Source organism: Nicotiana attenuata, unplaced genomic scaffold, assembly GCF_001879085.1.
Source record: "Nicotiana attenuata strain UT unplaced genomic scaffold, NIATTr2, whole genome shotgun sequence".
NCBI lineage: Eukaryota > Viridiplantae > Streptophyta > Magnoliopsida > Solanales > Solanaceae > Nicotiana > Nicotiana attenuata.
The window spans coordinates 90,652-162,740 of record NW_017671728.1 but is presented as its reverse complement, the minus strand read 5'-3'; the positions used below and the strand labels follow the sequence as shown (position 1 = coordinate 162,740).

The window sequence follows — 72,089 nt, the reverse complement described above, 5'->3', positions numbered from 1 at the left end:
ACTCTTGTTTTAACTTGTACATATTTCACTTTGCCGTCTTTTCCTTATATATGTCTAGCTTCATAATCTTAGTGTATTTTATTTAGTGTATTCTATTCCTTTTTCTTATGAAAAATTAATGATAAAAGATTATTTTCTTTGAAACTACATTTTTTACCAAAATATCATTCGATTCTCTAGCCTTTTTTGCTTAAACAACGAGAAATATATCTATAATTTTTCCCATCATATTTAATTTTCTTACATAAGTTGATTTGAAACGAAAATTATATAGTACAAAAATGTTGGATCTCAAGTTTGTTCTCAAACACAAGTCAACTTTGCCAGTTTCTGTATCTCCAAGAAATTTATCATCGTTACATATCTATCACCTTTATGTCTTCTTAAAAAATTTCCCAATCTCAAGAAATCTTCGTGTCATTGTATACCTATCACCTTTTTGTGTTTCAAGACCCATTTTTCCTATTTTCAAGAATTTTCACATAGTCTCCTTTTATTCTCCTACGACCCCCATTCTCGTTCCTCCACTATAAAACCCAATATATATTTACTACCAAATAAGTAAGAAAACAAAATTTTTGAGACACTTGAAAATTTATATCAACTATAAAAGTGTTAAGAATGAGGTAGTAGAGACACTTTTATAATTAGTATTGATGATATAATTTTCAACAATCCCAAAGTTTTCTTATTTATATAAAGTCCCATCCTTCTCCTTTATCCCCAATTCCTCCTCCCACTCTTTCCCTCCTCCTCCTCCCGCCCCTCTTCCTCCTCCGCTTGTTCTTCCATCTCACAACACTCCTCTCTATCCTCCCGCCACTCCTTATCCTCAAATATTTAGGAAGATATTTTAAACATATATATGTGGAGATGTTTCAAATATCTGTGGAGATGTCTGAAACATACAAGGAGATGTTTCACAAAATTGTATTATTTTTTCTTTTCTCTCACATTTCAAACCACTAGAAAAAAGGAAAAAGCATAAGAAATATTCTGAGAGATGTTTCAAACATCTCTCGGGATATTTTACAGAATACTCATTGTAACAACCCAATTAGTCATTTTGAGCATTTGCTTTCAGATCCTTAGTTTGAGGTCATAAGTAGTTGTGTATGGTATATTATGACTTTCATGTATCATCAGTTTTGGTTTTCGAGTTGTTCGGAATTGATTTGAAAGAATGATTCTTAAATATGAAGCTTTAAGTTGGAAGAGTTGACTAAGTTTGAACTTTGTATATTTGACCTCGTATCGAAATTTTTATGATTCCCTTAGGTACAAATGGTAATTATGGACTTGGGCATATGCCCGGACTTGAATTTGGATATTCCTAAAATGTTTCGACACTGTTTGGCGTAAATTGGAAATTTGAAGGTTTGGAATGTTCATAAGTTTGACCGGGAGTTGACTTTCATGATATCGGGTTCAGATTATTATTTCCAGAGTTGAAATAGGTTTGTAATATTACTTGAAACTTGTGTGCAAGATTTAAGGTTATTTCGAGTTGAATTGATATGGTTCGGCACGAGTTTTGAAAGTCGAAAGTTCTAAAGTTCATTAAGTTTGATTTGAGGTGTGATTCATGGTTTTGATGTTATTATGTGTGATTTGAGGCCTCGAGTAGGTTTGTGTTGTATTTTGGGACTTGTTGGTATGTTCGAACGGGGTCTCGAGGAGCTCGGGCGAGTTTCGGGGTGGGTCAAATCATTTCGGAGGATGATTTCATTGCTGGTTTTTGCTGTTCAGTGATGACTTTGTTGTTCTTCACGATCGTGAAGATGTAGCCGCGATTGCGTAGGCTAAGTCTGGAGCTGGGTATTTCTTTTTCGCGTTCGCGACTGCATGATTGCATTCGCGTAGCTTTGTGAGGTATGGGGCATCGCGTTCGCGTATCAACGAGGGAGCTGGAGGCTTTGTCCATCATGTTTGCGTATGAGGCATCGTGTTTGTGAAGGTCTAGCAGCAGTGTTCGTCGCGTTTGTGAGGGATATGATGCGAACGCGTAGTGTTATTTTGTGGCAGAGTAATTTGTGCATCGCGAACGTGAGGGTACTTACGCGTTCGCGAAGGGCATCCTTGTTCAATGATTATAAAGTACTCTATTTCGAAGGTTTTGGTCATTTTATCACATTTTGTGTTATGGAGCTCGGATTTGGGCGATTTTGGAGGGGATTTTTACCACATGGATTGGGGTTAGTATTTTGTTCTCGATTTTGGTTACATTGCATGATTCCATCTTCGATCTTGGCATTTGATTGATGAATTTAAAAGAAAAATTAGGAAGTTTGTCTAAATTTTTCTAAAGTGAATATTTGAGATTGAAAAATCGATTCGGGGTCGGAGGTGAATAAAATTAGTATGGTTGGACTCGTATTCGAATGGGTTATAGAAATTTGTGAGTTTTTTGGATTTCAGGGTGTGGACTCGGATCGACTTTTTGGTTGACTTTGAGTATTTAATAAAAAATTCGACCTTTATCTTTTGGGTTTGCTTTCTATGGCATTATTTGATGATTTTGGGTTACTTTTGGCTAGTTTCGAGCCGTTCGGAGGTCGATTTGTGCGGGATGGCGCTTTTAGTGTATCAATTTGGCTTGAGTAAGTGTCTTGCCTAACTTTGTTGAGAAAAATTTTCCTACTAAATGATATTGTTTGTTACATGTGGGGATGGTGCATATACGAGGTGACGAACGTATATGCATGTGCCAAGGTTTTTCATGCTCGGGAGGGAAAAATTAAATACTTTCTTTGTGCTTTGATAAACATGGTGATTCTTTGACTTATGTTTTACTTAATTCTAGGATTAATAAACTCAATTAGATGTGTTAGGAATCATGTTAGTACATATGACATCTTAAAAGAATTTAATGTGTTATTTACGGATTGTTTACATACGTTATTGACTGTAGCATCAGGAACAACCATTTATACATATTATTATCTTGCTACCTGAGTTCTTTATCCATAATACGTGTGAGGATTGGGGCCTTAGGGCTATGTTTGGAACGAGGGTTATTCCGTGCGGTTTATATGATACTGGCACGATAAGTATTTTCGTGTGTTTTGAAATGAGTTTGGTTTGTTAGTTACTACCGTGCGAAAGGAAAGGAAGTTGGATTTATGTTATGATTACTCATTCGTTTTACATACCCTTTATTTTGGTTTATATTAATGTTGGTTGTTTTGTATGATACTTTCCGTTTGAGTTTCTTACGTAGTTACCTCTATGATTTTCCTTTGGCTTGTTACAGTTATAGCTATGTCTTAACCTTGTCGCTTAATGTTACACCTACGTTTTTTCTTGATTTAGTTCTGTTACTTGACCCCTTCGAATTCATGCATCTAATTGTCATTAGACCATACATGTTACATGCCTCTATTTGTCACATGATTTACTTGTTAGATGTCTTAACTTGCTACATGTCTTCACTCACTACATGCATTCACTTACTAAATGCCTTCACCTACCATATGCTTTTACTTGGTAAATGCCTTCACTTGCTACATGCTTCTACTTGTTACATGATTTCATATACATTGAATGCCTTCATTTTATCCTTGTTCTTACATGATAAACATCTTTACCCATTTCATGTTCTACTTCTATTTGCTTAACCGGATTGGGTAACTTTTAGATTGGATGTATGTTTACGTCTTGTGGAAGCCTTGCCATTATAAGTGGGAGACTAGCTCCGTCGTGCCGTGGTGCTCATCTTATTTCGTTAAGTTTATATTCCTAGTTGCATGCCGCATGTTAGTTTTCTTGTTATTACATTGTAAATTTCCGTGTTTGATTGTTGTAGAAAAACTACGTATAAATTTATTATATATGTGGGATCGGGTTACACACCGTAACAAAGAAGATATTATTTGTGTGGGATTGGGTTGCATGCTGCAACGAATATTATTATTATTGTTTGGGATTAGGTTGCACGCCGCAACGAATATTGTTATTATTGTATACGCCACAACAGATATTTGTATTACGGTTTGGGATAGGGTTGCACGCTGTAACGGTATTTGTATATATATTTGTGGATTGGGTTGTGCGCCGCAACGGAGAAGACATGTTCTTGTTATTCTTGTTGATTGTTTTCTGTTATTATATTTTGTTGTGAGACTGAGACGTGACAATATTCTGGGGCCCTATGTTCTTTATATTTTCGTTTCATTTACTACTTGATTATTTGTATCTCTTCCTCGTATTGCTCTTTCTGCTTATCATCTGCACAGGTACTATGTTGTGTGAGTATCTTTTAACTAAACCTCGTCATTACTTCACCGAGGTTAGTCAAAATACTTATTGAGTACATATGATCGGTTGTACTCATGCTACAATTCTGCACCTTGCGTGCAGATCTTGGAGCGGCGCAGTTGTGGAAGACGAAGCCTGGCATTGAAGACGTTCTGTTGTTCGAGATTCAAGCTACCTCTTGTTCATGGTAGTCTAGGATTTAATTCCTATATATGTATACTTCAAGCATATGTTGTATCATTTTCATATCAGCTTGTAGATCTAAGTCATAGAATTTATGTCTTATTCTACCAGTCCTTGGAAAGTTGTATAAAATTCAGTTATTTCCCTTGTTGGCTTCATATTAATTCCAGTAGATTTGTGTTGACTGTATTTATCATACCTAGCAGGTCGGATTAGGTTCCATCACGATTAAGCATATTTTGGGTCGTAACACTCATCCTAGGGATGTTTCAAAATATCTCGAGGGGTGTTTTGCAGAATACCCACTTTGTAAATTTTACATTTTTTCTCTTTCTCTCGCATATTTTAAACCACTAGGAAAAAAAGAAGAAGAAGAAGAAGAAGATGATGTTGATGAAAATTAGAATTAGAAGAAGAAGAAGATGATGATGATGATGATTATGATGATGATGACGACATAGATGAAGTAGAAGCAGCGAAAGTTGAAGAGAAAGAAGAAAATAAGGAAGAAAATTAAGAGAATGAGTAAGAGAAAGAAGAAAAAGTAGAGAGGAGAAAGAAAAGGAAAATAAAAATTTAAAATAATTTGAATGAGTGTGAGTCTTTTTAAATTTTTGAAAGTTTTAATATTTACCCATAACTTTCATATTTTTAATCTGACCCCCACCCCCCCCCCCCCGTTACAGCTTGTTTGGATGGTTGCTACCCATCGTTTTAATGTATTGTATAGTGTTGTATTGTATTGTATTTTATCGTTTTATAAATACAACATTTGGATAGATTGTATTGTTTGTTGTTGTTCAATAATATTTTGCTGTTTGGTTTGACTTATTGTACTGTAACTGATAAGTTTACTAAAATACCCTCAATTGTTTAAATATTAAACTTATCAAGAATTACGCATAAAAATAATTTAAAAAGATTCATTTCTACAAATTTATCACCAAATGTCTTATAAATAGATTAAGCAATTAAATTCATGCAAATTCTAACAAAACTAGCAATTTTACATTGGAGTAGAAAGCGGCAGAAGTTCTGGAAAAAAAAGGGACAGAGACAAAGTAGGTTATAGGTGAGAGATTTGTTAAAATAAAATAAAAAGGTAAAGGGTAAAATAGAATTATGGAGTAATAAGTTATGGCATAATTGGAAAGAAAAATAGGAAACAATTCCACCACACCAAATCGGTTATTTCAAAAAATGAGATTTTTCATTGTTCCGGAACAATGGATTTAACAATACAATACAATCAATTTTAATGAAACAATCAAAACAAACATTGTTTTGGGATAACAATACAATGAGTAACAACCAACCAAAAAAGCTGTTAATCAACCTTCTTTTGTTAACTAAAAAATGTGTCCCAAATTATTATACAAGACTTCAAAAGTCTTTTTTAACGCATCAAATTTTTGAGACACTTGAAAACTTATATCAATTTTCAAGATAAAAGTATTAAGAATGAGGTACGAGGGACACTTTTATGATTAGTATTAATGACATAATTTTCAAAAATTCTAAAGTTTTTTTATTTACATAAAGTCCCCCTATTCCTCCTCTCACTCCTCCCCTCCTCCTCCCGCCACTCCTCCTCCTCTTCTTGTTCCTCCATCTTGCAACGCTCTTCTCTATCCTCCCTCCATTCCTTATCCTCAAACATTTAGGGAGATGTTTCAAACATCTGTGGAGATGTTTGGAACATACAAGGAGATGTTTCACCAAATTTTATCATTGTTTTCTTTTCTCTCACATTTCAAACCACTAAAAAAAAGCAAAAGCTGAAGAAATATCCCGAGAGATGTTTCAAGCATCCCGAGAGATGTTTCAAGCATCCCGAGGATGTTTCAAATATCTCTCGGATACTTTGCAGGATACTCATCGTGGGGATGTTTCAAAATATCTCGAGGGGTATTTGCAGAATACTTACTTTGTAAAATTTTATATTTTTTCTTTTTCTCTCGCATATTTTAAACTACTAGGAAAAAAAAGGAAAAAAAAAAGAAGAAGAAGATGATGAAAATGAGTTGAAGAGAGATGAAAAAAGAGACAAGGAAGAAAATGAAGAAGATGATGATGACATAGACGAAGCAGCAACAGCGAAAGTTGAAGAGAAAGAAGAAAATAAGAAAGAAGAATAAGAGATTGAGGAAAAAGAAGAAGAAAAAGTAGAGAGGAGAAAGAAGAGGGAAATGACAATTTAAAATAATTTGAATGGTTGTGGGTCTTTTTAAATTTTTTAAAGTTTTAATATTTACCCACAACTTTTCATATTTTTAATCTGACCCCCACCCTCTTTAATCACCCTTCTTTTGTTAACCAAAAAATGTGTCCCAAATTATTATACAAGACTTCAAAAGTCTTTTTAACTCATCAAATTTTTGAGACACTTGAAAACTTATATCAATTTTTAAGACAAAAGTGTTAAGAATAGGGCACGAGGGACACTTTTATGATTAGTATTAATGACATAATTTTCAAAAATTCCAAAGTCTTTTTATTTACATAAAGTCCCACTCCTCCCCTGTGATGACCCAAAAGGCACTTGTTTAAGAAATAAATTTTGCGTCCCGGGGCCTTAAAAACCTCTTTTAGCATTACCTCGATTTACGTGCGCTGTCCGGCCACGTAGCCGGAAAGCCATTATGTGAAAAATCTGTGAAATATAAGAAATTTAGACTTTAAAATGAACTTAGCTGACTTTGGTCAACATTTTGGGCAAACGGACCCGAACCCGTGATTTGGCAGTCCCGGAGGGTCCGTAGGAAAATATGGGACTTGGACGTATGCCCGGAATCGAATTTCGAGGTCCCAAGCCCGAGAAATGAATTTTTAAAGAAAATTATTTTATGGAATTATTTATGAGTTTTGAAAATGAAATGAGTTTAAAATTTTATGGTATCGGACTCGTATTCTGGGGTCTTATATGTAAATTAAGATGAGTCTCTGAAAATTGGTAGGAAATGGAAGTCGTTTGAGGTGATTCGGACCCGTAGTTGTGAAAATTGATACTTTGAAAGTTTTGAGACTTTTCTTAGATTTCTATGCTAAATTTGTTGTTTGAGAGGTTATTTTGGCGATTTGATCGCACGGATAAGTTCATATGATATTTTTGAGTTAGTATGCATGTTTGGTTTGGAGCCCCGAGGGCTCGGGTGAGTTTCGGGTAGGTTCCGGGGTGTTTAAACTTAGGAAAACACTGTAGTTGCATCAGTTCTGGTGTAACCGCACCTGCGAGTCGAGCATCGCAGGTGCGAGCTCGCAGGTGCGCATAGTGGGTCGCAGGTGCGGTCCAGTCTCTCGCAGATGCGGTTCCGCAGGAGCGGGTCCTTTTCTCGCATATGCGGCCCCATCGGGCCTAGTCATTTCCGCAGAAGCGATCCCTTTTCCGCACGTGCGGTCACGCAGGTGCGACCCAGACACCGCAGGTGCGGAAGTCGGGCAGTGGAGTCTTTTAAAACATAACTTCAGCGATTTCTCTTTCAATTTTTCACCAAAATAGAAGACCTAGGACGATTTTCTCAAGAGATTTTCTTCCCAAATCACAAGTAAGTGTTCATTAACTGATTTCTTTCAACTATCTAATGTTTTTCATCAACTTTTATCAATAATCCTAGGGTTTTAATGGTAGAAAATTGGGGATTTGGGTAGAGTTAGGACTTTTTGATTAATTGGGATTTAGACCTCGTTTTGGAGTCGGATTTCGAAACTTATTGCATATTTGGGCTCGTGGGTGAATGGGTGAACGGGTTTTGGTCCGAACCTCGAGTTTCGACCAAGCGGGCCCGGGGTCGATTTTTGACTTTTTGGGAAAAATGATGGAAAACCTATAATTTAGCCTTGGGATTGGATTATTTAGCATTTATTGATGTTGTTATATTAATTTGAATTAGATACAAGTAAATCGGAGGCGGATTCTAAAGGAAAAGCGGTGTTTGAGGCTTGAGTTAGCCGTGGAAGTTTGAGGTAAGTGTTTGGTCTAACCTTAGCTTGAGGGATTAGGAGTTGCATCCTATTTGCTACGTGTTACTTGTCGAGTACGACGTATAGGCATGGTGACGAGTATCTATACGTCGGTGTCAAGCATGACCGTTAGTCTTAAATTGAAATTATTGTGTTCTTGAGAAATAGTACGAATGCCTAAGTTGTTGATTATCTATGCTGAGCAAGGTTTATGATTATTCTCGTGGAGATTACTTATGATTGAGTATTTGTGCTAGTTGAGGTAGCTAGATGTTGGAACACGTTTGGTAATAGCTGATTTTCCCTTGTCGAGACGTATTTACTTATACTGTTGATTCCCTTGCTGGGGCCCTTGTTGTGATTGGTGTTGAAATATATGTGGATCGGGTTACGCGCCGCAACAATATTATATTTGGATCGGTTTGCACGCTGCAACAATGATATAAATGGGTCGGGTTGCACGCCGCAACAACTATATAATTGGATCGGATTGCACGCCGCAACACTGATAAATGATATGGAACGGGTTGCACGCCGCAATAGTGATATTATGTTTTGGGATCGAGTTGCGTGCCGCAACAATTGATAATATAAAGTGTTTATAGATTGGTTACAATTTCCTTATTCTTTTGCTGTAAATTCTAAATTGTCCTTATGCTTTTCTCTTAAATTACTGTTGGTATTGATATTCCTCCGCAGCATGTGCCCCCCTGCCATCTTTATTTATTTATTCCTGTTTTATTTTGCGCTGCATAGTATATAACTGCACAGGTATACTTGGTAGTCTGGTCCTAGCCTCGTCACTACTTCGCCGGGGTTAGGCCAGGCACTTACCAGCACATGGGGTCTGTTGTGCTGACACTACACTCTGCACTATGTGCAGATCCCGGAGCGACAGCTTTTGGACCATAGCTTTGGGTAGCAGCCTTCAGTCCAATCAGAGATCCCGAGGTAGTCCTGCAGACGTCCGCAGGCCCGGCGTTCTCTTCTATCTTCATATACATTTTGTTTTCCTCCAGAGACAGATTTTACCTTTCTTTCCAAACATTTGTATGTAGTATTCGTAGACGGTCCGTGATATTGTGACACCGGATTCCGGGTAGAGATGTATGTTGGTATTGTCGTACTGGTTTTTGATTAAGTTATCAGATTTCGTCTTCCGCATGTATTTTTCTATCGTTAATATTTCACCGTTGATCGCATGTCAATTTAAATTGTTAAAAAGGACTAAGTAAACGAGTTAGTGAATCTATAATACGCGGCTTGCCTAGCTTTCTCGAGTAGGCGCCATCACGACTCCCGAGGGTGAGAAATCCGGGTCGTGACATCCCCCCCCCTCCTCCTCCCGCCAGTCCTCCTCCTCCCCTTATTCCTTCATCTTGCAACGCTCTCCTCTATCCTCCCGCCAGTCCTTATCCTTAAACATTTAGGGAGATGTTTTAAACATCTAATGAGATGTTTTAAACATCTATGGAGATGTTTGAAACATACAAGGAGATGTTTCACCAAATTTTATCACTATTTTCTTTTTCACATTTCAAACTACTAAAAAAAAGAAGCAGAAAAAATCTCTCGAGAGATCTTTCAAACATCCCCAGGATGTTTTAAATATCTTGAGGGGTGTTTTGCAGAATACTCACTTTATAAAATTTCACATTTTTTCTTTTTCTCTCGCATATTTTAAACTACTAGCAAAAAAGAAGAAAAAAGATAAAGAAGATGATGAAAATGAGTTGAAGAGAGATGAAGAAGAACATGAAGATGACATAGACGAAGCAGCAGCTGCGAAAGTTGAAGAGAAAGAAGAAGAATAAGAGAATGAGGAAGAGAAAGAAGAAGAAAAAGTAGACAGGGGAAAGAGAAATAAAAATTTAAAATAATTTGAACGGGTGTGGGTCTTTTAAAATTTTGAAAGTTTTAATATTTGCCCACAGCTTCTCCTATTATTAATCCGCTCCCACTCCCTTTAATCACCCTTCTTTTGTTAACCGAAAGATGTGTCCAAATTCTTATACAAGATTTCAAAAGTCTTTTTATAACTCATCAAATTTTTGAGACACTTGAAAACTTATATCAATTTTTAAGACATAAATGTTAAGAATGGAGTAGGAATGACACTTTTATGATTAATATTAATAACATAATTTTCAAAAATCCCAAACTTTTCTTATTTACACTAAAGTCCCCCGCCTCCTCTCCCCCCCCCCCCCTTATTCCTCCTCCCACTCCTCTCCTCCTCCTCCTCCTCCTCCTCCACCCCCTCCTCTCCTCCTCCTCCTCAAATATATAGGGAGATGTTTTACACATCTAGGGAGAAGAGGAAAATGAAAATTTAAAATAATTTGAATGGGTGTGGGTCTTTTTAAATTTTTGAAAGTTTCAATAGTTATCCATAACTTTTCCTCTTTTTAATCTGACCTCTCACCCCTAGGGGTGGCAAAATGGTTAAAAGAAAACAGTTAACCACCCATATTATCCACTAAAAATGGGTTGGATAATGAACTTTTTAAAAAAGGATCATGTGGATAAGAACCATATTATCCATTTTGGAAAATGGATAACCAATGAGTAACCAATGGATAACCAATGAGTCTAACTTTTACATTTGTAAAGCCTCAAATGGGGGGTTCCTCAAGTTAGGGAGACTAAGAATTCTCCCAAAAGTAATCATATGGAAGAATTCATGGATAATATGGTTACCCATATTATCCGCCGGTTAACCCGTTTTTTATCCTATTAAATATGGGTCGAGTCGGACAATTGATCCGTTTTTCATTACCCTTTTTCAACCCGAACCATATCCGACCCGACCCGCCCGTTTGCCGCTCCTACCCACCCCCTTTAATCACTCTTCTTTTGTTAACCAAAAATGTATCCTTAATTCTTATACAAGGCTTCAAAAGTCTTTTAACTCATTCTTCCAAATAAGTATGTCTTAGATAATAGATATAACCACAAGTCCCAAAACTTCCCATGCAGTTATCTTATAGTAAAACCTTTGATCACTATCACAACAAACACTTCCTATGCAATAGATTCAAAATAAACCCAAAAAAAATATGCGAATGTTGGTCTGGAAGTGGTGCTCGATTGTGGCGGAACAAACTATTTACATTTTCTTTCTTGCAAACACGATCAATAAATAATGCACAGGCTACCTCCATTCGAATGAAGAATTATCAGCAAAATTGACAAAAAATAATTACAAAGAATAAATTGAATGATCCTAGCTAATTTTTAAGTACAAGTGGAGCTGCAAAAAAGTGCCACATTGATGTAGAGCCATGTAGCAGATCATCTCTGAAGGCATAGCTTTTCTCAGGTCTATGCTCCGTTCAAGTTAGCCTGCCAAGAAACGAGTCGATCTCTTCCGCGTTCCTATCTACCATGCACCGGTTCTATAACGAAAGAATATTTTAGCCCATGTTCTTGGTTCACCAAGACTAGTAAGCAGTTGTTGGACTGAGACAGGCTTAAAATGGTGCGACATGGACAATACAAATTCATATAGCCGACCTCAACTTGCTTAAGATTGAGGCATGATTGTTGTTGTTGTAGTTGTATTCAGATCCCTAAGCAAATCATAACATGAAATAAATAAATAAATAAGGTACTCTAGGTAGCGGATATAAATTAACCTCAACATCCTAGAAGGTCTCCTATTGCTAGGCAAAATAGAAAAAAGCAAAAGGGAAACAAATAAAAAGAGCTAGGTACCTTGTACCTGTTGGAAAAAATGTACTCAAGGAGCGTCATCATCCGAACTAGAATCATCAATTCGCCTGTCTGAGATAGCCGGAAAGAGCTTCTGACGCTGATCAGGTCGTGGTGAATGGGTTGATTGATCAGGTCGCGGTGAAAGAGTGGATTCTGAAGTTGTAACGGCTACATGTTCTTTCCTTGGTGTGCTATTTAGCTTTCTTGGAGCATTTTTCACCTCTCTGCATACCTTATCCAATATAACCAGAAAATCCCTTACAATTACAAACAATCGCAAACCTTCATCCTTCTTAGCATTTCCGTGGAAATAATCACCCGTGCTCTTAACAAGAGCCATAATTCGCTTTTCTTCCTCAAGCAACGACATGACTTCGCCTTCAGCATTCTGCACAAAGTTCTTCATGGTCTGGTGAAACCCATCTTCATCATCTATGTTCTTCATCTCTGAATTTAGGAAATCACGCGCTTTTATAAGTGCATGGCCAAGTTTGGCCACTGTGCCTGTCAAGTTATCTGCATCCAGAATTGCAGCTCTTTTCACATTTTCAAGATCACTACTCAAACCGGAGACAACCTGTAAACCAGTACTCCGATAGTAATCTTCTGAATCCTGAGGCAAATCCTCGAGTAGATCATCGGACTTGATGCTAGACATACTCCGTTGATCCCTGGCAGCACGAGCAGCTCGTATACCTTCTGAGCGGATTATCTCCTGAACAACAAAATGCAGCAATGTAGTTTTCCCGTCTATTCCTTTTACATCCGATAATTTCAGAAGCGTGTCAAGTTTAAATGCTTGTGCACCACCACGAAATGTTCCATCATTCATACGATTGCCTGTTTTCAAAACAGCCTCAAGGAGCTTGAGAAACAGCCTGCTATTCCGGAGTTCTGTGCAAGCAGCCTGGACCACAACAGAACATGCATCAAACACCAATGATAAAGAATTTTAAAGAACTGAACAGAGGTATACAAACATAAGTCTTGAGCAGTAGTGTTTCAGAAAATCCTTAATGCATAAATTGTGCATTCAGCAGATGCAGACCATATTGTTAACATATGTAAGGAAGAAACCGGTTGCCTGCAAGTGAACAATGTATATTCTCAAATTGGACAATTTATCTCTATGTTTATATAGTAAGAACTATGTCATCGGACTTTCATCAGCTATAAAGAATAAGCATTAAACCATATATCACTAGCTCAAAATGAAGTGTGTCTTTTGATATCAAAAATTGAGTCGCACTTGCATTAGCAAACGAGTTAACCTTCTGAATAGAAGCTTGACTAAAAGTAAGGGTGGACCATATTTTCAGTAACTGTTAAGTGAAGTTCAAAATACGCCTGCTATTTTTCCATCATGAAAGTCAAATAAAGTATTTGATATTCCAAGCTTCATGATAACTCTGCTTTAATTTCAACATAGGGAATGGAAAAATAATCAGGTAACAACTACAGTAAAGCAGAGTAAAATGCAGGGCAACACCTGTTATATAGTAAGCCTTGTGCAGATGCACAATTCACAAACCCATTCTTCTTACTAGTATCAGCATCATATATGATAACTATGGGCGCTTTCCCAGGTGGATTTCCATGTATCTTTCAACCAAGGTCGGGTATGGTTATCTTTTCTACTTCTAAAGGTTACTTTGGGTTTTGGCTGGTAACATATAACAGGGGAAACAGTGAACTTCATAGGGGGATTTAACAGCAAACAGTTAGAGACATAGGGGAAGAAGTGTCCATATAACACATTGGTTCTTCAGACAAGTCCACTTAGATTAATATTGGAAGCACAAGTTCTAGAGAATTTCAGAGTATTTCTTCCAATTTGATAACCGCAAACAAGTTACAATTTTCACTCTTACTACCCAAAAGTGGATAGTAATCAAGAAAACAACATCTCACCTCCAAGGTGGAAAATGATTCTTTAATAATCGATGCCTCATCCGGAAGAGTGCACATGAAAAGCAACGCTTCTAGCCTCTTGAATGCAAATGGAACCTCAACCAGCGCTTTCAGGAACCGCTCTGCCTGCCCAAGCCGAGAAAGATCCCCGCTATAGAGCCTTAGCTTCAGTTCTTCCTCTGCCGTTGGTGCCATCTTAATCAAAGTTTGTATGAGTTCAGAAGGAAGCTCATTTCCTGAGTAAATTTAAACCACTAGTCACGTTAAGGTAGCTGCAAACTCTTAACAACAAACGACATTCCACTTTTAAGAAATATCACCCTAATTAACATACAAGCACATCAATGCTTTACCAATTGACAGCAAATAGCAACCGTATGTTGACAGTATAATCATTGTGATTGTGCTACCCTAAGCGAAACTGCTACTTCTTATTTTTATCCTGACATCAGGTTTAGGATATGTAACCTTTGCAAGGTAAGGCTCTCGGCAAATCCTCAAAAGTGAATGTGATTTTGCAGATAAAATGCTAATTGCAGTAGTAAAGCTGCTCTGAAAGTACATGTACATGCAGAAAAGGTTAAATTGCCGCATGGACAATTATTCACATGAACAAAAACCAGTCGTCTAACTAGACAAAATGCAGAAAGGCAAGATATCTTTTCCTTGAATGCATTTCATGATTTTACTCTGGAAGGGAGTTTCAGAAGTACTAGATTCAGTAGACTGAAGGGGAAAAGGCAATGTCACACACTCACACTTCTAGCTGAATTAATAAAGTAAAGAGCACTTATTTGAAAAATATAAAAAAGAAAATTGACCAACATCGATCAATAGTAGAACTCCTTCCTTCCCAAGTTACTTATCTACTTTTTGGGAAGTTTCCCCAATGACTCGAATTTCAAAACCTAACACTAGTTTACATAGTTCTTACTCTAAGTGAGAAACACTGTTTCAACTATTTCAGTTTCACATTTGAGTACACTTTCATATCAATCATTAATGTGATGTTCCATTTTAAAAGTATCAACTAATCTCTGCAATAGTGAATTAAGGCGTTTTAGTTTGAGAGGCAGTATAACAAAGCAAAAACTCATGTGATAAGTAAGCATTACATGCCTGTAATTAGGCTTTTGGAAAAACAATTCCCGGAACATTTTGACAACTAACAATAGAAAACAAAAGCAAGTAAACCTTTATGGATCAAGAATGAAGCAGAGGTTGATAGCGTGATTTACCTCAAATAGGTACAGACAACAGAGAGAGCAGTCTATATACCTGGTCGGGTCCACACACGCTGTTGATAGCTTAGATTGGCCCATGGATTTTAAGGCATGCAAATAGTTTACCAAAGAAGCATGACATACAACTAGAATTAAATCTTTGAGGACCTTTAAAAATGTTCAATCATTGGCATGAAGGAGATGGAAAATCGACAATAAGTTAAGCACAATGCTTTCTTTGAATTACTATAGAACCAGTAAAAATAAAAAAGAAAGATTGGCCCAAAAATTTTGGAACACTTGAGAGGGGAATGTGCAGACGAATCTTGCGCACTCCTCTTTCATAGATTCTTCTCTTCAGTTAAACGCACGTTAAAGCAATTACATGCAAACATTATTTATCTGTTAATGATCTCAAATGATCATAGAAGCCTCTAGATAATCATTCAGTACTCTGAATCAGGGAAACTTTCTGTAGTCAATAAGCTACAACATGGGTTTTTATCCAATATAGTGCCAAAGGGGACATTCTTTTAAGCAGTTCTTTGATTTTTACATATTGAAGGAGTGAAAGAAGGAACAGATGATCACCTTCTTTCAGTGCATCACAAACTTCTTCAGTTGTCACGTTTAAGGCTTTAAGAAGAATAGATAAATTCTGTGCTTTCTTCTGATCAATAATTTGAATATATAGATTGGAAGCATCTTGGGAGGATTCTTTCTTTGACCCATTCTTCTTTTTATCAGCAGAGGCATATCCAAATAGACTCTCTATTTGCTCTTCATCGAACCTGTTAAAGGATATTCACTGTCTATTATTAAAACAATTCAAAGCTGCATCAAGGAAGAAAAGAATAGACTTACTGGAAAGATCCTGCCTTGACTTGATCCCAAACCATTGATTGGTCAGTGTTGGCTTGAACCTTATCCCAGAAGAAAGGCTTAAGCTTAGTTTTGGAAGCATCGGTATCTGCTGCGCCAGTTGCGGATGCATTTGGTCCAGCAGGGGAACGTCGAGGTGGCTTCAAGCCCGTGGAAGGTGGCCGAGGTGGACCACTGCCTGGAGGTGGTGGTCGAGGACCAGGCTTTATAGGTGGTGGAGGAGGAGGTCCAGGTGCACAGGGACGTGGCCCAATAGGCTTAACTGGTGGTGGAGGTGGTGCAGGAGTTGATAAGTTTGCTGGAGGCGGAGGTGGGGGTGGGGCTGGGGCTGGGGCTGGGGCCGGGGCTGGGGCTGGGGCTGCCTTAGCAGGAGCTTCGGAAGGAATCATCCTACCAGGGGGAGGTTTCAACGGAGGCATTCCAGCGGGGCCCGTCCTTCCAATCTCAATCTTAGAATCATCGTGGGGATTGTTATTGACTGAATGATTACTGAATGAAGCTCCTAAAGCAGATGACTTATGTGATGAATAGTCGCTCGAGCTTAAGCTAAGAAGAGGTCTCTCATCATTCAACCCCTTTTTCGATCTCCTACAACACTTACAACAACAGCATATACACAGGATTGCAATAAGAACAGATGCGGCAGCAGCAGCCGCAATAATAGGAACCACAGGAGTGCTTGTTTTCTCACTGCCTTTACCTGCAGATTTCTTTTTTGAGTTTTTGTCATCTTTTGATTTAGATGACTTTGAATTAGGAGGAGCAGGTGGTGGATTAGGAGCTGCTTTCAGTTTTCGCCGTTTAGGAGCTCGGTGCCAGGAAAGGAGACACTCCACACACTTGGTATACCAATTTGGCGAGCCCTTCCCCTCTCCGCATATAAATAACAAGAGATTTTTTTCCCTCAAACAACCTAGAAGGGCTTGCTTAACCAGCGGATGCATGACATTGACATGCTTATGTTTTTCTGACCTACTGTCAAGAAGGACTTCGTCTTTCCCACTTGAATCTTCCTTTGCAACATAATACTCAAGATCTTCAACAGCTTCATTAGCACGTATTAACTCTATCCTACAGTTCAACCACAATAGCTCAACCTGCACCAGGAGATTTGATCAAGCTTTCTGATGAATGCTCATTCTCAAACATGTATAGATCAAATAATTAATAGTAACATCTACCAAAAATTAATTTCAGGAGAGTCGTAGGTGAGAGTAATGGATGCTAATCCAGGTCCAAGCGAGTTGGAACAACAGGGAACTTGAAGGGTTTATTTGCGCTTGATTATGATAGATAAACCTAGACCCATATAAAGGAAAATTGGCAGCAGGAAAGCAATAAAGAGCCATTGAAGGAAGCAAAGACATGAAAGAGCAAAGTTGGAAAGGCTAGAGTGATATAAAACTAGAAGGGAACCTTGGAGGACTCAGTAAAGTTGTCTCCGTGTAAACTAAAATTCAAGGGTTCGAGCCGTGGAAGCAACCACTAATGCTTACATTAGGGTAGGCTATCTACATCACACCCCTTGAGGTGCGACCCTTCCCCATACCCTCCGTAAACGCGGGATGCTTTGTGCACCGGACTGCCCTTTTAGAGTTATATAAAACTTTGAAATATCAAGCATAGGCCATCCTAGTATCAGAGAAGAGCAAATGCTCTCATTAATCGATACGAACTGCATGGCATGAAAATCATTCGACAACATAAGAACTGAACATCAAGAACTCCTACTCCTACAAGGAATCAAGTAATGCTTAACTTCTCCTTAATGCTAGTCAAGAAGAGCTATCCTATCCGAAGAACAATAAAAGACCAATTAAGTAAATTTCTTAAAAGAAAATAAGAAAGTTCAGTACCACGTCTCTATTAATCTCCACAGAGCTAATGAGATTGGCAAGTAAATGATCTTCTGAATCCTTGTTGCTTCCAGGATTTGCTGCTACGAAAGTGAAAAGCAGAAAGAATACTACAAAGATATGAACTACTACTCTCACACCCATTTTCCCTTGAATTAGCATCAAAGAAGTAGCAAAAGCTTTTCATGAATGATTTCAGATAAACCCCAACTTAATAGGCCACAAAAAGCTCAACTTTTTGCTGAATTTACCTACCAACTCTTAACAGATCTTCAAAAGAAACAATATTTCACACTTCTAAATGTCTTAATAGATTTTGTTACAACAATCTTTGTGACTTCACCTCCAATTTTTCATGCAAAAACTTAATTACAGTGGCATCAAACACAACACTCCATAAATCCAAAAAAAAAAAAAAAAATCAAGAAGCTTTCTTTGCCAATGATGAAATCAAAAACTCGTCAATTCAATACACACCTCCCAAAACCAAACAAGAATAATCACATTACAATGTAACATGTCATTCAAAGGCTAGGCCCCGCACCCAAAAAGAAAAAAGAAATATATAAATTCTTTCACTTGGGGTTTTGTATATGAAACCAGATCAAGCAAAAGGCTAAATACAATTAACTATACATGCAATGGGTGCGGGTCAGGGAGGGGCATGAAGTTGACCCGAGAAATTCTTTGGGTGGAAAAAGTGAATTTTTGTTCTTCAGAAGATGCTGTAACAAAATTTACCAATCGTTTTGCATTTTTCTTGCTGTGTGTAATTCTACATATTTTTCTTCAATCCATTTTTCCTTTTTTTTAAAAAAAAAATCTTTGAATTTCCCTTGCTATAGAATGCGACAATGACGCTGAAGAGATCCATGTATGGCCTGTGATTCATTTTATTTCATATGTTATAGGAGTAGTAACTATTATGAAAATTTTCCATATAGTACATGCACCTTATTTTATTTATTTCGTTAAAGAGGGTCATAATTTAAGATGATAATTGATGTGTAGTATATATATATTTTATGTGATATATATGAAGTCATTTCAATATATTTTATATGTATATTTAAATGTGTTTAAATTTTTACCAAATATCATTAAAGAAGAACACTATTAATTTCTTGCGTTGCTCCACTACCTAAAGTGGCTTTTTTCAGTATTCAAAAGGGGATGGACTCCAACCTGCTATGGCCATGAAATTTCCAATATGAATCTGACCGATACCATCTGCTTTTTGGACTAAGTCGATATATGAAAATGCCATTTACTTAAGCTTATTTAATTCCACAAATGAAGAAATATTAGAGAAAGTTGAAAGAAAATATATATTTTATTTCAATTTTTTTTTTTTTAATGTTTACAAGAGTTTGACTTCTATGCCCTTACGTACAAAATAATATTTATACAATCAAATTACTTATAAGGTATTATGAATTAATTTCTATGACATTATAATCATGAACCTATAATAATCTAGTAAACTAACTTGCTATCATCAATTAAACTACATTAATAATGCATATATATAATGTCAGTTTAAAGAATTCTCATGCGCAATGTTAATATAAAGACATATCACATGCACTGGCAATGTAAAAATTTCTTACACTATCATGTTGGACTCCACGGAGATGGACTTCCCTCTCGTAGTAAGGTCCCCGGCTAAGACCAGAAATTGAAAAGGACCATGCAAACCAAGAATTACCAGAACATTCATATTCATGGAATAGTGCACTAAGCTCTCATTATGCTCGGGTCTAGGAAGAGCCGGATTACAAGGGTTTATTGTACGCAGCCTTACCTTGCATTTTTATAAGAGATTATATTCACAGCTCGAACTCGTAATCTCATGGTTACAACAGGACTTGAAGTACTCTTATAAGACAAACAGTTGGCTATTTTATTATGCCACGTCCTCTCAATTCAACGACTGCCGCTGATTTACTGTGGTGTTGCACAAGTAATTTTCTCGTTTTTCTAGATAAGAAATATATTCCCTTATCTTTACAGCATATTTTTCCACGAGAATTTGTTCTCTGCTTTGTTATTGCCTAGCTATAGGCACCTCCTAATAGACTAATAGTATAAGGAGAATTGAAGTCTCAAATTCTCTGTCCAGCATTATTAAAACAATACAAATTTCTTTTCATATTCATCTTTGAAGTTCAATGACCAGTTACAAACAGATTAAAGTTCAATTTGAAGAAGCAAACCCACAAAAATGGTGTGTTCCACTAAAAGAAGATGTGTTCGTAACTTTCATGAACAAGGGAAATTCGACAACTCACAAGGCAGATTTCTTGTGTGAAGGTTCGCTGTTTAGTCCACTATTGTTCGGAAAATTCTTTGATCCTTCAGATGCATTTCCACTATGGGAATTTGATTCAGATGTGTTATTGTCCAACGCACGCAGCTCCAATCAGTGCACAGTTGACTGGTCTCAAACAGAGACAGATTATCTATTGAGAGCAGAAATACCAGGTGATCGAGTGCTTCCAATATTATTTACTTTCAAGTTCCATATTCATAGATATGAGTTTTGAGTTTATGTATCTATATGTTTTAATTTTTGTACATTTATATATAATTCGACCTGAAAATAATAAAATTTAAACTCAAAAATCCATCTTAAATCAGCAAAGAGGCCTATCTTATTTGAATTTTATGGTCCGTCAAATATAGAAAATTATAACATATTTATGTATATAGGTCAAAAATTATACTACTACTTTTTACGAATATAGGTCAAAACCTTAAACCCCTTGTAGAATTTCTGGCTCCGCCACTTGTTGGAGGTCCACAAAACATTAGCCTATATATGGAGTAGTAGGTGTAATTACTCAACTCATAGTTTCTTTTAGATATTGGCTGAGACAAATAAACCTTGTCCTTGATGAGATTGTTGGGATCGAAATAATATGGTGCATGTGGAAACTAACAATACAAAGCTGGTAGACGATAAATTAGACGACAAAAGAAAAATATACTAAACTAAGCATAATAGTTTATAATGGTTTGGTCAATTAATCTACATATGATAAAACTAATATAAAAGAAGAAAAACTATCGAGAGAAAAATCTCTCCCTAAACAAAATTCTTTAATGACTACATTGTGTATTTTTTTTTTCCATTCCTTCAAGAAAGAGAGTCCTAATAGATTAGAAATTCAGGGCAAATTCTAAGATGACTTGGGAATAAGGAATATTTCAGCGATATTTCAAATAATGAAGTTTAATACTTGCATGTTTATGGCTTGCAATATGAATTAACAGTGTTAATATCTGAAACAGGAGTTGGTAAGGGTAACATTCGTGTTTGTGTTGAGGATGGGAAAGTTTTAGTGGTCAGTGGCCAGTTGAGGCAACAAAAAGAGGACTGGAGAGCTGGAAATTGGTGGGAATACGGCTGTGTTCGGAGGATTGAACTGCCTGAAAATGCAGATTGGAGGAAAACAGAGGCATTCTTGAGTGGCGATCACAAATTCTTACAAGTTAAGATTCCAAAGACCATTCCAACTGACGATGTACCTTGAGGGAGCAATTAACGGGGCAAAATAAAGATTTTGAGCTTTGCTTAATACAGAGATCGATGTATAAAATGTAATCTTTTATATAACGGATTATTCATGTTAGTATATGCTTGACACGTTACTACACAGGTTTAGTCTGTCAACTTTGGAGTAAACTGGCAAAACAAGAACAGTTCCAGCTCGTAGAAGAAACTAGAAAAAAGGATTCCATATATGAACACCTTATATTATATTCATAGATAAACAAGAAACCTGCTTAAATCTAAATGTGAAAACAATGTAAATCTTATAGAGCAGATTTGACTGTTAAAGGAAATAAACATTGTCCAGGCATTAATCCACCGACTCCGTTCATTTGATTTTCCTATGGTTAGTAACTTTTTAGTATCAAAGTATATGTCGTTAAATTTATGTTATTGAGTATTTGTCATAAAAATGTTACTCTTTGCTATCCATAATAAGTGACATTTTTAATGAAACAATAAAAGTAGAAGAACAATATTGCAGAGAAAGAGAGAGTAATTCTTATTGAATTTTGGGATAGTTTACAATGGGGTAAGACCCCTCTATTTATAGGGGAAAAATGACTTAGCCACAAAGTAAAACTCTCTAAAAGATAGACATTCACTCTCATTACAATTCTATTCATAACACTCCCCCTTGAATGTCTACTCAATAAGTAATGTGCCTCGTTAAAACCTTAACTAAAATAAAACCCAATGGGAAAAAATCTAGTAAAGGAAAAAGAGTACACATATCTAACAATACGCCTTTTGGTTGCCTCGTTAAAAATCTTGCAAGGAAAATCCAGTGGGACAAAACCTTGTAAGGGAAAAAGAGTGCAACGCGCATTAAACTCCCCCTGATGAGAGCATCATTTCACATCCTTGAGCCTTCGCATCCCAATCTTGTGCACTAGCTTCTTGAAGGTTGACGTCGGTAGAGATTTTGTGAACAAATCAGCCATATTATCACTTGAACGAATCTGTTGCACATTGATATCACCATTCTTTTGAAGATCATGTGTAAAAACTAACTTTGGTGAAATGTGTTTTGTCTTATCTCCTTTTATGAATCCTCCCTTCAATTGGGTTGTGCATGTTGCATTGTCTTCATACAAAATTGTGGGTAGTTTGTCACATTTCAAACCATATTTGTCTCGAATAAGATGTATTATAGACCTCAACCACACACACTCTCGACTTGCTTCACGAATAGCAATTATCTCAGCATGATTAGATGAAGTAGCCACGATTGATTGCTTAGTCGATCGCCAAGATATGGCAGTGCCTCCACAGGTAAACACATAACCTGTTTGAGATCGAGCCTTGTGTGGATCGGATAAATATCCAGCATCGGCATAACCAACAAGATCGGGACTGCAATTATTGCCATAAAATAAGCCCATATTGGTAGTTCCTTTTAGATACCACAATATGTGTTTGATTCCATTTCAATATCTCCATCTAGGAGCAGAGTTATATCTTGCTAAGACATTGACTAAAAAAGTTATGTCAGGCCTTGTAGTGTTAGCAAGATACATTAGTGCACCAATTGCACTAAGATATGGTACTTCGGACCAAGTAGCTCTTCATTTTTTTCTTGAGGCCGGAATGGATCCTTATTCACATCAAGTGATCGAACAACCATCGGAGTACTTAATGGATGTGCTCCATCCATGTAAAACCGTTTCAATACCTTTTCTATGTAGGCAGATTGATGAACAAAAATTCCGTTTGCCAAATATTCAATTTGCAAACCAAGACATAATTTTGTCTTTCCGAGATCTTTCATCTCGAATTCTTTCTTTAAATAATCAATTGCCTTTTGGAGTTCTATAGGAGTTCCAATAAGGTTTATGTCATTAACATATACGGCAAGTACAATAAATTCCGATGTTGTTTTCTTTATAAAAATACATGGACAAATGGCATTATTTATATAACCTTCCTTTTATAAATACTCACTAAGACGATTATACCACATACGTCCTGATTGCTTTAGACCATACAAAGATCTTTGCAATTTGATTGAAAATATTTCCCGGAACTTTGAATTATGTGCGTTAGGCATTTTAAATCCCTCGGAAATTTTTATGTATATCTCATTATCAAGTGAGCCATAAAGGTAGACAGTAACCACATCCATTAAATGCATGTCAAGCTTTTCATGGACAGCAAAACTAATGAGATAACTGAACGTTATAGCATCCATAACGGGTGAATATATCTCTTCATAATCGACACCAGGCCTTTGTGAAAATCCTTGTGCAACAAGGCGTGCCTTATATCTTTACCTCATTTTTCTCATTCCTCTTGCGTACAAAGACCCATTTATAGCCAACAGGCTTAACACCATTAGGTGTTTGGACTACAGGTCCAAAAACTTCACGTTTTGCAAGTGAATTCAACTCTAATTGGATTGCTTCTTGCCGTTTTGGCCAATCACGTCTTTGTCGACATTCTCCAACAGATTGAGGTTCAAGTCCTCACTATCTTGCATAATGCTAGATGCAACATTATATGCAAAGACATAATCCACCACTATATCCAATCGATTCAAATTTGTCTCAATATCGATTGGATTTATTGATAGTTCCTTATTTTCTTGAGTCTCAGGATCAGTGATTTCCTCATGAATATAAGGATTGGTTATATCGTGGATTTCTTCACGAGACTCTTTCGTAGTGTCATCTTGATCATTTGTTTTCCTTTTTCTAGGATTTCTATCCTTAGAACCCAATGGTCTGCCACGTTTTAGGCATGCTTTTAGCTCATTAGCTATGACACTAGAAGATTGTTCAATAGGGACATCAATACGGATTGGAACATTCTCTGCAGGGATATGTGATTTTGATATCCTTTTCAGATCCATAAATGCGTCTGGCATTTGATTTGCTATTCTCTACAAATGGATAATATTTTGCACCTCTTTTTTACAAATAGAGGCACGTGGATCAAGATGAGATAATAATGGATTTTTTCACAAAATTTCCCGTTTGGTTTCACCATTTTCTCCCCCTAATTTTGGGAAAAGTATCTCATCGAATCGACAGTCTGCAAATCGAGCAGTGAACAAATCCCCCGTTAATGTTTCGAGGTAGCGAATAATGGAGGGTGATTCAAACCCAACATATATTCCTAACCTTCTTTGGGGACCCATTTTGGTGCGATATGGCGGGGCTACAGGCACATATACTAGGTTCATGACCCAAAACTAATTGCAAAGGAAAATATTTATGATAATTTGTCGGTCTGAGACAAACTAGCATTGCTGCATGCAAAATGGCGTGACCCCAAACAGAAGTGGGCAGCCTCATTTTCATGAGTAACGGTCTTGCTATCAATTGCAGACGTTTGATTAAAGACTCTGCTAGGCCATTTTGAGTGTGAATATGAGCTACAGGATGTTCCACAATTGATAAGCAATAACCATTAAATGCTTGGGATGAAAACTCAGCAGCATTATCAAGTCTAATAGACTTAATTGGATTATCGGGGAATTGCGCCCGTAATCGAATTATTTGTGCCATTAATTTTAAAAATGCGAGGTTGCGAGATGACAATAGGCACAAATGAGACCATCTAGAATATGCATCTATTAAGACCATAAAATATCTAAATGACCCACTAAGTGGGTGAATAGGTCCACAAATGTCCCCTTGTATACGTTCCAAAAACACAGGGGACTCAATCCCAACATTTGTTGGTGATGGTGTAATAATTAACTTGCTTTGATAACAAGAAGTGCAAGAAAATTTATTATTTAAAAGAATCTTTAAATTCTTTAATGGATGCCCATTTGAGTTTTCTATAATCTGTCTCATCATAATTGATCCAGGATGTCCCAATCGATCATGCCAAAGTACAAAAGTATTGGAATCAGTTACCTTTTGGTTTACAATAGAATGTGCCTCAATTGCACTAATTCTTGTCCAATACAGGCCACAAGATAAAGATGGAAACTTCTCAATAACCCTCTTTTGGCCAGAGACATTCTTGGTAATGATGAGATATTCAAGATTATTCTCATCTATTGTCTCAATATAATATCCATTTCGGCGGATATCTTTAAAACTCAACAAGTTCCTTTTGTATTTGGAGGAGAACACTGCATTATCTATGATAAGTATTGTACCCTTGGGCAGAGTTATAGCAGCTCTTCCAGAGCCTTCAATTAAATTACTACTGCCAGAAATTGTAGTAGCATCTGCCTTACACGTACTTAAATGAGAGAAATATTTCTTCTCTTTGAATATTGTATGTGTCGTACATGAATCAATTAAACAAATATTTTTACAATTGAACTTTGATCCAAGTTTGTTTTATGAGATATCCATATTTGCTTCCCATGGTTTGACATACAAAAGAATTATACGAATAAATATTAGTATTTTTAAAGATAAAGAAAAAGAGACAAAGTGAAGTCAATAACTCAATAATGACTTATTCAATAAGTGTGATGATATTTCGTAAGACACAATCTTTGATTGAACAACTTAATTAGAAAACAAATATTGCATTTTGATAAAAATTTCGTATAGTGTCAGTTGATTTAAAAGCTTTAGCAAATAGTTTCACGCTAGTTTGTAAGACACTTTTTCATTTGCAAGTTTTCGTCCTTTTTTTTGTAATTTTTTTTTTACGATTCTCGGCTCCTAACATAAATTACAACTGATACTGACTATAAATTTTGACCATTCTCAAACTTTATTCAATGACATATTATACTAATTCGACATACTAATTAAAACTACTACTCATGTAAACTACGATAATTGATGTTTATTCACTAACTAATACGAATAAGCAAAATAAAATAAAATCAAACTACTCAATCTTCTTTAACCACAGATCCATCACCGATCAAGTGGTCTATTTTTTCATTAGGACGCTCAAAGAAGTCTGACACATCTAAGTGAGTGATGTCAAATTCATTGTCATAGACAAAATTAGCTTCAGGGCCTTTATTCTTTAGAGATGCTTGATAAAGCTCAACCAAATGTCTTGGTTTACGATAAATATTTGCCCAATGCCCTTTTTCACCGCAACGATAACATTCAGTTTCTGAACCATTTGCCTTTGGCTTCTCATCTTTCCCTTTCCACTTTTGGTGGTTATTTTTCTTTGGGGGGTGATTAACGTCAGGAAAATTTCTTTCTTGTCTACGGCCACGACCACGACCACGAATAGGGCCACGGCCTTTTTCACGCTTAGCATAATGGGAATACACCTCATCCACTTCAGGCAATGGTGTAGACCCAGTGAGTCGATTTTCGTGATTTCTCATGAGCAACTCGTTATTGCGTTCGGCCACAAGGAGAAGAGAAATCAACTCAGAGTACTTCTTGAAACATTTCTCTCTATATTGCTGTTGCAGGACCATATTGGAGGCATGAAACATTGTAAACATTTTTTTCAAGCATGTCGTAGTCAGTGATAGTATCTCCACAGACTTTCAATTTAGAAGTAATTCTGAACATCGCAGAATTATATTCAGAAACAGACTTAAAGTCTTGAAGCCTCAGATGAGCCCAATCATATCGTGCTTGTGGAAGAGTGACCAACTTTAGGTTGTCATATCTTTCCTTTAAGCCATTCCACAAAACAAGTGGATCTTTGACGGTGAGATATTCTATTTTCATCCCTTCATCAAGGTGATGGCGCAAGAAAATCAAGGCCTTAGCACAGTCTTGGGTGGATGCTTTATTTTTGTCTTTAATGGCGTCTCCATGACCCATTGCATCTAAATGGATTTCAGCATCCAACACCCATGTCATATAGTTCTTGCCCGAAATTTCAAGGGCAACGAACTTTCTTTTCATAATATCAGTCATAATTAAAAGAGGAAAAAGTTATACCTTAATCTTCTTGAGACGGTAGAGTCTCGTGCTGATAACGTGTAATGAATCAATAAAAGTAGAAGAACAATATTGCAAAGAAAGAGAGAGTAATTCTTATTGAATTTTGGGATGGTTTACAATTGAGTAAGACCCCTCTATTTATAGGGAAAAAATGACTTAGCTACAAAGTAAAACTCTCTAAAAGATAGACATTCACTCTGACTACAATTATATTCATAACAACATTTTATTATTTGGCACACCCCTTAAGTTGTCCACAACGATCAAACAGCCTCCTTAACCGACCCATTTACCATTTAGACAGTTCAAGTGACTATTAAGTATATCAAGTAAACACCCGAGTGCAGCAGACCACATGCATGAGTTACAATTGCCAATGACCTGTCAAATGAGCCGATTAAAGTACGACGGGTGTAATTTATAATAAAAAAGGACACATATAATTAACAAAAATAGTAAATACATCTAAAGAAGAAAAATAAACCCTCAAAATGAGCGTTATTCCCCCTCCCTTTCATCTTCTTCTTTGCTCCCATTCCCATTCCCCATCCCCTGCCTTTAACAAATCCACCCAACAAATAAAAACTCATACGAATATGAAATAACATAGATTTGCCAAATAGAGAACCCACTAAGGGATCATTAATGGACCTCGCCGTAAAAGCTCCTCTTATGCGATCTCTATCGTCGGAAAATTCGTTCTCCAAGCAAAGCTAAAAAAATGATTCTATTGGAATCTTCAATCTTCTCTCTCCATTATTTTCTTGATTATGAATTTGGGCTTATATCACTTTTTTTTTCTAATTTATTATTTTTGGTGTAAAATTACCTTAAAATTGTCCGCGGATGAAGATGAAAGAGGGTGGAGAAATTATGTTCTTATGGCAGAGATGAGGGTGACATGACTGACAAAAAAAATTGTGTTTTTTCGCAGCAACAACAATTTTGCTACTTCTTTCAGCTGGATTTGGGATTGATTTTGGATCGACGGAACTAGGCGGAGCTCTGAAGGTCACGGGCAATAGAGTTTTGTGGTGAAAGGTGGCAGTTTCTGGTAATTTACGATGCTTAGTTCGTGCTTTAATGGCTGACTTTCCTCGCCTCTAGGACGGTTTCATGCTGGAGTTGAGGTGGTTTAGTTCAGAAGAAAGGTTTAGTTGCAGTTGCTTTAGCTAGCTACTGGTGCTCTAAGGTTTCTTGGTTTTTTTCAAAGAAAAATAAAATTAGGCTGAAAAATGACTTCAAGCGCTCAAATTTTTGTTTGCAAACACGCATATGCCTCATCAGCAACATGTGTTTACTTGATACACTTAATAGTCACTTGAAGTGTCTAAATGGTAAATGGGTCAGTTGAGGAGGCTGTTTGATTATTGTGGACAACTTAAAGGGGCCATTTATGTATTTCGCCTTAATTAAAATTTGTATATTTTTAATTTGACACATTGGGATATGCAAATAAGAAAAAATTTGAAAAAATAAAGTTAATTCATTCTTGATTATATAAAAGAGCAAAGACCAAAAGATCACTTATTATGGACCGAAGAGAGTAACAATTTATTTGTTTATTATAAGTGTGAGATGCAGACTACTTAGTAAAATATTTATGATCGAAACGAAATTAGTTTAAATATAACAAACGGGATATAGATAATCCATTCTTGTGTAGAGGTGAAATACGAAGATCAACAAATAACAATCAAAAGCAAAGGCAGCTGAGATTTTTAATTCACTTTCCCTACATATTCGGCCTTCCGACCTTTTTTTTTTTTTTGTTCTCTTGATAGAATATATCATATATTCGAGCATCAAATTTGCGGTTGTGAGATTATACATATCATCTAAGAAATTAAATTTGATTCTTCTTTGCACGAAACGATGACAAGAACAAGACACATATTACCTATATAAGTCCTTCAATTAGGACAGCGGGACTTCAAATCACTGTCCAATGACAGCGAGCATTACTAAATTTTGCCCCGATGGAGTTCTAGTGGGCTGCAAGTGCCAAATCCATATTTTATGATCATTTCGTTAATTCTTTCTTAACCACCACCACACACTAGCAAGCGAATGATAATCCAAAGAGAGCTACTAAAAGAAGCTTGAAAAAGATAAAGACTTATTTTAAGTCAAACTATAATCTACATGTTAAGCTATTGAGATGGATCAAAAGCTATAATGGAGTAAGTGATCATTGACACATAATAAACAAAGGGGGATGTAGCTCAGATGGTAGAGCGCTCGCTTAGCATGCGAGAGGTACGGGGATCGATACCCCGCATCTCCATTCTAACTTTTTCTTATTTCTCTGTGTTGTTGCAAAAGACTGACGGGAGAGCGAAATTTTCAGGCAATTGCCCCATTTTATTGAAATTTAAAAGTCTTTTTCTCAAGATAGGTTACACTATTTGTTAGTCTTTTATCAATCAAAACCACTTTAAAGATTTCCGTTTTACTCATAATATTGGGTCCAAGTAAACATTACTAACTCGATTAACCTAGCTAACCCCGAGCTATTGAGTTCAAATTTTCTTTCTCAAGATAACCTATATTTTTAATCTTTTAACAATCAAAACTACTTCAAAAGGAGAAACACAAGAAAATAACCTGCTAGAGTTAGGGGCGGAGCTTGAGTATCAAGAGCGGGTTCGGCCGAACCCAGTAGCTTTGGTTCGAACTCTGTATTTGTCTTAAAAAATTTATTGAATACATATAAATTATTATTTTAGAACCCAGTAATTTAAGACGATAATAATCCCGAATCCATAAGTTTGAAAGCTTGGCTCCACGTCTGAGCCTAGAGTCAAGCCTTCTTGATGTTTATTGGTAGACAGGTAGTAAATTGGTATGTAATGAACTTGCTGAGGCTGATAATTACGTAACCATTTTTCCTGAACCGTTTAGGAATGATGAGTTTTTAGGTGGAAAGTGGTAATGTTTTTTTTTTTTTTTTTTTCCCTGAACCATTTTGATGCCANTATGTAATGACTTGCTGAGCTGATATACGTACTATTTCTGTAACGTTAGATGATGTAGTTTAGGTAGAAGTGTATTTGTTTTTTTTTTTTTCCTGAACCATTTTGATGCCATTAATGTCTATAGGGGGTGCGATGGGAAAGCAATGGCTTCTTTTGTTTATTTCTCTGTTGGATGTGTCTTCACTCTTGAGGAAGAGTTTCGATTTCATAAAATTTGTGTTTGTAAATTTCAGGAGGATAGTATTATGAACCAGCTCCAGTCCGATGTGTATACCTGCAAAGATGTCACACAAGCAGCTGTTGGGCAGAGAAATAGCACCAGAAGACCTTTACAAAGGTTGATTGTTAAAATAGCACATGCTAGCCAGTTTTTGGACTGGTTGTTCAAAAATAGCCAGCATTTGCCAAGTCATTAAAAAATAGCCACTATTTTGCTGCAACAAAGACCGGTCCAGCATAATATACTGGAGTTCGGTGCACCTGTGTATGAACTTCCAGCATATTATGCTGGACCGGTATAATTTGCTGGCTCCAATATAGTATACTGGAGTTCCAGTATACTTTTCTAGAACTCCAATATAATATACTGGAGTTCCAGCAAAGTATACATGAACTACAAACACTCCAGTATATTATGCTGGAGTATTTTCCGGATTTTGAATAGTGTTTTTGTTCAGATTTTTCTTTACATGAAAAGTGGCTAAATTTCGATGATTTTTGAAATTGTGGCTATTTTTGAATGACCACTTGTAAATCTGGCTATTTTTGAATTTCTCCCAGGTTGATTTGGTATCCAGTCCCAATTAAAAACTAGATTACTAAAAAGGATGGGCTTTTTTCACGTTTAGCCTGCATCAAAAACTATTTACATTCGGTAGCCGAAAAAGTGTATAAAATTTGTATACTTTCTGTATATAACATACAAAATGTATATATACAAAAAATATATTTTTTATTATTATTATTTTGAGGACGGTTATACAATGTCATTTTCTAAAAAAGAACAAAGGGTTAGAAAGAAGAGGTTATGAGAATTGTTATGAAGTGTATGTATTCCCTCATCCCGGTTCTGCTTCTCATCCCTTCTTCTATGGTTTATTTGTGTCTTCTCATCCTCTCTGTTATCTTTCAGCTATTTTTTGATTGTTATTTCTAGTTGTTTGTAATTCTATTTAGTGAATTAATATAGCCAGTTAATTTGGTTGTTATTTGGTTTGTTTCAGAAAGTGTTTAAAACCTAACTTTGAAATTTCCCTACAACAATTTCTGTTGTTGGATAGGAAAAAGATTTTGATATCCTTACCTTCTTTGAATCAGTCAAACACCTCTTAAAAATTGGCAGCTTGCCTTAGGTCACAAATTAAAGCGTACAGATTTTAAAACTTATCAGGGTTAAACTACTGCACATTAAATGCAACGATCAAAACTACAAATTCGCATAAATTCTAGGCCATATAGTGATTTTTTCAACTACCTCCAACGTTCCACCAAAAATCTCGGTTAAGTTGAAACACGCTGAAATTTATCTTATGGTTAAAAGTGTTTACTTAAAAATGAGTAACAATTGAATTTGCACGCAGTTTAAAAGATACATGGTTTAATTTAATACGAACAATTAAGAATAAAAGATAGATGAATTAAAGACGAAATAAATGATCAAACCAATCGCAATGTAATGACCAAGCCTGAACAGTGGGACTCGTCCTCAATTAGACCCTCGATACAAGCTCGGTTAGGAGTGAATAAAAGAACAAGTGAATAATGCATTGAACATTAGCTAGAAGACAAAAGCAAACTTTTATTGCTTTGAATTGCGTGTTACAATGTGTTAGACTAAAGAAAAACTTTCCTTTTATATAGTAGGAGAATTTCAGTCCTAGTATAAACCTAAAAAGGTAAAAACCTTTTGTTTTGGGTAATTGTTCATCCATAATTGATACTAAACGGGATTCACGCCGTAATATCTGGTTGAGGCCGAATATTACGGTCCCCTATCCGTCATGCATAACTGTTCACCGCGTATCCCGAGGTCCAAAAGTTATACTCGGCCCGAGGTGCATCGCTTTACCGTGTTTGGTCTTGGATACGTCGTTCATTCCTCCCGAGCCTCGATATAAGGGGTTTCTGGCCTCGATTATAATCACGTCGATCTGTGCTTCCCCTTCATTCTCTCATCGCGGAGGGGGGGGGGGGGGGGAACTTTGCCCCCAATTTTGCTCGTACATTGATAGTCCCCTCGTTTTTCCGGAGAGTAGATTTATCAAAGAGGCGAAAAGCGATAAATTAATCCAAGTTCCTTCCTTCGTAAGTTACAACCGAGTTGTCGGGTCAGCGAAACGTCCCATCATTCGCGTTATTCTGACTTCGGATATGTGTCAGCCGTCGGTTGACTGTCCTCGAATGCGAAACTTCACGCATTGATTAACTTTCCTCTATAAAAATTTCGATCCCTTTTTCAATTTTCTACTCTCTGATTTCAGAGCTCTTTGATTTACCCTCGAATTCTCCACTTAACTCTATCCTCTTCAAATCTTCATATATTGCTTTTTAGATCTTCATCTTCAAATCTTCATACTTCTTCTTTGAATCCTCAACCTAGACCTTCATACCTTCATCCACATCTTCAAATCTTCATTCTCATCTTCAAACCTTCATATTTTTCTTCAAACCTTCATATTTTTCGATGGCAAAAACTTCCAAATTCGTGCCTCAGCAAACTGCCAAGATGTGCGAGGTGGTCCCGGAGCCTGCAGCCGCCGGTTGACTGTCCTCGAATGCGAAACTTCACGCATTGATTAACTTTCGACTATAAAAATTCCGATCCCTTTTTCATTTTTTCACTCTCTGATTTCAGAGCTCTTTGATGTACCCTCGAATTCTCCACTTAACTCTATCCTCTTCAAATCTTCATATATTGTTTCTTCAAATCTTTATATTTTCATCTTCAAATCTTCATACTTCTTCTTTGAATCTTCAACCTAGACCTTCGTACCTTCATCCTCATCTTCAAACCTTCATATTTTTCTTCAAACCTTCATATTTTTTGATGGCAAAAACTACCAAATTTGTGCCTCAGCAAACCGCCCCTTCAACTTCTAACCCGGCCACGGAGGCCGAGGTGGCCATTCCCTAGGTGGTCCCGGAGCCTCCATTGAAGAGTTTCGTTCAGGGGGAGTTTCTCTCTCAAAAACTACTTCAAAGTCGAAAAGGCTTCCATTCAGCAGGACCGAGGCGAGGGAGTATGGAGGTACGTATGCTCCGTTACCACACACTCCCCACAATTCGGGTGGACTGCAACTGGGAGGGCAATGAGGTGGTCGTTCCCGGGCCCAACAAAGACATCACCACTCACGTTGAGGGATATCTAAGTATTTATACTTACCCCTTCATGCTCGCCCCTGTGGACCCTATAATCCTCGGCTTCTGCAAAGGGCAGATCTACCCGTCCTTTTGGAGGATCGTAGTCCTCTTCTGCCACTTCGTAAATAACACCGAAGCACCTCGATTCACCCTCGACCATCTGGCTTTGTCTCTACAGTCCCCGAATCTTCCAGGAGGGTTGATCAAGCTCGTTCGCTGAGCAAGTAAAGCTCCTTTTTTCGATCATCGATGAAGATCGAGATTGAGGTTGGCAGAGAAGGTTCGTTTGGGTGAAAATCGAAGATCTCATTCCCCCCAAATTTCTACCGGTCCCTGAAAAGTGAAACTCATCCCGAAAATTTTTTCCTTCTTGAGTACTTGGCACTTTTTTTTGTTCTCTCTCTAATTGCCCGTGTTTACCGTTGTGCAGCGGTCACCCAGGTTCCTAGTGCAGTCCCCCTCTTCAAGGAATGGATCTGGAAACAAATGTCTTATTTCGAACGTGAATGGCGCAAGCTCTCGAAGGGCAAATGGGAGGCCCGTTCCCATGGTGAGGCTTCCTCCCGAATAATTATACTCACTTATTTGACTCGTATTTTTGTTAAGTCTCTTTGCTTCTCACAGGTTTGCCCAAGACCACCGAGCTTAGGCCGTTGGATGAGGCCCCGCCCTCGCTCATTCAACCTTTCGCTTCTGGACAACCCGGAGTTGCTGCAAAGGAGGAGAAAAATAAGAAAAAGAAGAAAACCTCGAGCTCCCCGGTTACCGAGGTGAAGAAGAAGAGGGTAGTTGTCCGGGTCCGGAAAAGCAACAAAATGACACCAAAGCCAGGATACCGGACCCTGATCCCTCTTCGGCTCAGGGATTACCCCGAGTATNTTTCTGACATAACAAGTGCGGTAAACTTGAATTGCATCTCGATTTACATTTCAATACAGTAACCAAACAAGACGTAGCATAGTGAATATCAACCAATTTGGAAGATTTGAAACAACACAAGTATGAACATATTTGCATTATTCTCATTCAAATAAATCAAAGGTTTATATCATTCGATTAGAAATGTTACCTGGCCACAACAAACAAATAGGAGAAAATGGATCACTGACTTTGAAGGAGAAACAGTAACTACAATTAGGAGCTCAGCTATTAGCCAAACAAAGCAAAAGGAATAATTTCCAGCACAGAACCGCAACAAACAGCCATAAATTCAAGATTCAACAGCCTTTTATAGATCCATGGAAGAGTTCAAAAATTCAGCAAACAATTACTCCCCGAATCTTCTTCGAAATTCCAGTTTTCTTTTGTTTTTCAAGCTTTTGTGATTGTCAGATCTTTATTTGAATTTTCCTAGCTTTCGTTTCAGCTATGTGTGTTCAAAACGTGAGTGGGTGAGCCTTCATCTTTGTGTGAGTGTGATGGTCAGTGCGTGTGAGGTCATAGTGTATGCGTGTGTGTGATCAGATGAGGGAGTGAGGAGGGAGATGCGACGTCTAGGGTTTTTAGAAAGAGATGGGGAAGATCGGGTTCTAAAAGGGAGGGGGGGTCATTCCTCTCTCATCTGAAAGGGATTAGGGTGTTTAAGGGGAAATGGGGAAGGGAAAACGATGTAGTTCTGCCACCATACTGCGTCTTTTTGTTGTTTAGGCATTAAAGGCATTTGAATCGGGTAGAAAATGGACTGGGGCGGGGCATTTTTTGTTTGTGGACTTTGGGCCTAGCAAAGAAATGGCCCAAACACAGATTAAAGACCTAAATATTCTACCTTCTTTTCTTATTTCATTTTTCATTGATTTAAACTCTAGCCAAATTAATTGAAGATCCTAAATTAAATCCTAAGTCAAATGTAATTTGAAAAATTAACCTTACTTACCTATTTTCTAATATTTAAATAATTAATTAACTTAATACTAATGAAAAGAATTATTGATTTAAAAAGTTCGACCGAACCTTGCTTCAGGGGTTGCCTACATATCCTTGGCTATAACGGAATCAGGTCAGTATAGTTCTGGAAGTTTCGGTAGCTGGAGCTACCAGGAAGCTGTGATTTTACTGTTGTTGTGCTATTTACTGCTTGATGAGCTCCTAATTAAACCAAAGTCAAAATGAAAAAGAAACTAACTAAGCCTATCAACTACGAGTTACAAGATTCCTATCTATAAGTCTTCTGAAACTTGATGTTGGTTCTTCACGCAGACTCTGATCTGAATCTTGATGCTTGCAAGCTGCAGGTGCTAGTTCATTCTTCTATGGGTTCTTCGGATCAAAATGGGACATGCAAAGCTCGTGACTTCAGTCATGTCTTGAGCAGTCCATATCCTTTCATCCGCTTTTTCATTTCAGATTTATTTCTTTTTTCTTTTTTTCTTTATTTTGGGTCAAGACTTCTTCTTTTGATTATCTCGAACCCGTGCCTCGAGGTAAAACCTGCACAGACACCAAAACAAATAAACGAACAAAATTTTTCTGCTCCAATTTTCACGAGGAAAATTTTGTGAGTTATTTGTAAAAATACTCTATACTACTTCATTATTGAAAGCAATAAAAGGTTGGGATTGGTATACCCTCGGAAAAACATGATTATTTGGGAATGGTGTAACCTGATTATCTAAAATGTGCCTCAACTAAGGATTGGTGTACCTTAAGTTGGAGGGAGTAAAGACCTGTTTACCGTGAAAATGGTAACAACAATTAAATTTGTAAATGAGATTCTAAAAATACGTGATCTATTCCCGAGCTAGTTGTTAGAGCAGTTGATGCTAATAATATGGAGTTTGACGATGAAATGCAAGCTAAAACGAGATAGTAACCGAACCGAAGGGCCTGCTGCCCGGATATGGGTCTGGTCGATGGGTGACCTCGGGGTCAATGTTAGGGTTGAATTCGAGCTATCGGGGTTAGTCGGGGATGGGATAACAGTTGAAGATATAATTAAACAAGGCTCTTTACGGCCAATACTACGCTATGTGATGAAGAACAAGTAAGGAAGCGATGGATATTAAGATAACCTCGGGCCAGTGAGAACGAATAAGTTAGAAAGAAAGAGAGAGAGAGAGAGAGAGAGAGAGCGATATTATTGCACTTGTGGAGAAATGGAGCAACATCAATCCTTTACAAGGTAGGGTGAGTCCCCTTTATATAGGAGGGGAACTCGGCTACAAGTACCTGGAGATTAATTACAAAGTATGGAGATGGGATGGCTTGACGCGATGCCTCAGCATAGGCTTTGGATAGGTCGGCCCTGTCAGACTTAGCCATGTGCCTTGGGAGCTCCCCCCTCTGTCCTGGCTTCGATCTCCATTTTCTCTGAGTTGGGCCTCGACGAGCCCTGAGGTCAAGAACTCGGTCGTGGCCTCCCGTCCTCGGGGTCTCGATGCATTCTTCCGAAATGACTTGACAGCGAGAAATCAAGGCCTCTAATTTGCCGCATACAGATAGTCTCTGCTTTTCCCATAACGAAGTGATGGGAAATGATTCTGACACTTGACTCCTCGAGCTTCTTACGGCGACGTCATACCGATGATGCGACTCCTATCGTGAGTTTTGTGGTAACCGGGCATCCATGGGCTCCTGTAATTTTGACTTCATTCAATGCACCCTCGATTCCCGCTCTCCAAGGTGAAGGTACCACCATCGATTCAGTTTTCCAAGGATGCATTAACTGCGTCCGTCGGTCAATCTTTCAAAGCCTCGACGACCGTTGTCACACCTCCTTTTTCCTACACCCGCAAGGGTGTAAAGGAGTTTTTTCACTTGAAGGACAATCGGACGGGATTTATTATTAAGATTTCAGAGTCGCCACTTGGGAAATCAATGGTGTCCCAAGTCACCGGTTGACTCCCGAACCGAGGAAAAGAATGACTCTGTATAACAGTTCGCGAACCAGAAATCCGAGTAAGGAATTCTGTTAACCCGGGAGAAGGTGTTAGGCATTCCCGGGTTCCGTGGTTCTGGCACGGTCGCTCAAGTGTTGTATTTGATTTTATCTGATTTCAAAACATGTCCAGACTCATGTGCTTTTATTAGTAAACCGCTTTTATTATTTTTTTTATTTTTAATAAGAATTGCAACGTTGTGAAATGCATCTCGAACCACGTCGCACCAGTGCACCCGTGATTGTTAACGCATTTCGACTTCGTTGAGATTTGGATTTGGGTCACATAAATGTGCACCCACTATTAGGAAGGTAATATTATTAAAATTCGCACCTAAAGCAACCACGAGTTTATTATATTTGGGGAAGACCATGATATTCGCTAAATGGTCCGCCCGAGTTCTAAGCATTTTATATAGCATCTATTGAGGGCCCCGCGATTTGTGTGTTTTATTTGGCGAGGCTCGTCTCGTCTATCATTTATTTTAAAGGGAACCCTAAAGTGGCTATAACCTTTCTATATTCTTTGCCGACAATAAATGACCTTTCAGCATTATTGTTCAAGGGTCAGTAAATTTTCTGGATAAAATTGGGCTTTAGTTTCGGCCCAATGCCATTTCAGTGCTGCTTGTGATAACGGGAAAGGCTGCCTGGACATGGGCTTCATCCAATGAGAACAGGCCCAGATGGCCCGTCCAGTTCAGCTATCGAGCAGCTCTGGATCACGTTAGAATGCAATTTATATGTATACTAGAGAATTATACCAATGCATCAGTAAATCAGGCAATTATTTTGCTGGTTTTATACTTACTTCATTTAACTCATTATTTTTTTCATGCATGTTTGATGGTGACTATTTAAGCNACATTCGCTCCAGACTTGGCGAACCATTGCTTCAGGAAACTGGCCATCAGGGCCAATCTCAACCACTTGCAAACTAAGATCATCATCCTTGAGTACTATCTGGCATCTCCCCAGCTGCCTCAACACTCGATACGGTGCGTAAGGCTGAATGCTTCTAAGCCCCATCAGGAGGAAATGTGGTCGGGCTGCCGGCATGTATACGATTTTATCAACGGGTAACCATCCCAGTGTCCACTCTATTTGGCTTGCAGTGAGGGACTGAAAATATGTTGTCCAACCTGTGACTCCTTCTGGCAATTTGGCCCCTTTAATCCTTGTGTAAAATTCTTCTATGCATGTTTTTTCTGGAGACCCATAGCTCAAAAACTGAGGACGATGACACAGGTGCTCGATCATCCACATTTGTAACAATAGATTGCACACTTCGAAGAAAGATTCCCCGGCCTTGCAAGCTGTAAGAGCACGGAAGATGTCGGCCAATATCATAGGTGCAAGTGTACTTTTGGCTTGAGTAATTAACGTGCTGACGACCCCAGCTATTTTTATGTCAATGTTCCCATCCTTCCTTGGAAATACTAAAAGCCCGAGAAAAGCCACCATAAAGGCAAAACGTCGGTGCTCCTCCCACTTCTGGCGGTTTCCTTTGCTACATATCTTACTTTCTGGGTTGTTGAACCCCCCGATATGGCCATATCGATGATATATGAAGCTCAGAGTACAAAATCCGTTTGCCAGATCTGTGTTATGGACGGCTCTGACTATCTTCAAAGAGTCTAGAAATCTGTGCACGGCTACAACTCTGGGGGCAACCAAGTATTTGTGCCTCAACGGAACCTCATCTTTCCCAATATAGCCAGCTATTTCCTCAAATGTCGGGGTAAGCTCAAAGTCTGAAAAATCGAACACATTATGTGCTGGGTCCCAACATGTAACCAGTGCTCTAACAATATCTCCCCGAGGCACAATATCGAGCAAACCAGTAAGCCCTTTCAAATATTTCTTGACTGCATCCTGCCCTTCTCCGCCTAAATCGTTCCACCACAGACGTAACTCCAAAGGGATTTTATGCATGATTGAAAATAATTCATTTTGAGTCATGCTCATCCTGCACATTTATTAAGGTGATTTTAATCACTTATTGTGACCTAAAAGAGAAAATGGCACAACTTCTGTTCAAATTTCCAGTTTAAACAAACAGCCGGTATTGCGGATACGGCCTTTCAGCACTTCATAAGGAAGATTTTAAGGCTGTGCCTGCTAACCGTTTAGAAGATGACTCAGGGTGGTTGTTCTTGCAAAAACAGCCTTCCGGCGCCCTTTTGGGGACGTTCGGCTTAGTTTAAACAAGAATGGCGGCACCCGACTTATTCATGACGAAATTAAAAAATTTGGCATTTTTGGCTATTTTTGAAAAGGGGAGGTTGGACCCGATGAGGATTGCCTACGTATCTCACATCTGGTGAGAATCAAACCAGCGTTGTTCGGGCAAGTAAAACTAACTATTTCCGAAAACTAAACTCGTTTTGTTTTTCTTCTTCATTCATTTTTTTTCCTTTTTTTTTTGTTTTTTTGTTTTGGCAAATACGCTACTTCTGAAAGCAAGACTCCTTTTTTTTTTATATATATTTTCCTTTTCAGTGGCAAATAAAATAAACTAATTTGAAAATAAAACTCTTTTTGTTTTTCTTTTCCATTAGCAAACTAAAAAGAACTTTTCTTCCTTTTTTTTTCATTTTCTCAAAAATTCGGCAGCATTTCGGCACTACTTGGACATTGGTTTTTCTAATATAGGAAATTAACTCTCTACACTGCTATTTTCTCTTTTGGTTTTCAATTTTTCCAGATATTCAAAGCCGGTCAGCATGCGAGTCCCAAACAGATAAATGCACAAGTAGGATGCATCAGGATGGTCCATTATTCCGGGTACACCTGTCCTAGACGGACCCAACCCCTGTGTTGAGTCCCCTAAGTCAAAATGCACGTGATGCAAATAAGCGTTCCTACTAGGGATCCGGCATAAAGTCAAGTTCTTCTAGGTTCAAAACCTGGGTATGTGTTCTAGACTGTGTACCCGAGCGGACAACTCGAGTCGAGGAGGGGCTACGTACCGGGAACCAAAAGGCCATCCAGCTTAGTAACTTGTCCGACCTCTTTCTTATTTCAGGGTATTGACACTAACAGAATAGGGAGTCTCAACCAGTAAGCACATCCCCGGAGGTGAGAAGAGAAGGGTTTCGGCACAGTTTATATACTGTTCAGATAATATCAAAGCGGTAAAGCATTTAGCACATTTAGCAGGAAACATGTAGGAAAATCAGATAAAGCCAAACATAACAATTATTCTAAGATCGAAGATCTCATTCCCCCCAAATTTCTACCGGTCCCTGAAAAGTGAAACTCATCCCGAAAATTTTTTCCTTCTTGAGTACTTGGCACTTTTTTTTGTTCTCTCTCTAATTGCCCGTGTTTACCGTTGTGCAGCGGTCACCCAGGTTCCTAGTGCAGTCCCCCTCTTCAAGGAATGGATCTGGAAACAAATGTCTTATTTCGAACGTGAATGGCGCAAGCTCTTGAAGGGCAAATGGGAGGCCCGTTCCCATGGTGAGGCTTCCTCCCGAATAATTATACTCACTTATTTGACTCGTATTTTTGTTAAGTCTCTTTGCTTCTCACAGGTTTGCCCAAGACCACCGAGCTTAGGCCGTTGGATGAGGCCCCGCCCTCGCTCATTCAACCTTTCGCTTCGGGACAACCCGGAGTTGCTGCAAAGGAGGAGAAAAATAAGAAAAAAGAAGAAATCCTCGAGCTCCCCGGTTACCGAGGTGAAGAAGAAGAGGGTAGTTGTCCGGGTCCGGAAAAGCAACAAAAATGACACCAAAGCCAGGGTACCGGACCCTGATTCCCTCTTNTGTCGTTGATTTTTGTATAAAGGTTATTACAGTTTTATTAAGAATGGAAGATCGGATCTAGACCATCAGATTTGGGGGTATGGACGGTTACGATCGATTTGCCAAACGACGTCGTTTTTGTTATGGGGGGGACTGGACCGGGCAGGGGCGTTTGGGCTAGGTTGGGGTGGGGTGTTTTTGTTTGGGCCTGGGCAACTTGGCCCAGTTCTTGCCAGTCATTTCCTTTCTTTGTTCTTTTGTTTGTTTTCTTGTATTTTAATCACTTTGCTTTTTGTATTTTATATTTTTTTGTATTTTGTATTTATTTTATAAAATGCTAAAACAAAGCAAAAGACCTAATTAAACTATCTAACTCCTAAAATTATTATTTAAAACTCTATTTAAAGATAAATGTACTAATTAACAATGCAAAGAAACTATTTTCTTGCAATTTTCTTTACATTTTATTCTAAAACTAATTACTAAAATTGTGAAATTAAATCCCTAAATGCCAATGCATATTTTTGGTATTTTCATATGGATTAAAATGCACAAATAAAAATGCAACAATTACCAAAGGATGCCACAAAATTCACAAAGATTTATAAAATATTAGAAAAAATTGTTTTGTTTGAAATTTTGGAAATTATTCATATATAGGGCAAAAATCACGTGCTCACAACCGTGTCGTAACCCCTTATAAATGGGGGTGTTTTGGCGTTGTTCTTCCTATCCCAGTGCCTTCGTTGGCTTGCTTGCCTATTCTTTCTTATCATTTTCTTCTACCTTTGAATGTCATGCTCGGGGCTCATGGCCTCAAGGCCGTTTGGAGGAGCTCCCTTAGATCGTGTTATGGCCCTTTGCCGGGACTTCCCTTTGTCGAACATAATCACGCTGTCCTGTTATTTTAGTGGTCGTCGATATGCTGGCCTTTGCTGCTGCTGTTGGCCCGAGGTGATGATGGACGGGGAGTCGGTTTCCCCCCTTATGTAGACAGTCGTTCGGATTATGCACCGCTGCTCACTCTCCTACCCAGGACTGTGGCATTTCATCCCTAGGGTTTTTTCTTTCCCAAGGGATAAAGTGGCACTACCGGCCATTGAGGCTGAGGCCCGCCAAATCTTCAACCTTTGGCTTCGGCGGGATATGTCTCTTTTCTCTGCCTCCTCTGCGTCCTCTCCTTTTCCTCTTCTTCATCTTCTCCGGTGGGAATCCCTCGGGGACTGAGCTGGGAGCCTAGAGGAGGTGGCGGTCGAAGGAATCACCCTCGAGGGTGCGTACTTGAGGGGGCGACGCTTGAGGATGCTGATACCGGAGATGGATCTTCGAGGGCAGACCGGGCTCCCAGGTTTCATCACATGTACATCCTTCTGTTCCTCCGCTTTAGGTGTAGACTTCTGTAGGCTTTCGTAATTGTATGTAATGACCCCTCGAGGGTTGTTGTACATGGATCCTTATAAATATGACTATATTCCATTAACTTCTGCTTTTGATTCTTGATTTATAATTGCATGTGTTTCATGCCCCTCGAGGCCCTTTGAGTGCCTTCTTTTACTTGTCGACCGCTGGTATCTGGCTTGGGCGCGAGCGTTCTTTTCGCTCCTCTACTGATCGATATGGCTCTCTTTCGAACCCATTATCTTACCTTGGACCAATTCTGAATTGATATATAGGCCCGGTCTGTCGGGGCCCTTCGAGTTGTATGGGGATAATACACCGAATTCCGAGGCCTTCGGGGATGTTATCCTGAACGAAGGTCAGCTTCGGGTACTAGGGGGTCCCCTTTTGATCTTGACATAGATAGCCTTCTTAAAATGTATAGGATGAATTTTTGCTGAAGAGTTGCCTGTACTCGGGCGCTGCCTCGAACCTTTGTGTAGCATTCGTGATCGGAGCTTCTTGTGTTTATTCGTCCATTTTAGAAAAGGAATCAGGAGATCAGGTACTGCCTCACGTCGAGTGATGGCACTGAAAGCATCCCGAAGTCCGACTTCTCTTTGGCGGGGATCCTCGGGGTAGAGCGCTGCCTCGAGATTGGAGATAATACGGATAATTCCTCGAGTCTTGGCTTCTCGTCGAAGGATGCTTTCTGGATCGGGTATCACCCCGTCGATCTGCATCGAGGCTGTAGGTTTATCGGGGATCACTTCGGGTAGGCGAGTCTTGGCTGCTTCTCGCATATATGTGGGGCGGCTTCGGCTTCTTCGCAAGACCTCACTATTTTTAGATAGCTGCTCTTCCGCTTTGGCATACGGTTCTTCATTTCTTCAGGCGCAAAGAGTGTTGGTGCACGCCCTTGCTTTGATCTGTTTGTTCTACCATAGTTATGGCACCACTTTGGGGCCGGCCCGGCAGGGAGCGGGGAGTGCTGCTCCCGGCGCTCAGGAACCGCGGGATTTCGCTTTGAGGACGGTGGTTTTGATAAGAGGGGAACATCTGGAGATGGTGAGAAAATACTATGGATGGAGTGAGGGGATAGCGCTGCAGGTGCTTCTCCCGGATGAGAGTGTTACGGATTCTACTGATGGATTCTTGAGCGTATACCTATATCCTTTCGCGTTTGGTCCCCTTGATAGGGTTGTTCTTGATTTTTGCTTGAAGTATCGGGTTACTTTGGCGCAGATACATCCGTCATTTTGGCAGGTGGTACTGATGATGAGGTTCTTTGCAAAGAAGGCTGGGCTTGAATTCACGCTTAACCATCTTGTCAGGCTATACCGGCCCTTTCATCACCAGGGCCTGCTAACCCTGAGGTGCCGTTCGTCCACGCCTTTTGTAGTTGACGACGAAGAGGACGGGGATCGAGAGTGGGCCGGTTGGTTTATCCGGGTCCGGACGGTCGACATTATCCCCGTGGAGCTTTTGCCATTTCCCGAATAGTGGAATTATGCACGTGAGTGGAGCGTCTGGTGCTTTTTTAGATTTTGCCTATAGCGAAAGTTAGTTGAATAATAGTGTTTTCCCTTGTTGCAGCAACATCGTGGACGCCGGGCGAAGTCTTTGACCTGCCTGGCTGGGTCCGGAGGCTGGTGACCCATTCGGACTGCGATGAGCACCGGTGTCGAGCTATGTTTCGTATCAGATGGGGAGCAAAATACCAAGGTATGTGTGCATGCTGCCTTTGCCTTGGCCTTCGTATGTTTGAGGTAACATTTCCCCCTTTCATTTGCACTGGATTCGCCGCTTGCAGATATCGGCGGTTCCTTAGGACGAGGCAGTGCTCTTCCGAAGAGGGGAAGGTGTCGTCGGCCTCCGAACCGAGGGACGATGGCGATAAGAGGGATCGACACTCGCGATGTAATGGAGCTTTTAGTGGTGCTGAACGGGCCCGTATTTCCGAGGAGAGGGCATCGTCCGAGTCTGCTGCTCTCGGAGTATCTGATTCCTGGGCGGCGGTTACTCCGAGTGAATATGCTTTGCCCGAGGTCGGTTATTCTAGGGCCGAAGAGGCAAGATCAATAGGAGTGTATTCTGACATCGAGGAAGTCCGTTGGCTTCACTTCGTGGTGAGTTTAGGCACAATTTTCCTGTATTCTGCGTCCTCCTCCCTCTATTGAACTTTCCTTGTGCAGGCCTGTGATAGGTTTATGTCTGAGCTGCTCCGTCAAGGGGCCAGGATTCAGAAAATTCTGGGCAAGGGCGAGTCCCTTAGGCTCCTTAGCGAGGAGAAGGAGGTTGAGTTGCAGCATTGGCGATATGAGGCGTACCGAATCTCGAATTACGAGAGCTATTTGATGGAGCAAGTAACTTTCTGCAACTCATGCTTTGCTCCCCATAGACCTTAAGGTTAACCCCCTTTTTGTTATATTAGTTGCAAAAAAAAGACGGAGGCCTTGGAGTACCTCAAGGGCGACATCGACCGCGTCAGAACTGCCTGTGGTGAGCTAAGGGCTCAGGTGCAAGCTCAAGCTTTAGAGTGGACATGCGCCTTGGCCAAGGTCCCCGCCTTCGAAGTCCAACTTCGCTTGGCTCGTGATAATGCCAAAGTTCAAGCGGATATAATCGGGAAACTTGAATCTGATCTCTCGAAGATCAGGGCTGAGATAATTGATGCCCGGGCTAAAGCGGCGCTAAGTCGAACCAAGGCTGATCAGGAGATGGCGATTCGTATGAAAGACGCTGCGGATGCTCAACCCGAGCTGAAGCGAGCCCTCGACTAGGAGAAGAGGATCGAGGAATATGTCCGTTGCAGATCCCGAAGAGAAGTACTCGAGGAGATTGGTGCGAGGGGCTTCGTTCTCTTAGAGGAATTGGCTCGAGCAAGGGCGGACAAGCGTGATGCGCGGTCACTTCTTGCTGACGAGGCGAAGAGCGAACCCGGCAAGCTGTAGCCCTTTGGAGAGGAGCGTAGATTTCGCCGTTTTGTCGCTTTGTATTTGATATATGTAGAGCATGTCTGTAGACGGAGAGTGCGCCCCCTCCCCCCCCTTTTTTGCGTATGTAAAACTTGAAGCTTTATTTCTTCTACATCACTTTTCTATTATTGCTTTTGACCAGGCAGGCTGGTTTCGGTGTTTGGCGGGATCCTCGTAGGTCCGAAACTGATCGGACAGGCCCGGGGGCTCTTAGGTGCGATCCTTGACGTGAGCAGGTGTTGGGGCCTCTGTGCTTTTCCTGGCTGTTTAGGCCTAGTCTCCGCGTCGGGCTTCGACTCGAGCCTTCCTACCCTTAAATCATCTATGCCCGTGCAGGCAGGTAGTAATTGTTCCTAGTTCTTGCCCTTGGGCATCTACCGTTTAGACTTTTTTGGGTCCAGTCTCCTAGTCGCATTGCGATTCGAGCTTTAATTGACCCTCAAGTTCTTTCCTGCCTGCATGGGCGGACGACGAAGGCCTTTTGTGCTTCGGGTCAAAGTGACCTTACAGGTGGGTGGCCCGGAGGCTCACTTGGCTGGTGATAGTGGCATTTATGCCGTGCCCTTAGGCATATTGTAGTTTAGCCATTTCAGGTCCAGTCTCCGAGTCGCGTTGCGATTCGAGCTTCAATTGACCCTCAAGTTCTTTCCTGCCTGCATGGGCAGACGACGATGGCCTCTTGTGCTTCGGGTCGAAATAACCTTATAGGTGGGTAGCCCGGAGGCTCACTCAGCTGGCGATCGTGGCATTTATGCCATGCCCTTAGGAGTATTGTAGTTTAATCATTTTGGGTCCAGTCTCCGAGTCACGTTGCCACCGAGCTTTAATTGACCCTTAAGTACTTTCGATTTCCCGAACGAGGATAGTGCCTCTTACGCTGTTTTGGCCGTTGAGACCCTTTTATATGTGGCCCGGAGGCTTGCATAGTTAATTATTTTGTATTCGGTCTCTGAATCAGGTTATGATTCGAGCTCATTTTAATCCTCAAGTTGTCAATTTTCAAGCTGGCGACAACTGCTCTTACGCTATTTGGTCGTAGAGACCTTTTAGTATGTGGCCCGTAGGCTCGTTTTGCTGGCGACAATGGATCTTACGCTGTCTTTCCTGTAGGCTTTTTGTAGGCTTTGTTTTCCGCTCGTTAAGGTCTTTTGAAATAGTTTTGCCTAACCCGTCGTCGGTTCTAGAAGAACCTCAATTTCAAGTCATTATCGGTTATGTTTCGAGCACCTCGGAAGGTTCATAGCTCGTAGGCTGAGTAGGTCGAAGCCTTTGTGATTTGGAGCTGACATGGTCGAAGCTCGTTTTTGCCTGTTGAGGGAAGCCTATTTTAACCGGTTCTTTCCAAAGTATATTCGAAGTAGTGGTCTACGATTTTTATTTAGCGACGGTCGGGCATCCCCGAGTCGCGTTAGTTTTGCCGTATCAGCCGTTTTGACCATAGTCATATGTGTTTGGCCGGAGCCATTTTTGATCCCGAGTGATAGTTTAGGCGTCTACACCGAGGGTATGCCCTTTCGGGAGTCTTACAAATGCGACGTATAGCCTAAACTTCGGGATTTTCATGCCTGTTGAGGTCTTACAGTTTGTCATGCCTGTTGAGGTCTTACAATTTTTGTTGTGATGTAGAATGGATCTGGATACACCGAGTTTGCTTGCTAGGGGTCTTACAGTTTTGAGTTTTCCAGCGCATGGCGATTAACGACAGTCTCCGAGTCATCAAGTTGTTTAAGCTTGAAGACCGCTTCTTGTGAGCTCGGAGCTGCCTTGTAGGGGCTTTATGAGCCCGGAGTTCCGACCCTGGGGTCGTGCGAGTGCCAAATTGTTGACGTTAAGTCTCCGAGTATTTCGGGATGCATTTGGTGGAGGGGGCCCCTGTTGGGGGTATATTTGAGATTTCCTTGTCTGGAGAATAAGATGCTAAAAAGATATCCTTTTATTGCTTGGTACAGACATACATTGTTTCATCGTCGTGAACTCGACCCGCGCAGGCGCGGCTTCTCGAACCATTCAATCTGGTATATAATTCCCGATTGGGGTTTAGTCTGCCGTTTCTCGGTCCTCCCGAGGGGACGGTGCCCTTAGGAGCAGATCATCGCTGGTCGTTGGACTGTAGAAGAAGGCCTGCGACCTTATCGGATCCTCCTCTGGGGGTACGTTGCTCCGCTAATAATCTTGCTGACAAGGCCCTCTTCAGGGCGGAAGCCCGACTGAAGGGAAAGAGCGTGGCAGCCCCTTTTTTTAAGGCCTAGGGATCTCCGGGTAGAGTTAGATCCTCCAAATATCCTGGCCAGTTGTCTGCATACAGGTTAGTGAAAAAATAACAAGGGAGTAAAGCAGTTCTTTCTCACCGCGGTATGTATAGGAGACGTTTCGAGATTTGGTATGTTCCTATCCTTTCGAGGCATGAGCCTTGGTTCAGCCCTCCGCGTGTCTTATCAGGCTTGGCCGAAGATGTGGTTTGCTTACCCTTTGATCCTTCCGAGGGTGGGGGCATTGATGCTGGCGACGCTCCATATGGTGAAGAATTTCCTCTCATCGCGTATTACTCTCTGTCGACTTATTTTAGTTCTGCCCTTTGCGAGGGATTTCATTCTTTTGTCAAGATGGGGCCGACGGTGTCCTCGAGTAGTGTGCCGGCGGTCGCCTGAATAAGACGTCCATGCTTTGCGCTTCCTCTGATGGTATAGAGCTCGACATCCCGGCTCGAGCTTAGACGGGCTATATCAAGAGAATGGTCTTTGTGGCGATTTGTCATTTGGAATTCGCCAGGGATTCGGGATGTGGCGGCGATTTGGTCCGTTAGTTCGGACCGCCCCACTGACTTTGGTCCGACATCGTTGTTGTATGTGACCGAACCACCTGAATTCACGAACACATGTTTTATTTTAAGATAAATCAAATGAGGGAAAGGGTTACCAATGCGTCAGTGTGACGCCGGGGCGGAGCCTCGGTGCCCTTTTCCCTGGGTGTAAGAGTGTCCTCCGAAATATTTCCTTGGACCCGTCTTTCCCTGACGGCGAACATTTTCACTTCCCATGTTATGAGTCCTCGGAGGGTGTCGCCCTCCTTCACTGTCGTAGTAATACGTCGTGGCTTGTTCACTTCATCCTTCCCGGTTGCCTTTCTTCCTTGGTGCTGGACTAGAGCCTGACCGCTCGATGGTACTTGGCGGTGTTTTTTTACCCCGTGGCCGCGCGCGCCTTGCAGTTCCCGCAACGGGTTGTGGTTCTTTTGAAAAGGTCTTGGTTGAATAGGCCTGAGTCGCTCAGCGTCCCTGGTTTCGCTTATGGTGATCATGATATTTGGTATAGCAATGTTGAAACCGTACTCTGTTGGGCGGGGTTCCTCTACTGGCTGTGCCTCGTCAGATCCGGTTCCACTGAAGGTTCCTCGAGGATGTTGCCCTCAAACTATTTCCCTACCGTTGCGAGGTAGGTTGCATCTTGTGGCGTTCCTCCCATTCGCAGTGCATGGATGGTACCTCCATCTGTTTGGCATTAGTTTCTTTGTTGGGGGCCTGCTTGGGTATACCGGGCCCGTAGAGGCTTCCGGACGATTGTCCATGGCCCTGATTCGTGGCTGATGTCGGGTACGGACATACGGCCAGGTCTCGCCTGGGTATCTAACTAAGCGTCGTTTGAAAAGACCTGGAGTCGTCGGGCATGCTTTGTTTAAACTTCGGGCGAAGGCCTAGGTTGTCCATTCACCCGAAACCGGGAGGGATCTCATTCATCCTATCAGGGAATGAGATGCGACTTCCTGTGGTGTTTCATTCTCTCCTTGTTCGGCCTCCGACGTGTCGGGCTCTCCCGTTACTGCTTCGATGGCATTGGCGTGCGCTTCTGCGGAGGGATCTGCTGGTTCGGTAAGCGAGTTTGTGAGGTCGGGTGCTAGGCTACGGTGCCATACCATGGTTTCTTTCGAGAGTGTTTCCCTGAACTTCTTCAACGAGACGGGCTCAAACTTATCATCTTGAAGGTCGCGGCCTTTCTCCGCGCATGTGTAAGTGGTGGTGCGCTCATCGGGATCCAAGGTCCTGTCGCACCTAGGGAGTCCCGACGTTCCGAATTTTCGTGAAGCGGGTTCCGGGACCGCTTCCCCGAGGGAGAACTGTCGCATGAACCTCCTCGAACCTGACTCGATCCTTTTGGAGAGATCCCCAAACATCTTTGCTATGGCGGGGTCTATTATCGATTCGTTGTTGCTTGATCTTTCGGGTACTCGTTCGGCGTAGGGGGCTGCTTTCGGCGCTACTGTGCTGGGAGTCTTCGGATGGCTCTGTAGCTGAGCGATAGCCAACTGCTGTGCCTGCAACATTTCAAAAATGTCATGAAGACTAACTTCCTATGTTTCCCGAGCCGGGGTTTGTTGGACTTCCTGTTGGTCGATATGCTGATGCTCCCATCGGTGTGCGAGGCCTCGTCGACCTGCTGCGCGCCTTGCGAACCTGCGTCCGCTGGAATTCATCCGAACGCGTTATCGAGATTCTATTGTGGTGCTCTGGCGGTCGGGACAGCCATGCCATTTTCCCCGTGATTCTCGAGGTGGTCGTTCTCGACTCCGTTTACCGATCCAGACATTTTGGCCTGAAATCAAAGGATCTTGGACAAGAAAAAGTGTGAAAGATAATGTGCGTTTGTGCAACGAAACTAGCAAGAAAATAATCACTATTATTTTTAGCCCCACGGTAGGCGCCAAACTGTTTACCGTGAAAATGGTAACAACAATTAAATTTTTAAATGGGATTCTAAAAATACGTGATCTATTCCCGAGCTAGTTGTTAGAGCAGTTGATGCTAATACTATGGAGTTTGACGACAAAATGCAAGCTAAAACGAGATAGTAACCGAATCGAAGGGCCTGCTACCCGGATATGGGTCTGGTCGATGGGTGACCTCGGGTTAACGTCAGGGTCGAATTCGAGCTATCGGGGATAGTCGGGGATGGGATAACAGTTGAAGATATAATTAAACAAGGCTCTTTACGGCCAATAATACGCTATGTGATGAAGAACAAGTAAGAAAGCGATGGATATTAAGATAACCTCGGGCCAGTGAGAACGAATAAGTTAGAAAGAAAAGAGAGAGAGAGAGAGAGAGAGAGATATTATTGCACTTGTGGAGAAATGGAGCAACATCAGTCCTTTACAAGGTAGGGTGAGTCCCCTTTATATAGGAGGGGGAACTCGGCTACAAGTACCTGGAGATTAATTACAAAGTATGGAGATGGGATGGCTTGACGCGATGCCTCAGCATAGGCTTTGGATAGGCCGGCCCTGTCAGACTTAGCCATGTTCCTTGGGAGCTCCCCCCTCTGTCCTGGCTTCGATCTCCGTTTTCTCTGAGTTGGGCCTCGATGAGCCCCGAGGTCGGGAACTCGATCGTGGCCTCCCGTCCTCGGGGTCTCGAGGCGTTCTTTCGAAATGACTTGACAGCGAGAAATCAAGGCCTCTGATTTTGCCGCGTACAAGACCCTATGTTGGAAAAGAGACTAGGGAGTGGAGACCCTATGTCTAAAATAACCCCAACTAGGGAGTGGAGACCCTATGTCGAAAATAAAATCAACTAGGGAGTGAAGACCTTATGTTGGAAAAAAGACTAGGAGTGGAGACCATATGTCTAAAAATAAAATCAACTAGGGAGTGGAGATCCTATGTCTGAAAAGAGACTAAGGAGTGGAGACCCTAAGTCTAAAATAAAATCAACTAGGTAGTGGAGACACTATGTTGAAAAAGAGACTAGGGAGTGGATACCCTATGTCTAAAATAACTTCAACTAGGGAGTGGAGACCCTTTTTTGGAAAAGAGACTAGGGAGTGAAGACCCTATGTCTAAAATAACTTCAACTAGGGAGTGGAGACCCTATGTTGGAAAATAAGACTAGGGAATGGATACCCTATGTCGAAAATAACATCAACTAGGGAGTGAAGACCCTATGTTGGAAAAGAGACTAGGGAGTGGAGACCCTTTGTCTAAAAAATAAAATCAACTAGGGAGTGGAGACCCTATGTTGGAAAAGAGACTAGGGAGTGGAGACCCTATATTTAAAATAAAATTAACTAGGGAATGGAGACCCTATGTTGGAAAAGAGACTAGGGAGTGGAGACCCTATGTGTAAAATAAAATCAACTAGGGAATGGAGACCCTATGTTGGAAAAGAGACTAGGGAGTGGAAACCCAATGTCTAAAATAAAATCAACTAGGGAGTGGAGACCATATGTTGGAAAAGAGACTAGGGAGTGGAGACCTTATGTCTAAAATAAAATCAACTGGGGAGTGGAGACCCTATGTTGGAAAAGAGACTAGGGAGTGGAGACCTGTCTAAACTAAAATCAACTAGGAAGTAGAGACTCTATGTAGGAAAACGCAGCTAGGGATTGGAGACCCTATACTACCATGGTTTTGAACTTTCATTCTTTTCTTTCTTCTTTTATTAAGAGAATGAGTAAAATGCTAGAAAGAATTTGGAGAAGACTTCCCCTTTTTTTGAGTTGTTATTGCTGCAGAGCTATTTTAGTCTCCGTGTAGTTTCTTTTGGTTGCACCTGCTTCTTGCAAGGTTGCTTTGGATAGCACCTGTTTCCTGTTTTTTCAAACAAAGGAGAATTTTTCAGTTTGAAATGGTGGTTGGTTTTGTGGCCTTGATTGTTTCAGTCACTTGATCTCGGCCTGACTCCTTTGATGATACTTTCTACTGCAACTGGTTGTTTCCTTAAAACCAATTTCATTTATGGCCCCGAAGAACATTTGGCTTTTCCAAAACTTGCCATGACGGTTGGTCACGTGGGACTTAACCTTTTTCAACTTTGTTTTGCCTTCGTGTGCATTTCAATCTGATTTACTTTCAATTTTTAACTTCAGAGCATTAGGGAACCTTTGGGTATTCAAACATTGCCAAGACGGTTAGCCACTTGGGACTTAACCTTTTCAACTTCATTTTGCCTTTGCAGGCACTTCAATTTGATTTCCTCCTTCTAAGAGTTTTTGATTTCAAAGCATTGGCCACCATGGACAGTCGGTGTTGACTTGATGCCCCTGCCGAGGCTAGATGAATTTTTTGCATATTAGTTTGTATCAAACGAGAGCCCTAGTAAATCATTCTTGCTATCTCTTCTTTGCCTTAGTTTTTTAGAACAAAGTTAGACCAAAAGGGATTCAAAGAAGAACAAACAATGGAAAGAAAAATGAGTTTAAACAAGAAGTATCCCTTTTGGGGAAAGGAAAGAAGGACTTATCTAGAGTATATGTGGACTACAATGAACATGACATGCCTGTTGGACTGGATGCCTGATCTGTGTAAATCGTATGACTCTCAGAAATTTATCACAACTTTTGCCTCGAAATCGAGAAACCTTGCCCGAGACTGTGTTGATGGTCATGGCCGTGAAGATCCTCTTTTCGATCAATGATGCCCTTTGTGGGTTTCCACCATCTGACCTCTCTCATTTCTCTTCTTACCATCACCTTATAGTGCTATTTGTAAGTTTTCACTAATAAGACTCTCTCATTTTGGTTTCTTCACTCATTATCGCCTCACGGTGCCCATGAGGGTTTTCACCAATAAGACTATCATTTTATTTCTCTCATTTTGATTGTATCAGATCCAAGTAACTGTATCCTTCAATTTTGAACATCTTTGCCGATTGATCGGAAGGACTTGAACAAGATTTGGGATAAAAAGAATTTGGATTGAGTTACAACTTTGGAACCTTTCAGGCGAGACCATCGCTGAACCATTATATCATCTGCCCCAGTTTCATTTTTAGGGGAACTTGAATTTTTGTTTTGGTATGACTGAATCCAGGGAGAGGTTGCCTACGTATCCTTTTGGAATCAAGTCGAACGTAGTTCAAGGAACTTTGTTATTTATTTTCTTTTCTTTTGCTTTTTCTTCTGTTTTTTTTCTCTTTCTTTTTCCTTTCCTTTTTCCTCTTTTTTATTTTATTTTTTTATTTTTCATTTCATTTTCTTTTTGTCTTTTATTCTTCTTTTATATATATATGTATATATATATATTTTTTTTTTCCATTTTCATACTTTTTTTTAATAATAACTCCAGGTTCCAAAGAGGGTAATCAAAGAAAGGGAGTCGGCTTAAAGTTTTGCAAAGGGTTGAATATTTGGATAGTAAGAAAGAAATCCTTCTTCATCCCAACCGGGGAACATTAATGCTATATAGAGAATCAAACATAGTACTTTTTTACTGCACCTGCGTTGAAAGTTATTTCAGGGATATTTCCTTTGATGTTTCCTAGGTACAACACTCTCTTTTGGCAGTACTCTCGTTACCATGTATGGACCTTTTCAATCTGGAGCCAATTTTTCTTTAGCTGTTCCGATTATTAGTTTTATTTTTTGTTAAACTTATCTTCATTGCATTCTAATTCTTGATTCATTATTTTGAAGTCTGACAACGTTTTAAGATCTGGGCATGAAGTCGGCAAGCATGTCATGTTTTTTAAATAACAAAGTCAAGAAGAGAGACATGGGCAATGAAATATTGATTTCATTTATTTGAATTTTAAAGATAGAAGGGTTTACAGTGGAAAGTAAGACAATAAAAGTAAAACATCCGGATGACACCTTGAAATAATTCGGACGCAGAAAAGATAGCAAGACTGGCTACCGATACTCCCATCGGATAGGGAACTTTCAGGTTTGGCGACCATTTTTTGGCTTTTCTTTTGTCTCGGCAATGGCTGCAATGGCTTTCGGTGCCAGATCAAATTCCTCATCTTCACAAATCATCTCCCACTTCTCTTCAATTTCTGTTCATCAAACCCTGCGAACCATTCTGAATGGCCTGTGATGTGGCCTTAAAGGCAGCATGACTCAAGATTCGGCCCATTTTTAACCCATTTTCTACCATCTCCCCAATTTTGATAGCCTCAGCGAATGGCTTACCCATAGCGGACATCATGTTCCGGAAGTAGTCCACCTCTTGAGCCTGTAAAAAGGAGGCAACCATTTCTACTTCGTCCATTGAAGACTTTACCCTGGGAGCTTCCTCACGCCATTTGACAGCATATTCACTGAAACTTTCCGCAGTTTTCTTTTTCAAATTCGATAAAAAGTTTCTGTCGGGAGCGATGTCCATATTATACTGGAACAGGCGGACAAAATCTCGGGCCAGATCATCCCACACATGCCAATGGGTAATTTCTTGATCCATATACCACTCAGAAGCGATTCCGGTGAGGCTTTCTCCAAAATAGGCCGTTAGCAGCTCCTCTTTTCCACCAGCACCCCTCGGGTGGTTACAATATTGTTTCACATGAGCGATCGGGTCTCCATGCCCATCGTAATTTTCAAATTTTGGCATTTTGAAGACAACCGGCAAGTGAATATAGGGAAACATACACAGGTCGGAGTATGAGACGCTATTTTGTCCACTTAGGACTTCGATGTTTTTCAGGTTTTGTTCCTGGCTTTTCATCTTCCGAGCCATTTCCACTTGCTCGGGATTCTTGACAACCTTTTCTTGCTCCACCGAGAAATCATATTGCGATGGTTGAGTAAATGAGTATGGGGTCACGGATGTTATTCTGGTTGAAACAGTGGACCCCGAAAGGTGAATGTTGGAGGCTCAACATACGGTCGTGGTATAGTTGGTTGTTCTATGGTGCAGATTGGTACTGCAGAGAACATTGCTGGTAGTGTCTTTGAGGCCGGCGCCTGGGGGCGAACTACACAAGGCATTCCGGGACCGTTGAACGGCATTAGAGGGTACCCGCATGAGATAAACAGGTTGGACATAGGGATGTTGGCAGTCCCACCTGATCTCAGGATCAACTCAATGAACCCAGGGATTGCACTTGACGGTTCCATACCATTAGACCAGGTGTCCCACATTTCCATCATGTGAAGACGCATCATCCTGTTCTCTTCAGCAATTGTTGATTCTGGTTGTGTAATAGCCGATGCCGGGCTATCCTCAGGATTGATAATTGGGATGCGATGCACTTAATATTTAAACGCTTCTACTATGTGTTTGAACGGTTGCGTGTTTCATCCTGGCCATTAAATGTCCCTTTTCACTCTGTACCTCTTTTCTTTCATTTTCACTCTCTTTTTTTCTTTTTCTTTTTCTGGATCTTTCACATCTTGATTTTGCTCTTTTTTTTGTTTTCGCTCTTTGTTTTTCTCTGTTATTTTTTGTCACTCTTTTCTTTCTTTTTCACTCAATTTTTCTTTCTTTCTCTTTTTTCGATTTATTTTTTCACTCAATTTTTTTATGTCTATGATCAAATCGATGGGAATTGCCTACGTATCATGACGTTGTATGAATCAGATCATTACGTAGTTAAGGAAACAAATGGCTCCTAAACATGAAAAAATAATTTGGATTTTGGATTCTAAATTTTTATCATTATTATTATTTATTTTTTGAAAGAAAGACTTCTAAAAATTCTTTTCTTTTGTTCTGAACTTTGGGAAAGTAAAACGAAAATATTTTTGTTTGAATTTCCATTCGCTTTCTCTTTTTCTAAAGAAGAAAGAAAATAGTTTTGAACTTTGAATGTTGCCTCTGAATTTTCAAAAGAGGCACTTTTAAGAAAATATTTCGGATTTTTGAATTTTCTTTTCAATATACAAAAGTACTTCTGAAGAAAAGCGAAACAATTTTTGGATTTCAATTTTTCAATTTTCTATGACATTTACGAAAGAAAGACTTCTAAAAGAAGAAAAAGAATATTTTTGGATTTTTGTTCCTGATTGTTTTTTGAAATTTTGGAAAAATACTTCAAAATGAAGGAAACCCGTATTTTGGACTTTGATTTTTGGTTGATTTTTTTTTATTTCTTTTTTTTTTCGTATGAAAGACTTCGAAAAGAAGAAAAATATCTTTTTGGGTTTAAAATCCTTTTTTTTGAATTTTCTAAGGAAAGACTTCTAAAGAAGGAATTCAAAGAAAATATTTTTGGATTTTTAAAATTGGGGCCGGAACCGATGAGGTTTGCGTATGTATCTCACATCCAATGAGAATCAGATCCGCGTAGTTCGGTCGGAAGAGGAGAATAATTCAAAATCTTAGTCTATTTTTCAACACATTTTGAGTAAAATGAGACATAATTCAATTTTTGAACACAAGGATTTTATGCGCACTAGGTGGATTTCACTCTCTTATTTTCCTCTCTTGTTTTTTTTTTCAATTTTCTTTCTCTATTCTAAAAGCCAGTCAACATACAAATCAGATCAAACGAATGTACAAGTAGCACGTAAGATGCATCAGGATGGTCTTTTCAGTTTCGGGTAAACCTGTCCTAGACGAACCCAACCCCTGTGTTGAGTCTCCAAATTCAAATGCATGTGATGCAAACAAACGTTCCTACTAGGGATCCAGCATGAGTCTATGTTATTCTAGGTTTAAATTTTGGGGTGTGTTGTTCTAGACCTGGCTTACCCGAGCAGACAACTCGAGCCGAGGAGGGCAATGTACTAGAACCAAAAGGACGTCTAGCTTTGTAACTAATCCGATCCTCATTCTAAATTAGGGTATGACACTAACAGAAAAGAAGTTATGCCGGCGTGCACTTCCCAGAAGATTTAGAAGACTAAAAAGAAGAAGGGTTTCATAACAGTTTGTATACAGTCCAAGGTACAATATCAAAACGGTAAAAGCGACATTTAGCACATTAGGCTCAAACATGTAAAAATAAGATAATAAATAAAAGCCAAGTATAAAAGTCATATAAGCTCAAATTCTGAACCGTGAACCAGAGATTCTAGGTTCATCTTCCCAACAGAGTCGCCAGAGCTGTCACACCTCTTTTTTCCGAGGGATACGGAGTTTTTCCAATTAATAAAATTATTCGAAATGAGAATATTTATTTAATTTAGAGTCGCCACTTGGGATAATTATTATGGTGTCCCAAGTTACAGGTTTATTTTAAAATCCCAAATCGAGAAAATTGACTCTGTTTTACAATGCGCGAAAAACAGATGTCAAATGTCTATTACAGTTTCCTGAACCTGGTGTCACAAGTGCACGAGCTTCTACAATAATAAATATAAGGGTCTGAAACAAGTACAAAGTTGTTTGAATCAAAATATACAGCTAAAAAAGAAAGAGGATGGGGACTCCAGGAGCTGCGGGCGCTGAACCGTCGTACCTCAAGTCTCCGCCAATGTCCGATCCGGGCACGCTAATATTTGCCGCTGGGACCGACTCCAAAATCTGCACAGTGTGCAGAGTATAGTATCAGTACAACCGACCCCATGTACTAGTAAGTGTCGAGCCTAACCTTGACGAACTAGTGAGGAGGCTAAGGCAGGTCACCTACACTACAACCTATACGCAGTATATACAGCATAATAGAAATACTGAACAGAATTATACAGGTAATTGGAAATGATAACCACATCCTCAAGAAAAAAACTAGTGCCGTTCAGAAACTCCAATCTTTAACAGTTCAAACAAGTACCGGACTACCAACACAGCTGGGGTAATTGAAAACATATAGATTGTTGCGGCGCACAACCCGATCCCACCAGACAACACAAAATCCTCCCTTATTTCATCGTAACAATATCAACAACAATAAATAATATGAATATGTTGCGACACCCGATCCCACCATATATCAATGTCAATGTAACAATTAACCCTTATTTCACCATATCAATCTACCCTTATTCCACATGTTGTGGAATGCAACCCGATCCCACCGTACAATATGAATTCACCCTTATTACACCAAATCAATCCACCCATATTGCACCTGCTGCGGGGTGCAGCCCGATCCCACCATATCAGTACCAATTACTCAAAATATAGCCAAAACAATAGTTCAACCACACAACCTTTACTATCAATAAATACCAAACCGAACCAAAAGAGAACTTGTACAATAAAGAAATCTACACGAGTAATACTACACAGCGAGACCAATCCAGCAATTTACTATCAGAAGGTACAAGTAAGTCAACTTAAATAAATAACAGGAAATCATGAAACTATGAAAGAGCTAACATCATTAACAGGGAAAGACATTACTAATAAGTAGCAGCTAAGCATGGAAAGCATTTAGAGCATGTAACAGTTAAAGCAGGAAAGGAAACAATTAAGGAAAAGCAGTAAATCAGGGAAACACAGATAATTCGGTGACATATAAGCACTCGTCACCTTGCATATATGCTGCTCACATGGGATTCACATAACATATAATTCGAGGGTTCCTAATTCCCTCAGTCCAGGTTAAACACAACACTTACCTCACTCTGCAGTCAATTCAAAGCTCTACCGAGGCCTTTCCCCTAGAATTCGCCTCCAAACCACTCGTATCTAGCCACTATTAACTCAATAACATCAAATATTATTAAAGGAATCAACTACAATGCATAAATTTAGGTTCCCCAAACTTTCTCCCAAAAAGTCAGAAATCGACCCCGAGCCCACTTGGTCAAAACCCGAGGTTTGGACCAAAATTCATTTACCCATTCACCCCCGAGCCCGATTATGCAATTTTTTTTTGAAATCCGACCTCAATTAGAGGTCTAAATTCCAATTTTACAAAAATCTCTAATTCTACCCAAACCCCCTATTTTCACCGTGAAACCCTAGATTTTAGGTTGAAAGTTCATGAAATGTAATGGGTAATTGAAAGAAAGTGGTTTAGAATCACTTACCAACAATTTGGGGAAGAAAATGTCTTTTGAAAATAGCCTCTAGGCCGTCTAGCTTTTGAAAATCTGAAAGAATGGCTCAAGTCCCGTAATAGCTGTTTAATAGTTGGGCGACAGTGTTCATAGCGTTCGCGAGGACACTGCTGCATTCGCGAAGAGCACAACTTGCCAAGTTTACGCGATCATGAGTTCCTACATCGCGTTCGCGAAGGCTATTCCCCCCCGGACTTCGCGTTCGCGAGCCAATGCTCGCGTTCTCTTAGAAGGATAACTGACCCCCCTGGTCCTATATGCTTCGCGTTCGTGTTGAGTTGGTCGCATTCCTAAAGTGCAGTGCCCCTATCGCTCCGCGTTCGCGACCAAGCCTTCACGTTCGCGAAGAAGAAAAACCCAGCCCTCCCAGTTTCTACTTCGCGTTTGCAAGAGTGCCTTTGCGAACGCGAAGAAGGAAACCAGAAGGCACCTGAAAACGCAGAAAAACCAGATTTTCTAAGTCCAAAACATCCCGTAGCCTATCCGAAACTCACCCGAGCCCTTGGGGATCCAAACCAAACATGCACACAAGTCCTAAAACATCATATGAACTTGCTTGCTCTATCAAATCACCAAAATAACACCTAGAACGACGAATTTAGCAATAAATCAAATGAAATTTTTAAGAAAACTTTAAAACTTCTAACTTCACAACCGGACGTTTGAATCACGCCAAACCAATTCCGTTTTTCACCAATTTTCACAGATAAGTTATTAATATTATATTGGACCTGTACTTGGCTCCGGAACCAATATACAGACCCAATATCAATAAGGCCAAACATCAATAAATCTTTAAAGACATTAGATTCTTAGATTTTTAATTTATGACAAAAATTCATAACTCGGGCTAGGGACCTCGAAATTCGATTCTGGGCATAGGTCCCAGGTCCCATATTTAGTTACGGACCCACCGAGACCATCAAAATACGGGTCCGGGTCCATTTATTCAAAACGTTGACCGAAGTCAACTAAAATCAATTTTTAAGGCAAAAATTCTTATTTTCATCAACTTTCAACATAAAAGCTTTCCGGAACCACGCTCGGACTGCGCATGCAAATCGAGGAGGGTAAAAATGAGATTATTAAGGCTTAAGAGTGTAGAATCATTTAAAACATAGGATGACCTTTTGGGTTATCACATTCTCCACTCAAAAACAACCGTTCGTCTTCGAACGGACATAGAAAAGTACTTGAGGTGGTGAAAAGGTGGGGATATCTACTTTGCATATCGGACTCGAACTCTCAGGTTGCTACTTTAACAGGCTGACCTCTCCACTGCACTTGAACTGAAGGATAACTCTTCGACCTTAGCTGACGAACCTGCCGGTCTAAAATAGTTACCAGCTCCTCCTCGTAAGTCAAATCCTTGTCCAACTGGACAGTGCTGAAATCTAACACATGGGATGGATCGCGGTGATATTTCCGGAGCATGACACATGGAACACCAGATGGACTGCTGATAAACCAGGTGGCAACGCAAGTCTGTGGCCACCTCTCCCACTCGCTCAAGGATCTCAAAAGGCCCGATATACCTAGGGCTCAACTTGCCCTTTTCCAAACCTCATTACACCCTTCATGGGTGATACCCGAAGCAACACTCTCTCTCGAACCATGAATGCAACATCACGAACCTTACGGTCGGCATAACTCTTCTGCCTGGACTGAGCTGTGCGAAGTCTATCCTGAATTATCTTAACCTTATCCATGGCATCCTATACTAATCTCTACCCAATAACCAAGCCTCCCCCTGCTCAAACCATCTAACCGGCAATCAACACCTTCTACCATATAATACCTCATAGGGAGCCATCTAATGCTCGATTGATAACTGTTGTTGTAGGCAACCTCCGCAAGTGGCAAGAACTAATCCCAAGAGCATCCTATGTCAATAACACATGCGTTGAGCATATCCTTCAATATCTGAATAGTGCGCTCGGACTGTCCGTCCGTTTGAGGATGAAATGTTGTGCTCAGCTCAACCCGCATGCCCAACATACGCTGCATTGCCCTCCAGAAATGCGAGGTAAACTGTGTACCTCGATCTGAAATGATAGATACGGGCATCCCATGAAGACGAACGATATCGTAGATATAAATCTCTGCCAACCGCTCTGAAGAATAGGTACCTGCCACAGGAATGAAATGCGCTGACTTGGTCAGCCTATCCACAATGACCCAGACTGCATCGAACTTCCTCTGAGTTTGTGGGAGTCCAACAACGAAATCCATAGTGATACGCTCCCACTTCCACTCTGGAATCTCTATCTTTTGAAGCACACCATCAGGTCTCTAATGCTCATACTTTACTTGCTGATAATTTAGACGCCGAGCTACATATGCAACTATGTCCTTCTTCATCCTCCTTTACCAATAATGCTGCCGCAAGTCCTGATACATCTTGGCGGCGCCCGAATGAATGGAATACCGGGAACTGTGGGCCTCCTCTAGAATCAACTCATGAAGTCCATCCACATTAGGCACACAAATACGAGCCTGCATCCTCAAAACTCCATCATCTCCAACCGTAACCTGCTTGGCATCTCCGTGCCGCACTATGTCCCTAAGGACAAGCAAATGAGGATCATCATACCGTCGATCCCTGACACGCTCAAACAAGGAAGACCGAGCGATTGTACAAGCTAAAACACGACTGGGCTCAGAAACATCCAACCTCACAAACTGATTGGCCAAGGCCTGAACATCTAATGCAAGCGGTCTCTCACCGACTGGAATGTATGCTAGGCTGCCCATACTAGCTGACTTCCTACTCAAAGCATCGGCCACCACATTGGCCTGCCCGAAATGATACAAGATAGTGATATCATAGTCTTTCAATAGCTCCAACCACCTCCTCTGCCTCAAATTAAGCTCCTTTTTCTTGAACAAATACGGCAAACTCCGATGTTCCGTGAACACCTCACAAGACACACCATAAAGATAGTGCCTTCAAATCTTCAGTGCGTGAACAATGGCTGCCAACTCTAAGTCGTGAACAGGGTAATGCTTCTCGTCAACCTTCAATTGCCGCTAAGCATATGCAATAAACTTGCCACCCTGCATCAATACCTCACCCAGACCAATACGAGATGCATTATACTGTATAAGATCCTGAACCTATGGGTAACACCAATACTAGCGCCGTAGTCAAAGCTGTCTTGAGATTATGAAAGCTCGCCTCACACTCGTCTGACCATCTGAACGGGGCACCCTTCTGGGTGAACCTGGTCAATGGGGTTGCTATATATGAAAACCCCTCTATAAACCGACAGTAGTAACCCGCCAAACCCAAGAAACTCCGGATCTCCGTAGTTGATGTGGGTCTAGACCAGTTCTTAACTGCCTCAATCTTCTTAGGATCCACCTGAATACCCTCTGCTGATACAATATGACCCAAGAAAGCAACCAAACTCAATCAAAACTCGCATTTTGAAAATTTAGCATATAACTGGATGTCTCTCAGAGTCTAAAGAACGATCTAAAGGTGTTGCTCATGCTCCTCTCGAATACGGGAGTAGATCAAGATATCATCAATAAACACGATGATGAAGGAGTCCAAATAGGGCTTGAACATCCGGTTCATCAAATCCATAAATGTTGCTGGGGCCTTTGTCAACCCAAATGACATCTATAGAAACTCATAATGCCCATACCAAGTCCGAAAGGCTATCTTAGGGACATCGAATGCCCTAATCCTCAACTGATGGTAGCCAGACCTCAAATCGATCTTTGAAAACACTTTGGCACCCTGAAGCTGATCAAATAAGTCATCAACCCTTGGCAACAAATACTTTTTCTTGATGGTGACTTTGTTCAACTGCCGATAATCTATGCACATCCTCATCGATCCATCCTTCTTCTTTACAAATAACACAGGCGAGACACTAGGTCTAATAAAGCCCTTATAAAGAAAATCTTGCAACTGCTCCTTCAGTTCTTTCAACTTTGGCGGGGCCATGCGGTATGGCAGAATAGAAATGGGTTGGGTGCCCAGAGCCAAATCAATACAGAAGTCAATATCCCTGTCGGGTGGCATCCCCGGCAGGTCTGCTGGAAATACCTCTAGAAACTCACGAACAACTGGCACAGAATCCAAGGAAGGACCATCCGCACTAAATCACGGATATAAGGCAAATAAGCTAGACACCCCTTCTCGACCATATACCGAGCCTTCACATAAGAGATAACCCTACTGGTAGGATGGCCAGGAGTCCCTTTCCACTCTAATCGAGGCAACCCCGGCAAGGCTAAGGTCACAGTCTTGGCATGACAGTCCAATATAGCATGATAAGGTGACAACTAATTCATACCCAAAATGACATCAAACTCAACCATATCAAGAAGTAGAAGATCTAGGCTAGTCTCGAGACCTCCAATGACAACCACACATGAATGATAGACACAGTCTACGACAATAGAATCTCCCATAGGTGTGGACACATACACATGAGCACTCAATGAATCACGAGACACAACCAGATATGAAGCAAAATAGGATGACACATATGAATAAGTAAAACCCAGATCAAATAGAATTGAGGCATCTCTACTATAAACTGAAATCGTACCTGTGATAACTGCGTCAGATAACTCACCCTTAGGCCTGCCTAGAAAGGCATAGCATCGGGGTTGGGCCTACCACTCTGAACTACATCTCTAGGATAGCCTCCACCTCTAGCGGCCTAAACTCCACCTCTAATAGCCTGACCTCCACCTCTAGCTGTCTAACCTCTATCTCTGGCTCCCTGACCCCTACCTCTAGCTAGCTGAGCATGCGGTGATGCAACCGGTGCCGGAATCATGGCACGAGAACTCTGCTGTGAAGTGACGCCCAATAACCTCGGACAAGTCCTCCTAATATGCCTAGAACCACCACACTCATAACATCCATCCTGGTGTTATGGTTGTTGAAACTGAGACTGGACCGAACGGGCCGGATGACCACGGTAGTAACTATTAATAGGAGGTGCACTGATAGGAGCTGGCGGTGTACTATAGGCTACCTACCTAGAATGAGGCACATAAGGGCCACGACTCCCTGAAGCACTGTGGGATGTCTGAAACGCTAAATGATATGACCTGGGAGATGGACCCTACCAAAAGTACCCCTTCTTTCAGACGAAGCACCACTAAAACCACCTGAATGATGAGGTCTCTTGTTAGATCCCTGACAACTCCCCTGAGCTAGAACCATCTCGACTTGCCTGGCTGTCACACCCCTTTTTTACCTCACTAACCCCTCTTAAAATAGATAAAGTGATTTGTAAAGCTCAAAAAGGGTTTTAATGATGAAAAGTGACAAAAAGATTGCATTTTGAAGAATTTTCAGAGTCGCCACCTGACATTAGTTTCGGTGTGCCAGATCACCATTTTTAAAATAATAATTTCCCTTCAAAACACATGTGACTCTTAAACTAGTTTGCACCAGAGTTCTAGATAAGTGGGTTCATTTGAAGAGAGGGGTCGCCCCTTTTTAAGAGATTAGGTCTATCTCTTTTTAGGGAAGTAGGGTATGGGCGAAGGGCTTAATTCCGAAAATGGACCTAAAAATGGATTGTTTTAGCCCAAATTTGATTCTTTCTCATTGAACAAGACTAAAAATACTACCCCATATACTAATTAATCCTACTTAAGCAGAAATAACTATTAAAATAAAACTAACCGTTAAAAGAACCTATTTTTGGTATTTTTCAAATATCATACTAAAAAAATAAAAAATGGGATTAGATTAAATCATCGCAAGATTAAAATAATATTCCTACCAAGAATACTAATATTCTTAAAAACAAAGTGGAACTATTTTTGTATTTTTGAATTTTATGTAAGGTAGATAAACTAAGAGTAACTAGATAAAATATCAATTAGCTAAATAAAAGAAAATATTTTTGTAATTTTCATTTTTGTGATAAAATAAAGTAAAAGAGTCAAAACTAGTTAAAATAACGATATTAGACATAAAGTAAATATTTAAATGCTAAATGCTAAAATGTGTAAATCCCGGGGAGGGTCAAAAATTACATATCTACAGCTGCCCCTCTTTGACTTGAAACACGAAGAGTTTTCAGATAAAGAACGACGAGACATGTTTTTTTGACCCGACCCTTATATAGAGAGACCAAAAACTAAAAGAAAGGACAATGTGAACCGAGCCCTGGTTTCTGAGCTGCCTACATATCCTTGGCTATAAAGGAATCAGGCCACGTGTAGTTCAGAAGTAGGAAAAGTAGAGAAGGATACCGAGGTGGAGAGTCGAGTGAAGCGCCGTCGAGGTTCTGGTCCGCGGTTCCTACCATTACATAAAAAATAAAAGGAAAAATTACAACAAAAATAAAAGAAAAAAACACAAGATCCTATCTACGTTTTTGTCTTGAATCTTCTTTGAATCTCCACTTGCTCCGTCAATATGAAATTGAAAATTCACCCTATTCTTCAGGTGGGCATCCTGCTGACTTGAATTTGAAGAAAATTGAAAGTTGACCTTGTTCTTCAGGCGGGCTCCTGCTGCTTTGACTTGAAATAAACATGAAATTTGAGTAGACTAGAGCTTGCAAACCTTCTCTTTCGGGTGGGCTCGTGCTACTTCTAATTTGGACTAAAAGTTGCCCCTATTCTCCAGGCAGAATCCTGCTGTCTTTGACTTGAATCTTGAAAACTAAAAGTTGACCATGTTCTTCAGGCGGACTCCTGCTGTCTTTGACTTGAATCTTGAAAACTGAAAGTTGACCCTGTTCTTCAGGCGGGCTCCTGATGCTTCTCTAACTTGAACTTGAAACCTGAACCTTGACCCTAATCCTTCAGGTGGGCTCCTGGTACTTCTCTGATTTGAACTTGAAACCAATTTCTGAAATATTGCTCCTCATTCTCCAGGTGGGTGCCTACAATCAAAACAAACAAAACAAACAAAATTTCCTGCCCCAGTTTGCACTGGGAAGATTTGTGAGTTGTTAGCAAAATTGTAAATAACCTATACTATTGATGCAATGATGAGAGCAAAACCAAAGACTCGGCTAGGATGTGTGTCTCCTAGGGATGAACCCAAATGACTCAAACTAGGAAGTGCGTCTCCTAGGGATGAAACTTGAATGAACCAAACTAGGAAGTGCGTCTCCTAGGGATAAAACTCGAATGACTCAAACTAGGAAGTGCCTCTCCTAGGGATGAAACTTGAATGAAACAAACTGGGAAGTGTGTCTCCTAGGGGTGAAACTTGATTGAACTAAAACTAGGAAGTGCGTCTCCTAGGGGTAAAACTTGAATGACTCAAACTAGGAAGTGCATCTCCTGCGTATGAAACTTGAATGAACCAAACCAGGAAGTGCGTTTCCTAGGGGTAAAACTTGAATAACTCAAACTGGGAAGTGCGTCTTCTACGGGTGAAACTTGAATGAACCAAACTAGGAAGTGCGTATCCTAGGGGTGAAAACTCAATTTAGGAAGTACGTCTCCTAGGGGTGAAACTTGATTGAACTAAAACTAGGAAGTGCGTCTCCTAGGGGTAAAACTTGAATGACTCAAACTAGGAAGTGTGTCTCCTACGGGTGAAACTTGAATAAACCAAACTAGGAAGTGTGTCTCCTAGGGGTAAAACTTGAATGACTCAAACTTGGAAGTGCGTCTCCTACGAGTGAAACTTGCATGACTCAAACTAGGAAGTGCGTCTCCTACGGGTGAACTATAATGACCCAACTAGGAAGTGCGTCTTTTAGGGGTAAAATCTAAATTTAGGAAGTGCGACTCCTAAAACAAAATATAACCTAAAAAACCTAGACTAGGAAGCACGTCTCCTAGGGGCGAAACTTCAATGACTAAAACTAGGAAGTGCATCTCCTAGGAATGAATTTAAATGACCAAAGCTAGAAAGTGCGTCTCCTAAAAAGTATAATCTGAAAGGCCCCTCCTAGGAAGTGCATCTCCTAACGGGTAAAACTTCGATGGCTCCAACTAGGACGTGCGTCTCCTAGGGATGAATTCAAATGAACAAAACTAGGAAGTGTGTCTCATAAGGATAAAATCTCAATTTAGGAAGTGCGTCTCCTAAAACATAAATATAACCTAAAAGACCAGAGTAGAAAGTGCGTCTCCTATGGGTGAAACTTCAATGACTCAAACTAGGAAGTGTGTTTCCTAGGAATGAACTTAAATTACCCAAACTAGGAAGTGCATCTCCTAGAGGTAAAATCTCAATCTAGGAAGTGCGTCTCCTAAAACAAAAATATAACTTGAAAGACCAAGACTAGGAAGTGCGTCTCCTAGGGGTGATGTGTGATCTTCTCAGTAGAATTGGGGCATTACACCTGAAAAATTCAAGTTTCCAAGTTTTGATATGGACGTAGCCTTCATCCCTTTTTCAGACAAAGAAAACTTGTGAGTTTTAAACATGGTGGTTAGTTTGTGGCCTTGACTTCGAGGGTGATTTCTCTTGCACTTGTCACGATCAACTTGGACTTCGACTTGGAAGTCGGTGCTTGTTATCTGCCGACCGCTTTTCTAGACAACCCTTATCACAAGAAATATTCTTGATTTGTTCAAGTCCAATACCTTATGCCCGATTCATTGCACACGTGTTCTAACATTCACCAAATCTCTACATTTTACATCAATCCCAAAGAACATCTATCATCACCAACCCAGTGCACACACTATTCTGTCTTATACCATTTTGATATGCTTGCTAACTCGGCTTTATGTGATTAAAAAGCTGGTAGCAGATTTTGAAGTCATTTCTCACTTGTTTCGACAAAAACAGACTAAAAAGGGACTCACACAAAGCAAGAGGAACAAAATAAGGAGAAGAACGAAAAGAGATGGTATCTAACAAGAAAAAAATTTTACCCAGGAAAAAGAACAATGTAGAAACTAATCTGATTTGAAGGCCATCTCCACTGACCATGATATGCATTTTGGATTAAGCGACCTGATCTATCAAGCGAGTCTAATCTTCAACTCTTGTTATGCTTCTAAGTTGTGAAACTGGTCTTCAGCGCTCCAATTGTCCTATTTGATCCACAATCCTCAGTCGACTTGTAATGCTCTGAAGGATTTTCGCCATCAAGCCTCTCTCATTTTGCTCTTTTTCTCAACTCACCGTCGCCTTACGGTGCCCATGAGGGTTTTCGCCGATAAGACTCTCTCATTTTATCATTTTCTCTCCTTGTGCCAAGAATAAGGTATTACCCATGATACAAGAAGATCATACTTTTGCCACAAACTTTATTTGGCATCCTCAAAGATTGGTCGGAAGGTCTCTCTTTAGACCGTAATGTAGGCTTTTGGACATGGTTAGAAAGAAAGGGTGGCATGAAGGCTCAAAATAATTTAAGATGAAAGGGTTCAAAATTACAACTTTTGGAATCAAATCTTTTGGCCAAATTAAAACTTCTGCCCCAATTTCTTGGAGTCTGGGGAATTTTTTTTTTCGACTTTTTGTTATGGGACCGAACCTCAGAGTAAGGCTGCCTGCGTATCCTTAAAAGGAATCAGGTCGAACGTAGTTCAAACATCTGACCTGGCCTTTTTTCATCTTTCTTTCTTTTTCTCTTTTTTTTCTTTTTTCCTTTCCTTTCTTTTCTTCTTTTTCTCTTTTCTTTTCTTTTTCTTTTTCTTTTCTAGTTCCTAAATCTACTTCTGATTCCAAAAGAGGGGTATGGAGCAAAACAAATTAAGGCTCAAAAGGGGTAGCAAAAGATAAAAGTGTTTGGGTAGTAGAATAAAATGCCTTCGTCATACCAAAATTTAAAAATGCCAAGTACAAACATGCAATTGAAGGTAAGCAAAGAAATCATACACAATATCTATTGATGGCATCAATACAAACAAAAAGTGCCAATGTGCAATACCTTTGTCCCAATGAATGATCCTTGCCAGTTCGAAGCAGACTTGAATCAACCTAATCTCGATGTGGAAGAATGCATTTCAGCATTGACTGATTTACCTCAAACTGCTGGAGAGACATTTCCTTGTTGTATACTCTTATCAACCTCTTGATTTCCCATACTAATTGCCTCAGTTTCACTCAATTCAAGCTTCAGGTTATCTCAGAATACGTGAATTTTTACTTGTTTCTTCAAATGCATCCTTTTATCATATTCAAAACTGTGTCACTGCTTCATGATTAAACTAACTTTCAAGACCAGGCTGAGAATTATGCGTGCATGTCATGTCACTAGAGTCAGCATGAAAAGAACTATAAAAAAAAAAGTGACCTAAACAAAAACTAACTAGAACTAACAGAAAATAGGAGATTGCATTACACAGATGGCGAAAAGGGTTTGAACAAAACAACCTAGACATGGGTTACAACTGTGGAACAATCTTAGATAACACTGGACGAATTACTACAACTAAACGAACTAGGCCAAATAAGAAGAAGAAGGGTTTGGGCCACAAGACAATAACCGAATTACAGCCATGAAATAACCCGAAAAACAGAAATGACAACAAAATAAACTACCAAAACTCTTCCCTAGCTAGCCAAGAAAGGAGTGTCTTTCCAATTACCAAGCTCGACATCTTAGCCACTTGGTTGCACATCAAAATTATCGGGACCTTCACCAATTTCAATATCATTAACTTCAGTCAGCAAGTTCCTAAGATGATTCTCATACTCCCTGTCACAACGCATCTTCCCCACAAAGTGTGCATCATCATGTGCAGGTAAAGGATTCTCTGCGATATTCTGGGTGTCACTGTCCTGGACTACAATTATCCCTTCTTGAACATTCTTTCTATCTCCCTTTTCAAAGCATGACAATCTTCAATGATATGCCCTTGGAAATTAGAGTGATACATGCACCGCACAGTAGGATAAAAACCTTTTGCATATGGGTCCAGAGTATAGCCAAGGAGCGGCTCAATCAGGCCAGATTGTTGTAACTTTTCAAACAAGCTTGTGTAGGATTCTTCGATCGGCGTGAAACTATTTCTTTGCCTTTGTTCCCCTCTATTACCCTATTTCCTAGGGTTATTGGGTGCTCGAAAATGTTGTGAAGGCGAAAGAGTATTATGCGGTGCTGGTGCTCGCCATAAGGAATGACCCAGTGGTTAAACAAATGACTGGACGTTGTTCGGAGGATAATACTGAGGTGGATTATGTGGAGCTTAGGGATAGTTTTGGGGTTGGGGTCGGGGTCGAGGCCAAGTATATTGGTGAGGCGGACCCGTTGGGCCATGTCGTGATCCTGAGACAACCATGGCAACATCATCCTTTTTCTTCTGACCTGGCAAGCTTCTTGTGTCGTTCTAAATTGCTTGTGTTGTGGCTTTTAAGGCAGAATAGCTCATGATCTTGCTTGACTTCAGCCCATCTCCTACCATTTCTCCCATTTTTACCACATCATTAAAAGGCTTACCCACATCCGAGATCAAATGCCCAAAGTAAGTAGGCTCTTGAGCTTGAAGAAAGTACTCGACCATTTCATCTTCTTCCATCGGAGGATTGACTCGCGCGACTTGCTATCTCCGTCTGAAACCATATTCCCTGAAACTTTCACTGGGTTTCTTCTCTATCTTGGTCAAGGATAGGCGATCCGGGACAATGTCTATGTTATACTGAAAATGCCGACCAAAGGCCTGAGCCAAATCATCCCATGTGTACCACCTGCTGGCGTCCTGGAGGGTGTACCATTCTAGAGCCTCCCCACTCAGACTCTGGCTGAAATATGCCATTAATAATTTTTCCTTCCTACCGGCACCTCTTATCTTACTGCAAAATCCTCTCAAATGGGCCACGAGATCTCTATGTCCATCGTACAGGTCAAACTTGGGCATCTTGAACTCGGCGGGCAATTGGACGTCAAGGAACAAACACAAGTCCTTGTAAGCCACACTTACGTGCCTTCCTATCCCTTGTATGTTTCTTAAAGATTGCTCTAAACTTTTTACTTTCCGAAATTTCTCATCAGCTCCACATTCTTGGGTGGTTTCTCAATTTCAATAGGAGGTTCAAAGTGGGAGAGGTAGAAATAAGGATCCGTGACTTTGAAAGTTGGTTTTGGAGCATAATATTGGGTATTTGGAACGCAGGTTCACTAGAAGATCGATGGAGGGTAGCTCGCGGAGAGGCTACAAAAATAGGAGCAGATGGCGGAGCAGGGTATGCGGTTGTTTTGGCTGGTGGAGCATGAAAATTTTGGGAGGAAGTGCTAGGGTAGTTGTGTTAAAGGGTAAAGCCCGGTGCATGTTGAGGGGAAAGATCAACAGTAGTGGGAACCTAGGCTTGTGATAGTATGGGATAGTTGCAGGGTTTTCAGTGTAGTTAGTGGGGAATGAAGGTGGAGGATACCCCCTGATCCAAGACTGATACATTTCTGCCATCTGCTATTTCAACCTTTGGACCTCCTCTTTCAATTCAGATTCCGACTCCACAATCTCCCTCGACGGATCAATAACTCTTGTGTCCAAGTCTTTACTAGCCATGGCTACCTTGCTCTTTGACCTTGTGTTGTATGGACGAATCGCCAAAGTGCCACAAACTAACCACCCTCTATTATGATAACAATGAAAGTAACAGAGAGAAGAAAAACAAAGCCAACATGTTATCGTTAGGGCATTTATCAGATAGAAATATCACATTCCGTGCAATGCCCCTTGCAACAATTAACGGTTCTAGAATGACTTCGAGGGTCACAAGGTCATTTGGCATCATCCCAGTTTTGTTCATTTCAAACTTCTCTTTTCTTCCTTTTCTAGTACTTCTTTGCTTGCTCATTTTCCTTCCTCTCTTTTCTTTCTA

General features: G+C 40.2%; 2 protein-coding genes and 1 non-coding gene across 4 annotated transcripts; 2 read left to right on the top strand and 1 right to left on the bottom strand.

The window, feature by feature from the left end:
- Positions 1-11,458: 11,458 nt before the first annotated feature.
- On the bottom strand, positions 11,459-18,937 carry LOC109209892 (formin-like protein 5). Of its 2 annotated transcripts, none has more exons than XM_019373251.1 (6): positions 17,990-18,937; positions 16,116-17,230; positions 15,843-16,042; positions 14,029-14,264; positions 12,118-13,024; positions 11,459-11,972 (listed from the first exon to the last, which is right to left on the bottom strand). In XM_019373251.1, the coding sequence occupies exons 1-5, from the start codon at positions 18,149-18,151 to the stop codon at positions 12,143-12,145; spliced, it is 2,595 nt and encodes an 864-aa protein (XP_019228796.1). In that variant the 5' UTR covers positions 18,152-18,937; the 3' UTR covers positions 11,459-11,972; positions 12,118-12,142. The 2 variants fall into 2 exon arrangements, with proteins under 2 accessions (XP_019228796.1, XP_019228794.1); XM_019373249.1 differs by having other exon boundaries at positions 12,125-13,024; positions 17,990-18,936.
- Positions 18,938-20,073: 1,136 nt separating this feature from the next.
- On the top strand, positions 20,074-21,648 carry LOC109209891 (21.7 kDa class VI heat shock protein). The gene is made up of 2 exons (XM_019373248.1): positions 20,074-20,473; positions 21,284-21,648. The coding sequence occupies exons 1-2, from the start codon at positions 20,161-20,163 to the stop codon at positions 21,523-21,525; spliced, it is 555 nt and encodes a 184-aa protein (XP_019228793.1). The 5' UTR covers positions 20,074-20,160; the 3' UTR covers positions 21,526-21,648.
- Positions 21,649-29,599: 7,951 nt separating this feature from the next.
- On the top strand, positions 29,600-29,672 carry TRNAA-AGC. Its single transcript has one exon. It is a non-coding gene; the product is annotated as a tRNA-Ala (tRNA).
- Positions 29,673-72,089: the final 42,417 nt, after the last annotated feature.

What these genes read in the sequence shown, in the direction of transcription:
- LOC109209892 (XM_019373251.1), bottom strand. Translation starts at nt 18,151, where the DNA reads ATGCTAATTCAAGGGAAAATGGGTGTGAGAGTAGTAGTTCATATCTTT. An exon ending in TGGAGATTAATAGAGACGTG is followed by an intron (nt 17,231 to 17,989) that starts GTACTGAACTTT and finishes CTCCTGGTGCAG; the next exon opens with GTTGAGCTATTGTGGTTGAA. An exon ending in TTGTGATGCACTGAAAGAAG is followed by an intron (nt 14,265 to 15,842) that starts GTGATCATCTGT and finishes AAATTTACTCAG; the next exon opens with GAAATGAGCTTCCTTCTGAA.
- LOC109209891 (XM_019373248.1), top strand. Translation starts at nt 20,161, where the DNA reads ATGACCAGTTACAAACAGATTAAAGTTCAATTTGAAGAAGCAAACCCA. An exon ending in ATTGAGAGCAGAAATACCAG is followed by an intron (nt 20,474 to 21,283) that starts GTGATCGAGTGC and finishes TATCTGAAACAG; the next exon opens with GAGTTGGTAAGGGTAACATT.